The sequence below is a fragment of the Trichosurus vulpecula genome, chromosome X (assembly GCF_011100635.1).
Source record: "Trichosurus vulpecula isolate mTriVul1 chromosome X, mTriVul1.pri, whole genome shotgun sequence".
Classification (NCBI taxonomy): Eukaryota; Metazoa; Chordata; class Mammalia; order Diprotodontia; family Phalangeridae; genus Trichosurus; species Trichosurus vulpecula.
Genome location: NC_050582.1, coordinates 22,881,799 through 22,953,887, shown reverse-complemented (window position 1 = coordinate 22,953,887; position 72,089 = coordinate 22,881,799). Strand labels below are relative to the sequence as shown.

At 39.9% G+C, this 72,089-nt stretch overlaps 1 pseudogene; it reads left to right on the top strand.

Moving 5' to 3' along the window:
- Positions 1–46,917: 46,917 nt before the first annotated feature.
- Positions 46,918–47,425, top strand: LOC118832944 (annotated as a pseudogene).
- Positions 47,426–72,089: the final 24,664 nt, after the last annotated feature.

Genomic DNA, 72,089 nt, shown 5'->3' with positions numbered 1-72,089 from the left:
CACATACCCGAAAAAGCATCTTTTGCCCCCCAAGAGTAACCAAAAAAAGATGGGGACCCAGATATACGGCATAAATGTAGTTATCATACACTGATATTAAGGCCTTTGGGCATGAGATTGAGAACCAAGGAGGTAAAAAAAAAAGAACCACTAGAGCTTCTGTTGGCTTGATCAAAGGCATCAGGAACACTTGGAAGTATGGACTATGAAAAAGTCACATGGACTGCAAGCTCTGGAGGAGTCAACGGTATAAGAGAGTAAGACTAATGAGATTTTAGGCTACAGTCAGGGAGGAATAATGTTGGGGAGAGATGGTCCCACGGTCCTTTACCTTGATTAAACCATACCACATCTGGAATATCCCAGGGCCATAACTAGGTCTGGGAAACCAGAACTCTGTCCCAGGGGGCTAAAATTTAGAGGATACTGATGGCACTTTATTACTGAGTCAGCAATAATAATTAGTTAAAATAGGAAACTACCAAACAGCCACATTTACACCCCCAGGATGCTTCAACTCAGTTGAGTCCATCTCTGTCCTTGGGAGTTTGTGTTCCAGAGTCTCTATCTCCCAAACACCTCAAATGAAATTTTTTTAAATTGAATGAACTTAATAGCCCAGTCTTTGATAAACACAAGAACATAATTATTTGGGCAAGAATTCCTTATCTGAGAAGAACTACTTGGAAAATTGGAAAGAATTTTGAAAGAAATTAAGTCCACATCAATATCTTACCCTATATACCACAATAAGCTTAAAATGGATATATGACCTGAACATAAAAGGTTGAAGCATTAAAAGAAATTAATGTCTAGGGCTGGGGGGAGAGGGAAATTCTTAACTAAATGAGAGATAATTATAAAAGTTAAAATGGAAAACTGTAATTAAAATTGAAAAGCTTTTGCACTAACAAAATTAATGCAGCTAAGAAAAAACCATCAACTGGGGAAAATCTGGGCATCAAATATCTCTGATCCATCTAAGATACATAGGTAACTATATAAATATATAAGACCAAGATCCATTCCCAAAGATAAGTGGTCAAAGAATATAAACAATCAGTTCTCAAAAGAAGTGAAAACTATCAACAGCCACATGAAAGTTTGTTTCAAATCACTAATAACAACAGAATTGTAGATAAGAACATGCATGAGGTTTCACTTCATATCCAGCAAATTAACCAAAATGGTAAAAGATGGGAAGGGTCAGTGCTAAAGGGACTTCAGAAAGACAGGTACATTAATACACTGTTGGTGGACCTGTGAAATGATCCAACCATTCTGAAAAGGAGTTTAGATTTATGCTAAGAATGCCTATACCCTTTGACTTAGAGATCCTACTGCTAAGTCTATTCACTAACAAAGTCAAAGATAGAAAAGAAGGTCTCATATAAACCACCAGAGGCAGCTGGTGACACAGAGCAGATGGAAACCTGGGCATGGAGTTCGGAAAACCAAGTTCAGACACTTCCTAGCTGGGTGGCCCTAGGCAAGTCACTTTGTTTGCCTCAGTTTCCTCAACTATAAAATGGGGATAATATTGGCACCTACAACAGGATTGTTGTGAAAATCGAATGAGAGAATGTCTGTAAAACATTTAGCATAGTGCCGGACACATGGTAGGTGTTATATAAATTCTTATTCCCTTTCCATTCTTCTCCATTCTCCTTTCCTTTCCAAAAAGAATCATAACAAACCATGTTTGGTAACAAAGACTTGGAAGCAAAGGAGATGCCCATTAACATGGAATGACCGAGCAAATTGTATTTCATGAATGTCATGGAATATTATTGCATCATAAGGAATAGTGAATATAAAGAATTCAGAGAAACATGGGAAGACCCACAAATTAAGTAAACAAAATCAGGAAACCTACATACACCATGACTCCAATAATATAAATGAAAAGAATAACAAGACAAAGCTAAACTCTTTGAAACTGTAATGACCAAGCCTTGTCCCAGAGAAGAGTTGGGGAAATCTACCTCCCTGCCTTCTTTGCAGACGTGGGGGGGGGGGATGATGTGTTAGTTAATTTTGCTTAACCTCTTTTCCCCTCTTTCTCTTTGAATCTTTGTTAGAAGAAGTAGGAGAGGGAAAAATATATTCAGAAATAACGGTGATATAAAAATAATTATATATAATAATTATATAAATGCATATAAGTTATATAATAATATAACAATTATGTAAATAAATATAAATTATATAGATATAAAATAATGTTAAATGCATTATTAAATACATATGCATTAAATATAAGCAGATATAAGTTATTAAAAGAAAACCTAGGCAAATTATAAAAAGATGTTAAAAGCACAATTATACTAAGAAACTTTAATGTCTCTTTCAGACCTTGACAAAGCCAACAGAAAGGTATACATAAAGAAAAGGTAAAGTTGAATAGACTGTTAGAAAAAATAGATTTTAATGACCTGTGGTTTCTGAATGAGAATACAAAAAATTATTTCTTAGCATATCAGAGTTCCTTTACAAAAACTGATCATATGCTAGGGTAAAATAAGATCACAAAACAATAAAAAAGGATTTTTTTAAAAAGTGATTCGGGGATGCTTTTACTTCTTCTTCTACCAATTGGGATTGGAGATGCTTTCCCTGGGCAATACTTAAGAAGGAAAGCAGTAACCAGTGGGATGTTTGTTTGTTCCATGAAAGACATTAGCAATTCCAACCTTGAAAAATACAAGTTATGGTAGGAAGGAAACAAGCATTTGTGAAGCACCTACTATGTGCCACGCACTGCTCTCTCATTTGGTCCCCTCAACAACCCTGCAAGGTAAATGCTATTAATATCCCCATTTTACAGTTGAGTAAACTAAAGCAGAGTGTCTTGCCCAGGGTCACACACTAGCAGTGGGTATCTGAGGCTGGATTTGAACTCAGGTCTTCCTGACTCCTGGCCCAAAACTATATCTACTGTGCTCTTGGCTGCCTATGAATTTAACCTTACCAGAGATCTTCAGTCTGGGCTGGATGGGTATTTGTTAGGAATGCTGTAGAGAAAAAAAAGAATGCTGTAGAGGGGATTCTTGGTCAGGTAAGGCCCCTTAAACTCTGGGTTTCTCTGTTTCTGTAGCTAATATCAGTAGTATTCAGCAAAACTGCAATGCTGGTTTCTCCTTGTGCTCCCCCTAGCTTCCCACCCACAGCCAGGAACCAGTGCCCTCTTGGGACCAAAAGAAGAATGATCGTTTGAGTCCATGGTTCCCTCTGTGTTGCTGTGAAGTCTCCTCCACTGTGAGAGCAAATGTAACACCTTTTCCATTACTTAGGTGAGTGCTAAGACAAAGGGAATCAGAGATGGCAAAAGCCAAAATCACCTCTGCATGAGTGACTGGCTATTCAGGAGAGGATCTGAGAAGAAATGAAGAGCCAAGATTAGGTTGGCATCAAATTGCCAGTGAAATAATTTGGACACTGGAGCTCAACCTATTGCTGAATGGAGAGCATTACATGACAAGGGTGGGGAGGCCTTTGTTCAAAGGATAGCTTAGCTACTTCACCATTCTGGGCCTCAGTTTCCTCTCCCATAAAATAAAAGGGATAGATTTGCTGGCCTCTGAAGTCCCTTCCAATAATTTTTTACAGCCAGTGTCTCTGATAGAGGCCTCATTTCTCAAATATATGGATAACTGAATCAAATTCATAAAAATACAAGTCATTCCTCAATTGATAAATGGTCAAAGGATATGAACAGCCAGTTTTCAGAGGAAGAAATTAAAGCTATCTATAGTCATATGAAAAAATGCTTTAAATCACTATGCAAATGCAAATTAAAACAACTCTGAGGCACCACTTTACACCTATTGGATTGACTAACATGACAAAACAGGAAAACAATAAATATTGGAGATATGGGAAAATTGGAACATTTATGCATTGTTGGTGGAGTTGTGAACTGATCCAACCATTCTAGAGAGCAATTTGGAATGATGACCAAAGGGCCACAAAATTGTGCATACCCTTTCATCCAGCAATACCACTACTAGGTCTGTATCCCAAAGAAATCATAAAAAGGGAAAAGGACTCAAATATACAAAATTTATAACAGCTCTTTTTGTAGTGGCAAAGAATTGGAATTTGTGTGGATGCCCATCAAATGGGGAACAGCTGGACAAGTTGTGGTATATGAATGCAATGAAATATTATTGTTCTATAAGAAATGATGAGCAGGCAGATTTCAGAAAAACCTGGAAAGACTTACATGAGTTGATGATGAGTGGAGTTAGCAGAACCAGGAGAACCTTGTACACAGTAACAGCAACATTGTGTGATGATCAACCATGATAGACTTAGTTTTTCTCAGCAATACAATGATCCAAGACAATTACAAAAGATGGAAAATGAAAAGATGGAAAATGCTATCTACATCCAGAGAAAGAACTATGGAGTCTGAATGCAAATCAAAGCAGACTATTTTCACTTTTTTGGTTTTGTTTTTTCTTTCTCGTGGTTTTTCCCTTTTGTTCTGATTCTTCTTTCACAACATGACTAATGTGGAAATACGTTTAGCATGATGGCACATGTATAACCTATATCAGATTGCTTGCTGTCTTGGGGAGGGGGGAAGAAGAAAAATTTGGAGCTCAAAATCTTACAAAAATGAATTCTGAAAACTATCTTTAGATGTAATCGGGAAAAAATACTATTAAGTGCAAAAAAATAAAGTCCCTTCCAGCTCTGGATGTATGATTCCATAAAGACATTTTTTGTGCCTAGGCAGTTTTCTTTTTTAACAGTGATAGCTAGCATTTCTAAGACACTAAGGTTTGAAAGTGCTTTTCATAATGATATATATAGACATACACATACACATTATATATATATCTCAACATGTAACTGTGTGTGTGTTAGCTCATTTGATCTTCACAGCAATCCTGGAAGGGAGGTGCTATGATTATTCCCATTTCACAGATGATGAAACTGAGGCAGATGGCGATTAAGTGGCTTGTGTAGGACTACACAGCTAATAAGTGTCTGAGGCAGGATTGAAGTTGTCTTCCTCACTCCCAGGCCAGCACTCTATCCGCCATGGCTCCTAGTTGCCTCCAATGTAGTGGATAGGGTGGGATGGCCACCTTCATTGCCCTTACTCTTAAAGGGGCCAACTTTTCAGAAATCAGGATCTGGACACCCAGAGGTCTACATACCTAGAAGGACTCACTAAAGTCCGCTGATGGACAGCCAGTCAGATGGCTTGGCACACTTGGCACATTAGAAGTTTGCAAAAGACACACACCCGTCATCCTACCTGATGTGCTTATCTCTTGTCACATGTGTGTGTGTATATATATATATAGATATAGATATAGATATAGATATACATACACACGTATATATACACACTATATATGATATATAATATATGCACACACATATATATATATATACATATATATATATAATTATGTAAAGCAATTTGCAAACCTTAGTGTCATAGAAATGCTAGATATCACTGTTAAAAAAGAAAACTGCCTAGGCACAAAGAAACATCTCTTCAAATGGAAAAATGAGAATTTCCCACCAAATGGGGAGGGGACTGGGGGAATCTGGCCCAGGGCTTTTACAGTGGGGTTCTATCCATTGAGCCTCTGTCCTGAAAAGGTCTCTGACTTTTTTTCATCCAACACATGGTTAGACAGCAAATAGCTCAATTCTGACATAATCTCATAAAGTAAAATATCTACAAAAGAATCAATGTTCAATTCTGTTTTCAGAATTGCAATAAACTCCATCCATCCCCCCTCCCCCCAACACATACTTTAAATAACTTTTTCCAAAGCCTCACCGTCAGTGAGTGAAGTGGAAAGTGACACCTATGTTTTCTGAACCGCTGTCCGGGACTCTACCCACTCCACCAGAGCACCCTCAGACTGCAGGCTTCTTGGAGGCCAGAATCATGCTTTGCTCATCTTTTTATCCCACTCCCATTCCTGCCTTTCCCCCTTCACCTCCAGCACCCAGAACAGGGATATAAATAGGCACCTGTTTAATAATACCTACCATTTACAATAGATAGCATTCTATAATGCTTTAAGACCTAGAAAGCAACTTACGTACATACACACATATAATATATGTGTAACATATGGAGCTGGGTATATATGTGTGTGTGTGTTATTTAATCTTCACAACAACCCTGGGAGGTAGGTGCTTCTATTATCCCCATTTTAGAGATGAAGAAACTGAGGCAGACAATGGTTAAGTGGCTTGCCCCAAGTCACCCATCTAGTAATCATCTGAGGCAGGCCATGAACTCTGGTGTTCCTGACTCCAGTATCATCATTCTATCCGCTATGTCTCTAGCTGCCACTGAATTAAACTTTCATGCATGAAGGTGGTTTAAAATGAAGTAACCTTATATATACTATCTATACTGTATATATACTATACAGGTGCATCCCTCTGCTTGGCTGAAGGAGTAAGGATGGTGCTGTGGACAGGTGCTGTTACCAGGCACTTGCCAGATCAGAAGAGACTTCTCTACCTAGGATGTTACATACAGGGAGATGTTCTATTTCTATGGAAATGTCGAGATAGCTGAGAAAAAAAAAATTAATTGCATCTCTTGTTGCAAAACACACTGGATAATGAAGAGGTAAATTGACTTTGGATTTCCCCCTCTAGTGTGACCAGTAAGACCCCAGTTGTTTTCTAAGATCTTGCCTCAAAGTTGGCATCTTTTGCCAATAATATCCCAGAATAATTTTGAATAAAATCCATTTTGCTGACATTTTCTGAGCATTACCATGTTCCCATCACGGGACACGACAGTGTGGGTCACCATGACTTTATTGACTGCCTTAACAATTTCCAACCTGTGTGTCTTAAATGTATATTGAAATATAAGAGGTCATTGTGGCTTTGGACAACGATTATATTAAAACACCTTATACAAAACAATATTCTTTGTCATAATGCGACATGCGACAAATCTCTACAGAATTTCTCTTGGTGAAAATGAGTGCCACTAGACTGGCTATACAGAGAGTAGATGTGGCATTGGCTACGAGGAGGCCAGGACTCTAGTCCTAACTAGCTAAGTGACCTTTGCCAAGTTACCTCCTCTCCCTGGCCTTGCCTCAGGCTTTTCATCTACAAAATGAAGAGTTCAGACTAGATTTAGTTATTATCTCTGAGTTATTATTGTCTCTAAGGCCTTTTCCTGTCCCCTCCCTACCAAAAAAAAATCAACCAAAATTCAAAAGTACAAAACATCAAAAATCTGTTTGAAGAAAATGCTTTGATTTTGATGACTTAATTAAGCCCCCTCTAGAATGCTGGGGTGGGGGAGGTAGAACAAGTGCAAGCTCTAACCTGGGACCTTAGACTGTACTGATTTCTTGATCCTACTTCTCTTATCTCTGGCTTATAGTACCTATCCTCAAAGCCCTGCCATAGGCCAGAGGTGCTTACATCAGAGTGGTGTCATGGGAAATGCCCTGAATTTAGATTCAGAACATCTGAATTTGAATTCTTGCTCTGCCACAAAGTGCAATTAATAGACACAGGGTCACCTCCACCCCACAATGAAGTGTCAGGGATTACAATGGCTAACATAGTTCACATGTATTTAGCATTAAAAGATTCGCAAAGACAAAGCCATACAAATCCATTACTTGGGTTTCATTAAGTAGTTTACCTCCAAGATACAGCATAAAGCCAGATCCAATAAACTGGCTGCCCATTCTTTGGCTTTTTCTCTCAAGTCTCTCTCAGTTGAAGTCTATTAAAAAAAGATTCAATTAGTTTCTTCCAGCTCTAAAATGCTATGATTTATTTAGTATATTATACTAAGTCAGGAAAAGACTTTATAGTAATCATTTGATAAAGATGCCACGGTCAACCATCAGTTAAGTAGAAAGTCATTTTGACCATGACGTCACACTGTTCTTCCCCAATCACTCTGGCTTCATTTGTATGTTCTTGTTTCTCTGTCTCTGTCTCTCAATCTGTCTGTCTCTCTCTCTCTCAAACACACACACGTGTACATAAATACACACACATATATGAGAGATATTAAGCCAGTGTAGATCACATATATAATATAAATAAGATCCATACATATAGACTTTAGTCTATATCCAACTGCACACACACACGGTAGGCATTCAGATATTTGTTGACTTGCTGTCACTGTTCAGTTGACTTAAAGAAAATTGCTTTCAAGTTGTGTTTCAATTTTCTTGGTTTTGATAAAAATGTGCCCTGCATGCATGGGCTAGATGCTCCTGAGGTTAAGCAAGTGGGGATGAAAGGATTGTTTGGAGATTTAGTTTCCACTTAAAACTCGAACGAAACTTCCCTCCATTTCAAAGAAATAGCCCGGACATTTTTTCTAACAACCTAATAATATGCATTGGTGCAGTCTCCATTCAACTGAACCTTTCCTGAGCCAATGCACAGGGCACTGGATGCTGGGAAATTTGTGTGTTCCTCCCAAAGTGGGCCCTTCTTCTCACACCATTCTATAAACTAAAAACTATACATGAGACACCATCAGCTTCCTCCATTTCCCGGCTGGGGAGACGAAGAACCTGGCACCGTGGACCAAAAGTAATTGTATTTTTGAGTCCCTCTGCTGAAGAAATGTAACTCCAAGATTGCTAAGTCCCAGATGCCAGGCTGTTTAAAGCTGTGTCAGCTATGGCATTACCCTAGAAACAGAAACAACCCTTCCCAACATCTGACATCCAACAACAGCAAGGAGAACTATGGGTAGGTCTCCTTAGCTGGATCCCAGGGTGTCAAGGAGGTGTGTGGCTAAGGAAGAGCCAGGGACCTATGTACCTTGACTATTTATTCCCCATGTTCCTAGAAATGACCACTGTGATTTCAGGGCTTCTAGAAAGGCTCTCCACCAGCGTTCAGCATCTCCCCCACTCCCAACATACATCCCAAACACCTTGTCATTCTCTCCTTAGGGAGTCATTACTTTCCCAAAAGCCATCTTGTTTCTATTCCAGATATTTATATTGCTAGCAAGGGTAACCCTTCAAGTCCCATCCTTTTCTGACGGGGAAGAGAAAAGGAGGGTGGGTGGGGTCACCATCAACTGAGAGGCAGAGTGGATAGGAGGCTGGCATTGGAGTCAGGAAGAGCTGGGCTCAAGTCTCACTCCTGCCACATGTTGTGTGAACATGGGGGACCCAGTCATCTCTCTAAGGCTAGAAGTCACATAGCAGTTGTTGGCCTCCACCGGTAGAGGGAGCTCCTCATCAGGCTCAATCTAGCTAAGCACAAAGAGACTTATCACTAGTTGACCGAAGGCTGAGGAACTGGCGGCCAAAGCAATTCCCAAAGACTCTACCGAGTCACAAAGGCATTCTAACCAGTACCAGTGAATGGAGTAACTAGACTAAGAAAATCAGCAATCTTTCAAATCATCATGTTAATTCCATTCAATAAGCACTTGTTAAGCCCTAGCAAGCACTGTGTTAGGTGATGGAGAGACAAAGATAAATGTGAAATAGTCTCTACTCTCAAGTCTACATTCTATCTTGGGACACAACATGTACACAGATATAAGTGTAAGTAGTTTGATGAGGGAGAAAACATTCATAACTGGGTGAACACAGGAAGGCTTCATGGAAAAGATGGCACCTAATCTAAATCTTGAAAAAAAGAAGATTCTGAAAGATGAAGATGAGGATGAAATGCACACCTGGCCTAGGAGACCGCCTATGCAAATGCATGGAGGCAGGAGATGGGACAGCTACAAAATAATTTAATTTGCTTGTGTGGAGTAATGTGAAACAAGGCTACAAAGGAAAGAAAGATTAAGGCTGTGGAGGGCCTGAACCACTGTACTGAGGAGTTTTGTTGTGGTTTTTCTGCTCAGTCAGTTACAAGCTGGCTGACTATGAGCAAGTCACCTTTCTTAGCTTCAGTTTCCATAATAATCACACCTACCTCCCAGGGTTTTGTGAACATCCACAAGCACTTTGCACGCCTTAAATGTGAGCTATTATTATTAGTGTTATTTTCCTGGAGATGCCAAGGAGCCAGTAAAGGTTTTTGAGCAAGAGTGTGACCTAGTCCCATCTATACCTTAGGAAGGTGGTTTTGGCAACACTGTGTGGATGTGCAGATGAAATCATATGAATGATAATCACAGTCAGTGTCCACCGGCACACAAGATGTCCTCAAAGAGTCATTCTGAGCAAAGCTATCATACAAAGTGTAGGCATCAGCCCCAGGGGGTAGGATGCTCAATCTGCCTTATGTATCTATCTGTCCACATCGCTCCTGGGCACAAACATCTTCCATATTCCTTACCTGCCACCTCCAAAGGAAAAGCTCCTTTTCTTGAAATTCTGTCCTTTTCTATGTTTCTATGACTATTTCAAATTAATCCCACCAAACGTGTGTGCACAACGTGCACAAACACGCGCACACATGCACATACACACACGTATACAGACACACACCGCACAATCTATTCTTTAGCTTTCCTGGACTACTCTATTTTGCTCTCTCCCCAAAGAGATCCTCCACTTGCCTTGCTGTCTTTGCCCCTTTGACCTTTTGATCATTCTGTCCCTGATGCTTGAAATGTTCTCCTCCTCCTCACCCGTTGTATTTCTCCCCATCCTTCAAAGCCCAATCCAAAGATTGTCACCTCCATGAAGATCTCTTACTTTCCTTCTGACATCAGTCTGAACATTTCAGTTTCATTCAATTCAACAAGCATTTATTGAGTGCCTACTATATGCCAGGTGCCACGCGCTGACAAAGACAAAAACAAAAGCATCCCTGCCCTCAATGAGCTTATGCTCTAGTTACCTGTGTTGGTGTCTCATCCTCCATTAGGCAGCCTTATCAGGTCCGTGAGGGCAGGCCTATCATATCTCCGGATCTCTTCCAGCACCAGGTGATACACTGTTTGAATCAGGAAGACCTGGGGTTGAATCTCATTTCAGACACTTGCTAATTGTATGACCCTGGGCAACTCACTTAACCTTTCTTAGGCTCAGTTTTCCCATTTGTAAATGGAGCTATTAGCACCTACCTCACAAGGACGTTATGAGGAAGAAATAAGATAACATATGCAAAGTGCTTTGCAATTATTAAAGTACTAGATAAATGCTAGGTATTATTATTATTAATATTCTTAGCACTTTCCACAGTGCTTGGCACCATAACGGGCATAAAGAACCCAGATCTAGGTGTTCAGGTACTTGTGTCTCACTAGCTGTGAGACCATGGGAAAGTCCCTCTTGCTCTCTAGTCCTTAGCTTTGTTCTCTGTAAAATGAGGGCCAGTGCACAGTTTCATAGCTCCCCTCACTCTAAGCCTCCAAAATTCACCAGCCCCGAAGACACACTTCACAGTGTCCAGCTGTATGACTCCTACACAGCCGTCAATGTACCACATCCCAACTCTCCTTTAGCACTGAGCAGAAGCTGGGCTTGGCCTGGTCTAAGCCCATTGTGGAGCTGAACGTTTTCCAAGGGAGAATGTGACGATGTCATTTCTCTCAGTGTCAAGCTATCTCTGCCGTCCAGCCTGCCCTGATGACTCACTCTGTCATCTGCTGGAGCTTTAATAATGCAGATTGTAGGAGACATTATCAAGCTGTCCTCAAGAATTGCCTGGAAGTTTTAGAAATGGAATTTAAGAAGCAAATCATCCCTAGAGAAGCTATTATCTGCTATGCTAGTAATCTGATGCTAATACGCGATTCTGTCAGGCTCTATGGCTGATCCATCATTTTCATTCCAGGCAGAAATTTCAAATGATAGACTAGTTGTTCAGAGTTCAGAAGAATGACTCTCGCTAGCATAATGAACACTGGGGTAATGAATTCTTCGTTGGAGCTCTCCCTTCAGCACCCCCGCCTTCACCCCAGTCTACCACAAAAATATCAATTAATTAGTTTGTGTACTCATCCTATAGCCTATTAGAAGGATAAACTAGGAGGGCTTCCATAAAAAGCCCTTGAGGCTTTGGCATATAAAATTTAGAAATAGAAAGAACCTTTAGAGACCCTCGAATCCCTTCATTTCACAGAAAAGGAAATTGAGGGTCCAAAATGTAAGGTGACTTGCCCAAGGTTACACAAGCAGTAAGCTGCAGAGCTAGAATTCAAATTCAGGTCCTCCAACCTCAAGTCTGGGGTTCTTTCTACAGTACTGATACAACAAATATTTATTAAGTGCCCACACTGTGCCAGGCATTAGGGATATTGTTGTTGTTCAGTGGTGTCCGACTCTTCGCGACCCCATTTGGGGTTTTCTTGGCAAAGATACTGGAGCGGTTTGTCATTTCCTTCTCCAGCTCATTTGACAGAGGAGGAAACTGAGGCAAACAGGGTAAAGTGAATTGCCCAGGGTCACACAGCCAGTAAGAGTCTGGGGCCAGATTTGAACTCAGGAAGATGAGTCTTCCTGACTTTAGACCCGGCACTCTATCCACTGCACTACCTAACTGCTTGGGCTAGCATTAGGGTTGTCTAAAAAAGAAAGAAAAAAAGGGTTATTGAAGGGCCAGAAGGAACAAGGCAAACAGAACAGCTTTGAAGTTACATGTTGAATTTATTATATACTTAAAAGAAAAAGAAAGCTATATGTGATGCAGCTATGTCCCGAATAGTGCAAATAATGGATCCTTTGACATAGTCGCATTATTTAATCTTTCACTGCATGTTTTCACTGAACTGGAACCAATTACCATATTTTTACACAGTTATAACTTTGAATATTGCAAATTAGAATAAATGTGACCACTCCAGGAGATTCATTATTCACACTACACAAAACCTAACTGTGGAGATTCACAGTTTCCTCTGCATATGAAAATGCCCATTTTACACGAGGCTTGTTAAGTTCAGTGTTTTTTTAAACATGTATATTCAAAAGAAAAAATTACACTCCTGAAATTATATCCTCAAAACTATTTGATACTGGTTAAAAAACCAAAAAAAAATAGATCAGTGGGGCAGACTAAGGAAGGAAGAATCAGAAACAATTGAACTCAACTCGGTTCCCATAAACACAAGAACATAATTACTTGGGAAGGAACTCTCTATTTGGCAATAAATCCTCATAAGACTGGAAAGCAGTTTGGAAGAAATTAGATTTAGACTAGCATCTTTCACCATACACCGCAATAAGCTAAAAATGGATATACGGTCTGAATATTGAAGGTCATAAAAATAAACAAAAACCAGGCCAAGTACAATTCGCAGCAATGGCTAGCGGAGAGGATTTTAGCCAAATAAGGGATAAAGGCAATCGTAAAAGATAAAATAGATCATTTCCATTACACAAAATTGAAAACCTTTTGCACTAGAAAATTAACACAACCAAGATAAGGAAAGCAGTCAATAGGGAACATTTTTTCCAACAGATATATTTGATAAGGGTCTGATATCCATTTAAATAGGAATAAAGGGGAAAAGAGAAGGTGAAGATAAGGTCATAAGCATTTATATAATGCCTACTATGTGCCAGGTACTATGCTAAGTGCTTTACAAATACTATTTCATTTGATCTTCACAGAAGCCCTGAAAAGTAGGGGCTGTTATTATCCCCATTTTACAAATGAGGAAACTGAGGCAAACACCAAGGTTACACAGCTTGTAAGTGTCTGAGGTTGGATCTGAACTCAGGTCTTCCTGACTACAAGTCCAGTCAGTGGTCTATCCACCGAACTGCCCAGCTAACTCTAAGCTGTCAGAGAATATGAACAAACAGTTCTCAAAAGAAGAATCGAGAATTACTAACAACCAATGAAAAATTGCACCAAATAAATAAGAGAAATACAAATCTAAACAACTTTGAGGTTTCATCCACACCTAGCAAATAGGAAAAGATGACAAAAGATGGGAATAATCAATATTAGAGGGACTTTGGAAAGACAGGCACACTACCATACAACTGATGGAGTTATAAATTGGTCTAGCTGTTCTAGAAAGCAGAATCACAGAATCTGAGGGTTGGAAGGGACCTCATCAGTCACCGAGTACAACTCCTGCCCAAAAGGAATGCCTACCATAACATACCTGACAAGAAATCATCTAGCCTCCGCTTGAAGACTTCCAAGGAGCAGAAACTCACCACCTCTTGAGGAGGTCCATTCCATTTGTGAACAATTCTAATTGTTAGAAAACAGTCAATGACCGATAAACATTTATTAAGACCCTACTATGTGCCAGCCTGTGCTAAGCACTGGGAATGAATACAATAAAAGACAAAAGAGTCCCTGCACTTAAGGAACTCACACTCTAATGGGTGAGACAACAGGAAACAACTATGTACAAACAAGATGTATAAAAGATTAGTTAGAGATATAAATAGAGGAAAGATACTAGCATTTAAGGATATCATGAAAGGCTTCTTATAGAAGGTAGGATTTTAGCTGAGATGTGAAGGAAGCCAGAGAAGCCCAGAGGTAGAGATGGGGAAGGTGAGTATTCCAGGGATGGGGAACATTGAGCAAAAATGCCTGGAGTCTTGAGATGGTCAGCATTGCCAGAGGAGGTCAGGTTGTGAAGGAATTTGGATGCCAAACAGACAATTTTGAATTTGGTTCTAAAGGTAATAGGGAGCCACTAGATCTGATTGAATGGGTGAGGATGGGGTGACAGGGTCATATCTGCACTTTAGGATGATTAATTTGACAGGTTACTTAAGGATGGACTGGAATGAGAAGAGACTTGAGGTAGAGAGAGCAGCTAATAGACTATTGCAATAGTCTTGCATGAGGTGTTGAGGGCCTGCATCAGGGTGGTAGCAGTGCCATAGGAGAGTAGGAGGCACATATGAAAGATGTTATTTAGGTAAAATATACAGGACTTGGCAACAGATTAGATGGTGGAAGGGTGAGTAAGGAGTGGAGGATGAGACCTACTGAGAAGATAGTGGTACCCTCAACAGTAAAAGAGAAATTTGGGGAAGAGGATGGTTTGGAGGGAAAACAAAGAGTTTTATTCTGGATATGTTAAGTGTAAGATGTCTAAGGGACATCCAGATTGAGATGTCTAATAGGCAGTTGTAGATGCACATCTAGAGGTTAGGAAAGAGGTTAGGGCTAAGCAGCTAGATCTGAGAGTCATCAGCATAGAGATGATAATTGAATCCACAGGAAGTGATGAGATCACCAAGTGAAATAGCATAAAGGGAGAAGAGAAGAGGGCCCAAGACAAAATCCTGAGAGACACTCATCTTTAATAGGTACAACCTATCAAAGATCCAACAAAGGAGACAGAGAAAAAAACAGTCAGACAGGGAGGAGGAGAAGGTGTCAAAGAATCCTAGACAGGCCAGAGTGGTGTAGCAGAAACCTAGACAGAAGAAGTATCAAAGAGAAGATGACCATCAGTGTCAAAGGCTTCAGTGAGACCAAGAAGGATGAAGACTGAAAAAAGGCCATTAGAGAGTTAGCAATTAAAATATCATTGGCAACATTGAAGAGAATAGTTTTGGTTTAACAATGAGTTCAAAAATCAGATCTCAGAATTAAGGAAGGAGAGGAAAGGAAGTAGAGGCATCAGTGATAGACAGTCTTTTCAAGATGTTTAGCCACAGAAGGGAGAAGAGATATGGGACAACAACTAATAGGGATAGATGAATGAAGTGAGGATGTTTTGAAGATGGAAGAGACATGGGCATGTTTGTAGGCAGGAGGGGGGCAACAAGTAGAGAGAATAAGATAACTGAGAGGAATGATGGAGGTGGAAATCTGCTGGAGAAGTGATGGAATGGGATCACTTGCAGGTAGAGAGGGGTTGCCTTAATAAGAAGAAGGGCCACAGGAGCAGATAATGGCAGGAGGTATACGGCTGATAGGACATAAGGAGGAGAGAAGAGGGAGCTCTCAAGAAATGGCCTCATTTGTTTAGGAAAGCATGAAGCAAGGATTTCAGTTCAAAAGGCTGTGGAAAGAGGGAGCCATTGGAAGTTTGAAGAAGGATGAAAAATTTTGGAAGAGCTGCTGTTGTGAATAGAGTAGCAAGTTAATTAGGTAGGTATAAAAGTATTGCATTGCTATAGTGAGGGGCAAGTTGAGGTTATGTAATATAAATCTGTAGTGGACCCAGTCAACTCAGTTTTGTTATTTTTTTCAGCTTCATTGAACTGCAGGTAGTGGAGGAATGAAGGAGGAGATGGTGCAAATGATTCGAGGCTGAATCTTGGCAGGGGAAGACTAGTGATATAATGGAGAAAAGGACTCAAGAGAAGAGGATACTGTAGAATTGAAGTGGTTTGCTAAGGAGTCAAGGTGGTGAAGAGAGAAGAGTGTTGCTAGTGAAGGTGTGATGGGAAAGAACTTAGGGGTCAAGGGATTGGAGGTCACTGAGAGGACAAAGAACAGGTTCGTGGGTTGTCAGGCACAGCAAGAAGTAGAATGACAACAGATTATGGTTAGATAAGGAAATTCCCTGAATCTGGAAGTATTAAGATCAAAGACATGGCCATCTTTGTGTGTGGCTGAGGTAGGACATGTGAAACAAACTGCGGAACTGGGAGGTAAAGGTTTGGGGAGGAGTATCAATATGTATGCTGAAGTCCCCTAGCAGAAAGGTAGGAGTTGGGAAGGAGAGAAAGACTAAGCCAGGCAATGAACTCACTGAAGAAAGAAGGGGAGTATCCTGGAGGTCAGTAGACAACAGCTACCAGAATCTTGATTGGGTGGTAGATATGGACTGAGTGGACCTCAAAGGAAGAAAAGTTAATGAATGATGGTGGTAGAAGGAGGCCCTGGAAGTGGTGTTGGGGAGCAAGGAGTATTCCAACTTCCTCACCTCAACCAATGAGTTGGAGGGAATGAATGAACTTTCCAGCGCTGGAAAGAGAGACCAGGGAGGCTGTTAAGGAGAGAGCCAGAAGGTGGAAGGGGTGGGAAAGGAAAAGATTTAAGATAAAAGCAAGCTTGGTACCTATGGATCAGCCATGTCAGAGAGCACAGTGGGTAACTTTAAAGCGGGACATTGGGGAGGTTGCGTTGAGAAGGATGGGAATAAGGGAATGGGGAACAAAGAATGAGGTTTGAATGGCACTTGGGGGCTCCAAAACCTTGAGACAGGGATGTTATGACCAGGGGAAAGGGGAGTTTTTTAATCATTGAGGAATGATTTCTGATCAATTTTCATTGTCCTTGGGGGTTTGGCCCCAGGGTGAAGTCCTCTCAGGGAATGAAGCAGTTCAGCTGAGGGAACTTCAAGGTGAAGGAGTAGTGTTACTTCCCCTTCCCCGTGGCAGGATACCAGTCTGAAAATGTGATCGAATTGCTTTTCTTTTCTCCAAAACAGAGGAGATGGGTGCACAATGGGTGCAGCAGAAGGTTGGAGACCAGGCATAAGGTCTGGTGCAATAGAATGGCATTTCCTTCTCTTACTCCAAAGGTGGAAGACCAATGTATGATGGAATGGGGTTTTTCTCTTCTTCCCAAGGGAGGCTGGAAGAAGCAGAAGAGGCAGAAGAACCAGCACACTGGAATGCTATTTCTCCCCCTTCCAAGGCAGACTGGAGAAGTTGGGAAGTCTTTTCTTATATTTAGCCTAAATCTGCTTTCGTTCCACTTTTGCGCTTTGCTCCTAGTTCTTCCTACTGGCACCAAACCAAACAAGTTTCTTTTCTCCTCTACATGACAGCCTTTCAAATACTGAAAACAGCTCTCATGTGTCCCGAGTTTTTTTTTTTTCTTTTCTAGGCTAATTATTCCCAGTTTCTTCAACTGATCCTCAAATGACACGGACTCAAGGCCCTTCACCCTCCTGGTTGCCCTCCTCTGAACACTTTCCAGTTGCTCAGTGTCCTTATATCATGGTGTCCAGATGGCTGTGACGGGAGTAGACTATAGTAGAACCATCATCTCCTTATTCCAGGAAGCTATGCCTATCTTAACATAACCCAAGATCACATAAACTTTTTTGTCTGCTACATCAGACTCCTGACGGATGCTGAGCATGCAGCCCACTAAAACCATATCCTTTTCAGGCAAACTGCCATCTAAACCATACCTGTCTCATCCAAGGGAGATAAATCATATTATCACAGATTTACAGCTGGAAAGGACCCTTGGAGGTCATCCAATTCAACCTTCTCATTTTATAAATGAGGACACGGGCCCAGAGAAGGTAAGTGACTTGCTCAGAGTCACACAGCTAGTAAGTACCTAAGGCAAAATTTGAACTCAGGCCTTTCTGACTCTAAAGCTAGTACCTTATCCATTATGCCATCAAACTATCTGTACTTGTGAAGTTGATTTTTTATATCCAAATACAGGATTTCACATTCAACACTAGGGCATTTCATCTTAATAGATTCACCCAAAAGCTCTAGCCTGTCAAGATTATTTTGGACCCTGATTGTTATCCAATGTCATCTGGCAATTTGGAATTAGGCAAATAAAGTAAATAAAATGCTTATACCCCTTGACCCAAAGATACCACTGCTAAGCATATACTCCAAGAAGGCTGATACACACCAAAATATTCATAGCAACACTTCTTGTAGTAGCAAAGAATTGGAAACAAAGTAGACAGCCAATGATTGGTGGATGGCTAAACAAACTGTAGCACATGAATGTAACTGGTTATTATTGTGCTATGAGAAACGATGAATGTGTTGAAAAAGAAGAACAGATATGTGGATGAACTGAATGCAAAATGAAATAAGCAGAACCAGGAAATCAATATGCATAATGACCACAGCAACGTAAATGGAAAGAAAAGTAACAACACAACAATTCAGAGTGCTATGAAATTACAATGAATGCAATAGAGCCCTAAAGGAAAACTATGAGAAGGTACAGAGCTTGGGAGATCCAGGCGTAGAAAACTGCCCCTAATGTCAGGCTGTTTCAATACATTGGTTAGTTTAGAATTGTTTGCCTTTTTTATTCTTTATTATAAGGGACAGCTTTGGAGTAGAGGTGGGGATAATACACTGGGAAATGTGGGTAATATAAAAATGAAACACATCAAAATAAATTTGGGGTTTTGTAAATTCAATTTTATTTTATTTTCAGTTCTGAATTCTCTCCCTCTCTCCTCCACCTAAGTTCTTCTCAAAGTTTGGGACTGTTCTTGAACATCAAATGCCTACTCAGCTAAAAAAAAGAGTTCTTTTATCAAGAATCAACTGCCCATTTCAATCCCTCCAAGCCTGCTCTGACCACATACATACAAATGAAAAAAAATTAAGCCTGTGCAAAAATAAAGCCAGACTGGCTCTAGCTTCTTCTTGTTGTCTAGAGTGCATGAGGGCTCCCTTCCCAACTAGGTCCTTCGTTCCAGCCACCTTCTTGGGAATGCCCATAGAAATTTGTGTTCGTGAACCCCAAGGGGTGAGTGAGCATATGGGGGAATGAGAAAGAGGAACTCAGGAAGAAGAAGAAAACGTCTCCAGTTTTAGGGGGGTTAGGAGCCTAGAAGTCATTGTCTGCTACTCTAAATTTGTGCAAGATTTTCATGGAATGGATTTGGGGCAGGGGAAGATAACGAGTTCAGTTTTTGACATGTTGAGTTTAAGATATCTACAGAACTATCAGTTTGAGACATCTAATAGGCAGTAGAAGACGTAAGTCTAGAGGTTAGGACTGGACAAAGAGATCTAAGAATCATCTGCATGGAGATAATAATTGAAAGCATGGAATCTGATGATATCATCAAGTGCAATAGTACAGAGGGAGAAGAGAAGAGGGCCCAGGACAGAGCCCAGTGCTCTGAGAAGCTGCTCTAGCAGACATGACCTGGATGAAAATCCAGCAAAGGAGAGTGAGAAAAAGGGGTCAGATATCAAAATAAATATATAATGCACACACACATATATGACTATACAAGTGAATTTGTGCTTGAGGTCCCCAAGGATCCAGGTAACCAAGAAGTGTTGTATGAGAACTGGCTGTATTAGCTAAGATACAGAATGGCTTGACATACCAACAATCCTTTGCAGTGACTGACAGTAAACCCAGCTGGACATGAAGAAAATCAACAACTCTGAAGCCAATTAAACTCATATCAGCTTTGAAACAGACCCTGAGCCATTTGGTGGTTTATGGACCTTCAAGAGACATCCTTATTTTCAGAGACTCCCTTAATTGTTGCTTATGGGGCTCTCAAATACATCCTGGTTTATGGTTTTGGAGACATTCTCTTATCTCATTGTCTTGTGCTCAAGGCTTGAAAGGTGGACTGCTTATCACCAAGAATGCATTTTGATTTGGTTATCAAAGGGTTGCAGCTCTGACCCCTGCAGGTCCTCCTGGATCACTCTCTCCCCTTGGGAATGAGGCCACCTGACTCATTCCTTTCTAGAATTTCCTGCCTTCCCCCCACCACCCCACCCCATTTCCCTGCCTTCCTTTGTTTGAAAAGTATATATGCTCTCCCCATCCATTACTTGGTGGGCTGCTCAGCATAGACTGACATTCCTCTTTCACATGTTTTACTTCCCTGCTTAATAAAAATCTTTAATTTCACAGGCATCACCTTCCTCTGGTTTTCTTCCCTTTAGAGAAAAGGGGCATCAAGACGTGGCCTTTGCATTCTCCAAATATTCTCCTCCTTTGGGGAAAGAGAACTCTAAATTCCCTAAAGTGAGCATCTGCCTCAGTTTACATGACCAATACCCATTCCCTGATAGATAAGTGGTAAAAGGATAGGAACAAACAGCTCTCAAAAAAAGAATTGTCAAAATTAACCAAAAAATACTCCAAACGACTAATAATAAGAGAAATGCCATTTAAAACAATTCAGGTTTTACCTCTCACCCTGAAAATTAGCAATGACAAACAATAGGAAAAGTCACTGCTGGAGGGGTTGTGGGAAGCTAGGCATGCTAGTTGTTGGAGCCTTGAATCAGTATAACCAACCTGGAAAATAATTGGGAATTATGTAAATAAAGTGACTAAAATATCTGTATCCTTTGACCTGGATATTCCATTACTGGGCCTACACCTCAAGGAAGTCATTGATAAGAAGAAAGTCCCCATATACACCAAAATATTTATACTCACACTTTTTGTGATAGCAAAAAATTGGAAACAAAGTAGATATCCATCAAATGGAGAATGGCTAAACAAATTGTGGTACCTGACTGTAATAAAATATTACTGTACTCTAAGAAAGGATTAAAGTGATGAATACAGAGAAGTATGGAAAGGTCTACATGAACTGATGAGGAGTAATGGAAGCAGAGTCAAGAAAATACTATACATGGTGAATACAATAATGTACCTGGCAGACACAAATGTACCACCCCCCCCACACACACACACACATCAAAAGTAAATGTAGCAAAATTATAAAGATCAAGTGTAACTCAAATGACAAGATATAAGAGGATATTTATTCCCAACCCCTCCTTTGAGGGTGTACATGGATATTACATGTTACATATGCTTTTAGACTTTTTAATATGTTGATCAGTTGTGCTAATTTTTTCCTCTTTTTTGTCTTAAAAACCACTATTTTTATATTACTCTCTGGGAGGGGGAATGAGATACTGGGGAGAACTCTGATATCAAAACAAAAACATCAATAAAAACTTACTTTAAAAAATAAAAAGGTTTTAAAAATTAAATGAACATCAAGGGTGGTTGTCACTTGCAATATGTTAATGTTAGGGTATAATTTAATTTAAATCGTTTTGTTTGAGGTTATAAATTCATGCTTCAATGAATCTGTGATCTCACTGCCATGGACACTCCCACTGCACACCACTCATAGCTTCTTACAATAATAACAACAGCTAACATTTATATGGTGTTTAAGTGTTTTGCAAATATTTTTATAAATTCATGATAAAAATTATTTGAAAACTAAAAAGGCTTAGGCTGTGTATTTCAATCATCTAACTCCTTCAGTCATATGAGCAACCACCTCCAACATTATCATTTACATTGGATGTAGGGTGATAGGGAACAGCTGCTATCACTGTTGACAGTACCAAGTTAAAGTGCTCCAGTGGGGAATGTTTGTTTTGTACAGATGTGGCCACAGGAGTCTAAAAACAGTTCTGGCCTAGAAAAGGGAAGGCAGAGGAGACAAGATTTAATGTTCACCATCAGGATCACTTCGTACAATATAGGGGTGGTGCTGACTAGTTTGTCCCTTTCCTTCCTCCTTTCAAAAAAACCCCAAAAGAATCTTAAAGCTAAAAGTGAACTTTGAGATCATCTAGTCTAATACCTTTATTCTAAAAAGGAAGAAACTGAAATCCAAGGAGAGGAAGTGGCTTGCTTAGAAATCACCTGTTCACAAAGCTTATCAATAACAGACTCAGTACCAGAGCCCAGGTCACCTGATTCCATGGCCAAAGTTCTGTCTACCACCTTAACATTTTTATCAATAGCACATTAGTGCTCTAACATTTCCAACTGGCTTCAATGCCCACCTTGAGTTGGACACTTCCATCCTCAAATGCCATCCTCATGATCCAAAGCATGAGAAATTTAAGTCATCAGCTCTCTATTAAAGTGGGCTCAATACCGTGCTTATTAAATAGAGACTGGGACCTTTGACACATAAAAGTGCATGTGAACTTGCGTGGGCTGGAAATGAGTGGGATTGATGTAGCTGGAGGAGAGGCAAGTGACTCTTCTCTGTGTGTCCTGAGGTAGTTCTTTAGGGACTGGAGGCTCTGGGGTCCTAGTGGGGTCTTCTCTTTGGCCTTATGACCTTCAATAAGGGAGCAGAATAGTCAAGTCCTTTCTGTGTTCAGTACAACTCAACAAGCATTTACTGACCATTAAATTCAATCATTCAACAAGCATTTATTGAACCCCTACTATGTGCCAGGCACTGTCCTGGACACTGAGGATTCAAGGACAAAAAAGAAATAGATCCTGCCCTCAAAGGGTAGAGGGGTGAGAGGAGGAAGAGGGGAATAGACAACAAGCACATGAGTAAACAAATACAAAATGTAGGTCAATTAAATACAAAGAAGTTTGGGAAGGGGATATGCACTAGCAAAGGCCTCGTATAAGAGGTGACATCTGAGCCGGGGCCCACAGATGGTGTGTATTTCAGTCATGGGGGACAAGTGGGGAAAGCCAAGGAGAATGAGGAAGGGATGTTGTTGTATGAGGGCCACAGAAAGTAGAGGAACTCAGCTATAAAACCAAATTCAAATAGAAATGGGGCCCACAGAAGGATCCCTGCAGGCCCCACATTGACTTGGAAAACCCACATATTAATATTATCTATCTATATATATAGTATTTCATTTGTTTTGTCACATATTTGCCAATTATATTTTCATCTGGTTCTGCCACAATGAACACGTTAGACATGTGTGATGCAGAGTCTAAGAGGAGAACTAGTGGGGGGGGAAGTGGCAAAATGGAATGAAGCCATATGGTGAAGGTGTTAAATATCAAACAGAGGACTGTATTTTGTTTTCAGGGCAACAAGGAGCCACTGAACCTTCTTGAGCAGAGCATCATTACCCTTCCATCCCTTTTGCTAACCCTAGTCTGGGCCTTTATCACTTCATGCCTTTATTCCTGAAACAGACTCCTCAGCTAGCCTTCCAGATGATGGTTTCTCCTGTGTTTTAGCACTCCCTCCATACCGCTGCCAAGCTAAACTTTTTTCAATGTTACTATCTTTTGTTTTAGTTTGGTTTTCTACACTACAGTCAATTCCTGATAGACATTGTCCATTGTGCCTCCATGGTACCAAAAACAAGAGACCAAACAATCCCAAAGGGGAGCCAATCTCAGATTAATCACAATGACCAGTCTTGTACCTGGAGAACAGATAACGAAACTCTTTTGGGGAGAGAAGTGACCATTTGGTCCCTTTGGTGTTCCATTTACTGTACTGCAATTGTTATGTATGTAGTTTTCCTGGTCCGACTCTCTTATCAGTTCATAACAGTCTTCCCATGTTTTTGTGGATTCTTCATACTTGTCATTTTTATGGTGAAATAACATTCTGCAGTATTTCAATATATACTCCAATTTGTCTATCCACAATCTCTGATAGCAGGGAACATGCCTTATACAAAATTACATAAAAAATAACTAATTGATAGGGTACAAACTGAGTATTTAGGGTTTAAGGAATGCAACCTAGAGATAGAATCAGAATTGGCTATATTTAATCATGGAAAACTTCCTGGAGGAGAGAAGTGATACTTGCGCTGGGTTGTAAGTGGTGAAGTGAGGGATACAGAAGGATGAATTTGCATGGGGAGAGCTAAGCCAATGCACAGCAGAGACCTTGTAGCCCACAGAGAACCACCCTCTTCTTAAAGAGTGTATTAGGAGGGCAGAGTTTATAATCTCAAAGAGGATCATAAACATGTCTGAAAGGTTCGGAACCACCGGATATAAGAAACTCTCAAAGTAGAAGGCAGAAGAATCAAAACATATATTTAGGCTCCACAGTAACCAATCCATGAACCAGCAACCCCATTTTGATATATTGATCAAAAGCTTCCAGGCCCAATAAGTATGCCTTGAAAGAGTAACCAGGAGGCTACAGAGAAGCATGATTGCATAAAGCAAAATCATGCTTCCCCCTCTATGGTAAAAAGATTACCCACTGGCCTGAAGTCTTTGTTCAGCTTCCTCCCGTAGGTCAGCTCTGCTACTGGCAGCTCCTGCTTCAGCTGTGGCTGTGGCTGTGGCTGTGGCTGTGGCTGTGGCTGTGGCTGTGGCTGTGGCTGTGGCCGTGGCCGTAGCCGTGGCTGTAGCAGCCTCTGGCTCCAACAGGAGCTGCTTTTAACCATCCAGCTTCTGCGGGGGTGTAAGGTACGCCGGGGAAAGCACAGGTTCTTTCGATCTGCTTAAGCAAGGTGAAGGGGTTGACCGGGAAAGCACAGGTTCTTTCCATCAGCTTAAGCAAGGGAAGCAAGGTGAAGGGGCCGACAAGCTTACTCCAGTCCAACATACAAACAGCATTCAGTTCAGGGGAAAAAGCCAAACTAGTCAAGGCCACTTGTTGACTAAGTGCTAAGGAGCCCATTTTTGGTTGCCAACACAAAGAGGCAGAGCCTGAGAGTGCCTGTCAGTTCAAACTCAGTATGGTCTCCCTTGTCCCCACTGGGCCTCCTTCTCACCTCACTTGGCTTGACATAGCAATCTTACTTGTGACCCTCCTCCCCACTCTTAGTAGTTGGGGCTTCAGTTTGGGTCACTCCATGACCCCCAGTTATGAACCCGGTCTTGTCTTCACATCTAAATAACTGACTAATTTCCGAACGTTGGCTTCATGAATGCACACTAAAACCCTCAGTGTCTTCAAACTGATTGGCCGTCTCACATCAGTGGCCGGTCTCGTGCTTGTCAGGTGGGTACCCCTAAGGCTACCCTTATCCATCTCCAGTGCAATCTCACTCTCCTACTGATGGCATACAGCCAGGCACACAGAACAGGAAACCAGCCAGCCATGAAAGAGTGGGTATGTTTTGCCATTTTTATTCAAATTCTTAGCTGCCAGAGCTTGATTTCTCTCAGGCCCTACACCTGTGTTAATTTGAATGGATGAAGTAGATGAGGAAAGGAGGGCATCTAGACCCAAATGATTTCATTTATTTGATTAGAAGCCTCTCCCGTAACAGCCTGCGTCATTGACTACATTTCAGAATGTGTTAAGATATTAAAACTGGGAAGAAATCAAATAAAAGGAAAACTAACAGCAAGAACCAAATGTCACTTTTGACAGGTTGTGCCTATGTGACCTGACTGAAAGAATCTAATTTCCTGTCACTAGTTCTGTGGCAGTGGCCTTGGGGAGGGTAAAATGTGTAATTTGAGGGCCCTGTGTCATGGAGAGCCCAAAAGATATGCCGTCCTTCACTATTAATTAGGATTACTCTCCCCACATGTTAAGTGCGACTGAGTAAATCCAGAGTAATGTGTCAGAGTTGGGAGGGCCTTCAACAGCAAAGGCAAGAAAGGAGGATCATTGGAACATTTTTCAAATGCACAAAAGGGCACAAGGAAGTTCCTAAGGAAGCAAAGATGAGCAGGACAGTTATGAAAATGATATGCGGAACTGATTATATTCTTTTAATAAAAGCAAGCAGTGTGAAATGGAGAGTCACTCAACTGGGGAAATCCCACCGGAGATAGCCCAGGACCTTGAACCCAAGAGCCTTTGTAATAGCAATGTTTCTGTCCCAGTGCCCACAGGCATCACCCAGGGAAGCAGCTCCCATGGAGATGCAGCCTGGGACCTGCTCCTGCAGGTACTCCAACCATACCCTCTAAAGCCCGGGAAAAGAAGTCCTTGACACTGTCAAATGGTTCAACATCAGAAAGCGAGAGGATTTTATTCATGGAAATGACACTAAAGAAGAGGCCTTACCATCTGCTTTGCCACTACACCCTAAGACCATGGGACTTTTCCATCAGATTTGCAGCTGAAGCCTTCCATACATGTTGTTTCCCCCATTGGGGTATGAGCTCCTTGACAGCAAAGATCGTCTTTTCTATTTGCACCTTTTTGCATTTCTATTTGCACTTAGCACAGTCCTTTGCACATATTAAGTGTTTAATAAATGCTTGTTCATTCATTCAAGCTATGTATGTAATCCTGTTTTGTGTTCTGAATCACACATGGAAATGCTTATTTTGGGGGTGTTTAAGGTAAGAAAAAATTTTAAAATAAAGTGTTTATCTCTTTAAAGTGGCTTGCTTTTTCTAGATATTCACTAACTGTTCTCTTAATAATACAGTCTAGAATTTTCCAGGAATCAAAAATAAGTGATAGACCTCTTCCCTCTTTTTTAGGGGACATGGTGATGCCATTCTCCAGTGCTGCCTGTCTCTTTCACAGATCACAATCACATCTGTCAATATAAAGTATAAAACATACTTCGCAAACTGTAAAGCATGACATAACGTGAGTTGTTATTATTCAATTTCAGTCATTTCCAAACCATGCTGCCTACACTCTGGCCATACTCTTCATTCCCTTTACCTCCTTCTGCCCAGAATCTTGGACTCTCCACCTGGGACCTTGGGCTCTGCTAGGTGAACTTTCTCCTCATGCTGCCCAGAGCCATTCCTCTCTGTCCCTTCCTAGACACTTCCAAATCACGCCACACTCCCACTCCTTTCCAGCTCCCCTTCATGTGTTGTCTTCCCCCATTAGAACATATGCTCCTTGAAGGCAGTGGCCCTCTGACTTGCTTGTATTTGTATTTCCAATGTTTAGCACAGTTCTTGGCACACAGAAAATATTTAATAAATGTCTTTTCATTTGTTTATTCTTCTTACTCTGGAATGTAGCTTATCTGGGTCTGGTGACCTGTTTTCTTACTATCTCTCATCTTAGGGCAGTGGTATCCAAAGTGGGAGCCCCACAATGGAGGGGCCTGTGATAAGAGCAGATAATTAGAGAGTAGAAATATGGATCACATCTCACTCTCCCTGTGTTTGGCGATCACAGGGCTTATCTCCAACAGAACGACACTACCCCCTTTACCCACTGTCACCCAACACCTCCCCCTGTCCCTTGGCTGTGCAAGTTCCTAACCTCTCCCCTTCTGCCTCTTCCCTTCTGTGGACCCCTCAGGGTGGTTATCATCTAACTTACTTAGGAATCTGCAGCTGCACAGGTGCCATTGTAAAAAAAACGCTGACCTTTCTCCCACCCCCAGCAAACCCACAACCTGCACTCCAGATCTCATTGTGGCTGAACTCTGTACTCTGGGGGCAGCAGCAGATGAGGAAGAGCCCTGGCCCCCTCCCCTCAGCTTTTTCCATGGGGATGGAATAGATGGGTCACAATCTACATCCCAGATCTCATTACATTAACTCAAAGATACCTGTCTTCTAAATTTCTTTATAACTGTCAGGACAGCACCACCACCCTGCCAATCATCTAGGTTCACACCTTGATATCATCCTCTACTCCTCACTCTCAGTCACTCAACCTAGCTAACTGCCAGATCTATTTCGACCTTTCTCACATCTGTCTTCCTCTTTCCGTTCACACGTCCACTACCTTAATTCGAGCCCTCGGCACCTCTCTTCTGGACTATTCGAATAGACTTCTAATGAGTCTGCCTGCCTCAAGTCTCTCCCCACTCTGATCCATTCTTCACGCTGTCCCTAAGATCAAGTACTATTTCATGTTTTTAAATTTCTATTTTAAAATTAATAACATATTCAAGTATTAGTACAATAGTATAGATAGATAGCTATAAAATTTAGAATTAAGTGAATATTCAGATACTGGAAGTGGGGGGGTCAAACTTTTTTATTGATGGGATATGTGATCAAAAAGTTTGAAGACCATTAGTCTAGGACTTCAGCTCCCTATGAGGTATTTTCTATCCTTTCCAGTCCAAAGCTTATCATCATCAATAAACATTTATTAAGCATCTATGCAGGCATTGTGCTAGATGTTGGGACTACAAAGAAAGGTAAAAACATGTTCCCTGCCCTCAGGGAGCTAATAGGCTAATGTAGAGAGACACCATGCAAACAGTGATGTACATACAAGCTATATAGATACAGTAGTGTAAGCAGGAGGTAATTTCAGAGGGAAGGGAAGCCCAAGAAAAGTCTATTGTAGAAGGCAGGATTTGAGCTTAGTCTAGAAGGAGGCCAGAGGAGCTAAGAGGTGGAAGTGAGGAGAAGGAGCACAAGGGATAGCTAGTGCAAAGGCCCAGAGGCAAAGGAAGAGCTCAACAATTCTGTCTCCTCTCAATTACACATTCTGACATTCCTACCCAAGCAGACAAGTGTTAGCAGATCCCTCCTTGCTACTCCTTTTTTCCTTTTTGCTGTCCCTAGGTTTCCCTTCCAGCTTCATCTCATGAAGTCATTAATGTTCCCGACCCTCTTCTCACAGGGCTGTGCTGCACCTTTCTATTCCTCCTTCATTAACTGCCCTTACAATTTGTACATGTCTTTTGTATTACTATTCATTGTTCTTTATTTACAGTGGAACATTGAATAAAATACGTACTTCAAGCTCAGTAGTAGGAAATCTAGGCACATGTACAATCCACAATGACATACAGTAACCCAAAACCTAACTAAAAAAGTCAAATAGGCACTGAAATATGGTTGAAGATATCATTCCTTTGGTCAAGACAACTTGAGCACCTCATAATAACCCACTGAGTTTGGAAAGGTTGGTGCCTAAAGCTAGTAATTTCTTTTGGACCAATTAAAATGATGAAAACATTGGCTCAAGGACATGTCTTTTTATCTAGAACATATTGGGAATTAACATAAAAATACAAGCTCTAGAGCCAGTCCCCCAAAAGATAAGTGGTGAAAGGATATGAACAAATAGTTCTCAAAAAGAATTACTAACAACCATATGGAAGATTATTCCAAATCACTAATAACGAAAGAAATGCAAACCAAAATAACTCTGAGGCGTTACCCCCATATCCAGCAAACTGGGAAAGATAAAATACAGGAATGGTCAGCATCAGAGTGACTGTGTAAAGACAGACACAGTGTGTAAAGACACACAGTTGGTGCAGCTGTGAAGTTCTGGAAAGAAATTCGGCATTATGCTAAGAATGTGACTAAAATGTCCATACTTATTGGTCTAAAGATTATACGGGCATGGCATATGCCACAAGGTAGCCGAAGATTGAAAGGTCTCATATATACCAAAATATTCATAGCAACACCTTTTTTCTGTGGGATAGTAAAGAACTGGAAACAAAGTAGTTGCCCATCAATTGGGGAATATATAAACAAATTGTGGTATGTTAATGTAATGGCCATTAGGAATTCAGAAAATCATGGGAAAACTTGTATAAACTGATGCAAACTGAAGAAAGCACAGCCAGCGAAGCAATAAACACAATGATGATAACAACATAAATGAAAAGAAAAATAAAACAAAACTGAAGTAAGTTATTTAATGACTGATTTTGGCATCAGAAAAGAGATAAGGAAATACATCTCTTTCCTTTCATAGAAGAAGTAGGGGAGTGTGAATGTGAAAGGTTGAATATGATGTCAGATACAGACAGTGTTATAGACAATGGTTAGTTTTGCTCAACTGTTCTCCCCCTTTCTTCCAAGGGAAGACTGGGAGTGGGAGGATAGGGAAAAGGGAAAGATATATTTGGAAATGATTGTGATTTTAAAACAAATGGAATCTCTAAAAGTTTTTTTAAGATAAATCTAAACTGGTTATTGAATTCCTTGTGAATCCACATCAATCTCTTTCCTTTTTCCTCTTCATCAAAATTGCTTGTCTTGCTGTCTTAAGCTCTAAGAGCTTCTGATCTTTCTTAGATTTACTTACCTTATAGAATGACCATGGGATCCTACCCATTTTTTCTTTGAGACATTTGGAATTTGTTCTCTAGAGTGTATATGTGTGTATATATATATATATACTGTAGGTACAAACTATGTCAGTTTTCTTCTCTACCACAAATTTGAATGTAATAGAGGTTTGAGAACTGACTGGCATTCTAAAATTTATAGTCACTTCCCCATCCCAGTCCTAGGCTTCCTCATTGCTAATTCAGCAAACAGTTCCTTTTTGTTGGTGAGAATCAGATCTAGAATAATGATATAACAATAATAATCATAATCAGAAGTAGAATTGATATGCTATTTTTAAGATTTGCAAAGGGCTTTACTCATGTTATCTCATTTGATACAATAATTCTGTGAATTAGGTACTATTATCATCCCTATTTTACAGATGAGGAAACTGAGGTTTAGAGAGGTTTAGTGACTTGCCTAGGGTGACTCAGCTAACAATTTGCCAGGCACTGTGCTGAGTACCATGTATCTGAGATAGTATTTGAACTCTGATCTTCTTGACTCCAGGTCTAACACTCGATCCACTACACCACTCCATAGCCTTTAAAATAAAATAACATTCCTCTCATTAGTTTCTTCAACTTTTGGAGGAAAAATCTATCAGTAAGGCAAGCCAAGAAATTGTGAGCTGCTTTACTTTTGGCAGAGAGCCATTGTCCATATAATCTAAGTCCCCCATGACTATCTTTATGCCTCTATGTCTGTTTCCTGAACAAATTTATTTTCTGTTTTGATTCAATTCAACAAGCATGTATTGGGTGCCTACTATATGCCAGGCCTTGTGTTAGATGATAGAGATACAAAAATTACAATGACATAGTCTTTCCCCCAAAATGTTTACATTCTCTTTCTGTCCTGATGGTATAAATGAGTAGTATCAAACTCAAGACAGAAACTGGGGCCACCAACCTGTCCATGAAGATCCCTGCAAGTCACATACTGACTTTGAATTACACATATTAACATTATCTATGTTTTACCATATTTTTAAAATTTATTTTGCTAAATATTATCCAGTTACATTTGGGCCTAACTGTGAAGAACTGCATGCTATGTATTTGACGCCTCTGGTGTAGAATATACCATAACAACAACGCTACTTTTGCTTTTTCCTCCATTGTTTTTCACCTAAATGTTTTCCACCATTTTTCTCCTACCCTTCCCTGTTTCTGAATATTCTGCTATTAGTACATTTTCTTGAGGTGTCACTTTTCAGAATGTATGACCTTGTGGGAATGGGACACCGGACATTTTGATTTTAAAAGACCACTAAAAGCCATTATAGACAAGGGATAGAGGGAAATATGGGACAAGTAATCAGCCTACATGCCATCTATAGCACAGGTTGCCAACTCTTGTTTAGAGTTTAGGACAGGGCAAGCAGGCCAGGGCATAAGGCATGAGGTCACCCCATACCTAGGGGATTTGGGGGTTGGGGAGGAAAGCTAGAAAAAAGAACAAGTGGGATTCTGGAGATAAGCTTTACCAACTTTCCAGTTTTGTACTGGCTTACCCTCTCCCACATGGGTATAGAGTGGCCTCCCATTCTGTGTCCAAAGTCCTGAGGTCACAATTGGAAACCCTGAGAATACAGAGTATAAAAGTATGGAGTCTTTTCTTAATCATTTCCAAAGGCTTTATGAAAGAGTACCGTGAATATAATTGCAATATTCTCATTCTGAGAATTGACTCCATTTCTAAAATGTGTTCAGTGTTTATTTGAAAACATTATCTACGGAGCCAAGATGGCCGCATGAAGGCAGCGTCTTACCGGAGCTCTCTCACAAGGTCTGTCAGATTCCCATAAAAAAGTGAATTTGAACAGATTTGAGGGAGTCAGAAACCGCGAGCAGTCTGAGTGGGGCAAATTTCCGAGCTGGGAGAGTCTGAAAGGCTGAAGACACGAATCTGTAGGCTTGGAGAGTGCTCGCATGCGGAGCTGCTCCAGACCAAAGCGGAAGTGGCTGGCCGGAAAATCCACGTGGGAGACAGGCTGGGAGAAAGCTGGGCGCCCGAAACCGGCGGAGATCCCCGGGCCTCCCAACACAGGACGGCAGTCTCTGGAAGCGACGAGAGGCAGCGCAACACCATTGGCTGGGAAAAACCAATTCCTGACGCTTACAGCCCAGAAACTCGGCTTCTTGAACTTCCGGGAGACATAATGGCCAGGTAAACGGCTCTAATCCCTGCCCCCCTCACCCAGAGAATTCCTCAGGAAAAAAAAGAAAGCTGGAACAGAGGAGAAAGAAGTGGGGCTTCAGTTGACAAATAGTAGAAGTTCATTAGTCCCAGAGGGGCAGAGTTGGCAGGGGTCAACACCAGGAGCCCAGACGTAATCTTGCTCCCCCAGGGGAAGTGCCAGAGATCAGCTCAAACAAAAGACCTCTGAGACCATTGCTGAAAAGCAAGTGCTGGAGAGCACCCATAGGGAGTGAGATGCCAGGGAGCCAGACCCCTCCCCCACACCTCAGGAAACTGAAGGCTATAATTCTAGACTCACAATCCCCAGAATAAGAAAGCTGGGACAGAGAGCCCTGAGCCCCATAGGCAGAAATTTGTTGTAAAGCCAGGAAAAGGCAAAACAACAAACATGAAGAAGAACACAAAAAAACCGAGCACAATAGAGTCTTTTTATGGAGACAGGCAGGATCAAAATACCAATATGGAAAAGGACAGTAATGACACTATAGACATGTCTGATACCTCAAAAGGTAATGTGAACTGGTCTCCAGCCCAAAAAGCATTGCTGGAAGAGCTAAAAGAGGATTTTAAAAACCAAATTAGGGAGCTAAAAGAAGACGAAATCAAGTCCCTAAAGAATAAGATTGGTGAAATGGCTACGGAGATACAGAATCTAAAGAGAGAAAATGACACCTTGAGAGGTAAAATCAACCAATTGGAAAAAGAGACTCAAAAGCAAAATGAAAACACTAACTCATTAAAAATTAGACTTGAGCAAGTGGAAGCTAAAGAATCTATGAGGCACCAAGAAGTAGTAAAGCAAAACGTTAAGAATGAAAAAATAGAAAAAAATGTGAAATACCTGATTGGGAAAACAACTGACCTGGAAAACAGATCCAGGAGAGACAATTTAAGAGTTATTGGTCTCCCGGAAATCCACGATGAAAAAAGGAGCCTTGACAGTATCTTCGAAGAAATTATCAAAGACAACTGCCCAGAGGTCCTAGAACCTGAGGGCAAAATAGTCATTGAAAGAATTCACCAAACACCCCCTGAAAGAGATCCCAAACTGAAAACACCAAGAAATATTATAGCCAAATTTCAGAACTATAAACTCAAGGAGAAAATACTGCAAGCAGCCAAAACAAAGAAATTCACATATCGTGGAACTACAGTCAGGATCACGCAGGATCTCTCAGCTTCCACATTAAAAGACAGGAGAAATTGGAATATGATATTCCAAAGGACAAAGGAGCTGGGACTACAACCAAGGATCAACTACCCAGCAAAACTAAGCATAATTTTTCAGGCAAGGCGATGGACATTCAATGAAATAAGGGAATTCCAGACCTTCCTGATGAAAAGGCCAGAACTCAATGGAAAATTTGATCTCCAAATACAAAACTCAAGAGAGACATAAAAAGGTAACCAGGGGGAAAAACCCCACAAACCTTATTAACCAATAACGGCAGGTTGTTTGCATCTTTATGTGGGATTATATCATCTTATGTGTGTTTTATATATATACATATATATGTCAGTCTTGAGAATGGTACAGCTATTATGACAATTGAAAGGGATATACATAGGTTGTGAATGCCTGTATAAATTAACTGATATAAAGATAAAAAATATAAGTAAGAGATATAAAGGGAGGGCTATGAGAGAAGAGGTAAGGAGGTAGTAAAAAGGGTAAATTACACCAAATGAAGTGGCACAAAAATATATTATAGTAGAGGGAAAGAAGGGAGGGAGAAGAGCAGTATTTGAGCTTTACTGTCATCTGATCTAGTTCAAGAAGGGAATAACATACCCCGATAAGTTTAGAAATCTAACTTGTCCTACGGGAAGTAGGAAGGGAAGGGGGGGAAAAGGGAGGGGGTGGTCAGAAGGGAGGGGAGAAGTAGCAAGTGGGAAACGGTAAGATAAGGGAGGGGAATAAAGAGGGAGGGTAAACTGAGGGAGGCGGCGGTCAAAAGCAAAATTTTGTTGAGGAGGAGAAGGGGAAAGGGAGAAATAAAAGCATAAACAGGGGGAACTAGGATGGAGAAAAAGACACAGATAGAAATCATAACTCTGAACGTAAAGGGGATAAACACTCTCATAAAACAGAAGCAGATATCAGAATGGATTACAAACCATAATCCTACAATATGCTGTTTACAAGAAACACATTTGAAACAGGGGGATACACATAGGGTAAAGGTAAAAGGCTGGAGTAAAATATATTATGCCTCAGCTAAAGCAAAAAAAGCAGGTGTAGCAATCCTAATCTCAGACAAAGCAAAAGTAAAGATAGATTTAATTAAAAGAGATAAGGAAGGACATTATATCCTGCTAAAAAGCACCATATACAATGAGGCAATATCATTGCTTAACATATATGCACCAAGTGGTAAGGCATACAAATTCTTAGAGGAGAGGTTAAGGGAGTTACAGGAAGAAATAGACAGCAAAACTATAATATTGGGAGACCTCAACCTCCCCCTTTCTGAACTTGATAAATCTAACCTCAAAATAAATAAGAAAAAAGTAAAGGAGGTAAACAGAGTTTTAGAAAAGGCACATATGATAGACCTCTGGAGAAAACTGAATGGGGATAAAAAGGAATATACTTTCTTCTCAGCGGTACATGGCACATACTCAAAAATTGACCATGTACTAAGGCATAAAAACCTCACAATCCAGTGCAGAAAGGCAGAAGTAGTCGAAGCATCCTTTTCAGATCATGATGCAATAAGAATCATTTTTAATAAAGAACCATGGAAAAATAAGCTAAAAACTAATTGGAAACTAAATAATCTAATTCTAAAGAATGAGTGGGCCAAAGAACAAATCAGAGAAACAATTAATAACTTCATTCAAGAGAATGACAATAATGAAACAAGATACCAAAACTTATGGGATGCAGCAAAAGCAGTTCTTAGGGGAAGTTTTATATCCCTAAATGCTTACATGAATAAAATAGGGGAAAAGGAGATCAATGATCTGGGCATACAGCTGAAAAAGCTATAAAAAGAGCAAATTGAAAACCCCCAATTAAATACCAAATTAGAAATACTGAAAATCAAAGGAGAGATTAATAAAACTGAAACCAAGAAAACTATTGAATTAATAAATAAAACAAAGAGCTGGTTTTATGAAAAAACAAATAAAATTGATAAACCTCCGGCCAATTTGATTAAAAAAAAGAAGGAAGAAAATCAAATTACCAGTATCAAAAATGAAAAGGGTGAGTTCACCTCTAATGAAGAGGAAATCAAAACAACAATTAGGAATTATTTTGCCCAACTGTATGCCCATAAATTTGACAACCTTAGACATATGGATGAATATCTACAAAAACATAAACTGCCCAGGTTAACAGAAAAGGAAGTAAAATTTCTAAATAACCCCATCTCAGAAAAAGAAATTGAGCATGCCATCAATGAATTCCCTAGGAAAAAATCTCCAGGGCCAGATGGTTTTACATGTGAATTCTATCAAACATTTAAAGAACAACTAATTCCAATACTTTGTAGACTATTTGGGAAAATAGGTGAAGAAGGAGTCCTACCAAATTCTTTTTATGACACAAATATGGTACTAATACCCAAACCAGGTAGAGTCAAAACAGAGAAACAAAATTATAGACCAATTTCTCTAATGAATATTGATGCAAAAATTTTAAATAAAATATTAGCAAAAAGATTTCAGCAACTCATCGCAAGAATAATACACTATGACCAGGTAGGATTTATTCCAGGAATGCAAGGCTGGTTCAATATTAGGAAAACTATTAGCATAATTGAACATATCAACAACAAAACTAGCAGAAACCATATGATCATCTCAATAGACGCAGAAAAAGCCTTTGACAAAGTACAACACCCATTCCTATTAAAAACACTAGAAAGCATAGGAATAAGTGGAACCTTCCTTAAAATTATAAATAGCATCTACCTAAAACCATCAACAAGCATTATTTGGCATGGGGATAAGCTAGATGCATTCCCAATAAGATCAGGGGTGAAATAAGGATGTCCATTATTACCCCTATTATTCAATTTGGTACTAGAAACATTAGCTGTAGCAATAAGAGAAGAAAAAGAAATTGAAGGAATTAGAATAGGAAAAGAAGAAACTAAATTATCACTTTTGCAGATGATATGATGATTTATTTAGAGAATCCTAGTGAATCAAGTAAAAAAACTACTTGAAATAATAAACAACTTTAGCAAAGTTGCAGGATATAAAATAAACCCACATAAATCCTCAGCATTCCTATACATTACTGACAAAGCCCAACAGCAAGAGATAGAAAGAGAAATTCCATTCAAAGTTACTGTAGGCACTATAAAATATTTGGGAGTCTATTTGCCAAGACAAACCCAGGGCCTATATGAACATAACTATGACACACTTTTCATGCAAATAAAGGCAGATCTAGATAAATGGAAAAATATCAGTTGCTCATGGTTAGGCCAAGCTAATATAATAAAAATGACAATTTTACCTAAATTAATCTATCTATTCAGTGCCATACCAATTGAACTACCAAAAAATTATTTTACTGAGCTGGACAAAATAATAACAAAATTCATCTGGAAAAACAAGAGGTCTAGAATATCTAGGGTATCAATGAAAAGAAATGCTAGAGAAGGTGGCCTAGCCATACCAGATATTAAACTGTACTACAGAGCAGCAGTCATCAAAACTACCTGGTACTGGCTAAGAAACAGGGGTGTGGATCAGTGGAATAGGATAGGTACACAAGATGGAGAAGTCAACAACTATAGCAATCTACTCTTTCATAAACCCAAAGAGGCCAGCTTCTGGGCTAAGAATTTACTATTTCACAAAAACTGCTGGGAAAATTGGAAAATGGTAGGGCAGAAACTGGGCACAGACCAATATCTTACACCATATACTAGAATAAAGTCAAAATGGGTTCATGATCTAGGAGTAAAAGCTGATACTATAAGTAATTTGGGAGAGCAAGGAATAGTTTACTTATCAGATTTATGGAAAAGAAAAGAATTCATGACCCAACAAGAGATAGAGAGCATTACAGAATTCAAAATGGATAATTTTGATTATGTTAAACTGAAATGTTTTTGTACAAAAAAAAGCCAATGCAACAAAAATTAGGAGGGAAGCAGAAAATTGGGAGAAAATCTTTGCAACTAGTATCTCTGATAAAGGCCTCATTTCTAAAATATACAGGGAACTGAGCCAAATATATAGGAATACAAGCCATTCCCCAATTGAGAAATGGTCAAAGGATATGAACAGGCAGTTTTCAGAGGAAGAAATTAAAGCTATCTATAGGCATATGAAAAAATGCTCTGGATCACTACTGATTGGAGAAATGCAAATCAAAACAACTCTTAGATACCACATCTGTCCTGTAAGATTGGCTAAAATAACAAAGCAGGAGGATGATAAATGCTGGAGAGGATGTGGAAAAATTGGAACATTGTTACATTGCTGGTGGAGTTGTGAGATGATCCAGCCATTTGGGAGAGTAATTTGGAACTCCGCCCAAAGGGCCATAAAAATGTTCATACCCTTTGACCCAGCAATACCACTTCTAGGGTTGTATCCCAAAGAAATCATGCAAGCGGGAAAAGGACCCATATGTACAAAAATATTTATAGTGGCTCTTTTTGTGGTAGCCAAGAATTGGAAATCAAAGGGATGCCCATCAATTGGGGAATGGCTGAACAGGCTATGGTATATGGAGGTAATGGAATACTATTGTGCCATAAGAAATGGGGATGATACGGACTTCATAACAACTTGGAAAAACCTACACGACATGATGCTGAGTGAGCGGAGCAGAGCCAGGAGAACATTATACACAACCACAGATATATGGATTCCGTGAGGACCAACCCTGACAGACTTCGCTCTTCTCAGCAACACAAGGTACAAAGACAACTCCAAAGGACTCACGATGGAGAATGCTATCTACATCCAGAGAAAGAACTATGAAGTTTGAATGCAGATTGAGGCACATTTCATGCTCGCCTTTTTCCCCCCTTTTTTTCTTCTCTTTTGTTTTTGGTTTTGGTTTTGTTTTATTTTTTTGTGGTTCTGTTTCTTCTTTCTCATGACTCATTCCATTGGTCATAATTCTTCTCCACAACTTGACTAGTGTATAAATTAATTCAATGCGAAGTTATACATGGTAGTTAAATGAGATTCCATGCCATCTTGAGGAGGAAGGGGAGAGGGAGGGGAGAAAATCTGGAACTCAAAATTATGTAGAACCGTGTGTGGTAAACTAAAAATAAAAAAATATTAAAAAAAAGAAGTCCATGCCAACCAGCTTTGGTGGAGTAGTGGAGAAAAACATCTTGACACCTTAATAATAGCTGACCTTGTTATGGTGCTTTAAGGTCTACATTGTGCTTCACTTTGAGTCATTTAATCTTCCCAAGAATTTTGTGAATATGATGCCACAGGCATTAGTATCCATCTTTTACAAATGATAAAATTGAAGTTCAGAGATTAAGTGACTTCGCCGTAGCAGAGAAGTGAGGTATAAAGGCAAGATCTGAATTCAGATTTCTACTCTTTCTGAGTCCAGTATGGTTGACAATGCTGTTTTCTGCAGTTCTAAATTCATACTTCAGGCTTTCTTGTTATGGTTTCATATCTGGTATTTCCACATGTTTCCCTTAAATCTGGCAACAGATCATTTTGTGGCAAAGGCAAAGTTATTCTAAGCTCTTTTAACATAAGAGAGAGATTCTATTTAACTTTGACCAGATTTTTTTGTCATTTGTTTTTTTGGCATTTAAATCATTACTGAGTTTACAATGAAAACATGGAAATCTTAAGGCAATGACAGTCTGCTTGGATTTTCATTTGGTTCTTGTTTTTCTTTGTATTTTTTGAGTTGTAACAACAGACAACTGAAATAAATTGAAAAAACTGCACAAAAAAAAGAAAACATTATCTACACATTTCAGTGGGGGACAGGAAGAGGAGGATGGAAACCCAGCTAAAAGTGACAAATTTAGACACCAATTCAGCATTCAATTTCTGTTTGGAGATGAATTCAAAGCCAAGAAGGTTAGCAGGATAAATGCAGGATTAAGTTACTCTCTCTACAATCAGAGGTTTGATGCTGATTCTCCCCAAGTGACAATGCCTAATTTTCTAAGTTCAATCCCTAAATATGTGAAGGGAGACACATCTAACTACAGGACACTTCACAATGACCTTAAAAAGCATTGTTACTTTTGAGGGGCAGGAAAAAGAAGCTTTATTCAAATAATATGGAGCAATTTACAAAGATTAGTTCCTGGTGCTTCCTGACATCATTTTAAAGTAACAATGGCCATTGGCTGCAAATCAGATTGCCAGCAGCCTCTCTCTGGTCCTTTCTAACGCTGAAACCTTATGATGTCACATTCTGCCTCAGGGTTTTCATCTTGTGACCCTGAAGTCCGACCTACTTATCGGGGCCTTGAAGTCCCTCCACAATCTGGGCCCAATTCCTTTCTACAACCTGGGATCTCATTGTTCTGCCTAGGTATAGCCTCCGCTCTACTCAGGCTCACCAGCCCCTAAACCTGACATTTCAATTCAGCAAGCATTTCATCATTGTTGTCATCCTCAATGTCATCATCACTAGCCTTTAAAGGATGCAGACAACTCTACACACATTCTCATTGGAGGCCCACCATAACCCTGTGGGGTGGGTGTTAATATTAGCTCCATTTTATAGATGCAGAAACTGAGGCACAGAGAGGCTAAATAAATTGCCTAGGGTCAAAAAGCTAGGATCTGAGGCCATATTTTAACTCTGGTGTTCACAAATCCAAACCCAACTCTCTCCACTACACCTCCTTTTGTTATTCTGTCATTTTTAGTCATGTCTTACTCTTGGTGACCCCATCTGTGGTTTTCTTGGCAAATCTGCTGGAGTGGTTTGCCATTTCCTTTTCCAGCTCATTTTACAGATGAGGAAACTGAGACAAGCAGGGTAAAGTGACTTGCCCAGGGTTACAAGGCTAGTAAGTATCTGAGGCCAGATTTGAACTTAAGAAGATGAATGAATCTTCCTGATCCCAGGTCCCAGTCCTATCTACTGCATGACCTACTGCAATCTACTAAACACCTACCATACTCAAGGTACTGTGCAAGGCCCTGGGAATATAAAGACAAAACAAAAAATAATTCCTCTCTCCTCCAGATGCTTTTAACGGAATGCTAGGGGATAGGAAGGGGAGAGAGAAGGCTTTACAATATTTACAAAGAGAAGTGAACACAAAATAACACCTCAAAGGATCAGGAAAGGCTTTCTCTGACCAGAGCCAGGATCTTAAGAGAAGGAATGGGGAGCACATATGCTGAGCTCAAGGAACTGAAAGTCAGCAAGTTATGGCAGAATACAGAGCATGTGAAAGAATGGTAGTGGTATGGAATAAGTCAGGAAAGGTAAGATGGCCCTGGAGTGGGAAGGGCTTCAGATGCTAAGCTGAGAAGTTTTATTTTACCCTAGACAAAATGGAGTCACTGAAGATTTTTGAGCAAGGGAAGGATATGGTCAGATCTATGCTTTCAGAAGATTATTTACAATAGTTATTTATATTTATGTCAATATATTAATATTAGGCAAAGCAGTTTAGCTGAAGCAGCAGGATCCCCTGAGGGAGAGATGGGAGGCAGCATGTAGCAGTAAAGTCACCACCTTAGTGACCACCATCTCCCCTCAGACCCCAGTGGAGACAGCTCAGGACCCTGAGCCTAAGAGCCTTGAGAAGAGCAGTGACCATTTCTTGACCACTGCCGTCAGCGATCATCCCGGGAAGCAACTCTTATGGAGATGAAGCCTGGCCTTTGCTCCTATAGACACTGCAGCCACAGCTACTGAGGACCCAGAAAGGAAAGTTCTTGCCACCAAAGTCCTTAGCAACGGCAAAACTGAAGACTTTATCATTAGAAATAACATTTAAAAACAGGTGTTACCATCTGCTTTGCCACTCCACTCTAAGGACTATGGGACTATTTCATTTGACTTAAAGTTGAAATCTTCCATATGTGTTGTCTCCCCCTCTAGTTCTTTACACATACTAAGTACCTAATAAATGTTTTTGTCACTGACTCATTTATTATTTTGGCAGTTCTGTGGAGGATGGATTGGAAAGAGGAAGAGAGTGGAGGTAGAAGAAACGACTACGAGGCTATTGGAATAGTCCAGATGAGGGCAGAGCCAAGATGGCAGAGAAAATAGAGAACTTGCCTGGGTGCTCCCAAAATCCCTCCAAAACAACTTTATAATAATACTTTGAAATGAATTCAGGGGCAGCAGAACCCACAAAAGGAGGAGGTGAAACAATTTTCTAGCCCAAGACAACCCAGAAAGTCAGCAGAAAAGGTTTGTGCACCGGGATGAGAGTAGAGCTCAGTTCAAGACAGGCAAATTGATAGTCAATGGATTTGAACAGACAGTTTTCAGATGAAGTAATCAAAGCTATCTATAGTTATATTAAAAAGTACTCTAAATCACTATTGATTAGAGAAATACAAATTAAACCAACTCTGAGGTACCACCTCACACCTATTGGATTGGCTAATATGGCAGAAAAAGAAAATGACAAATGCTAGAGGGGAAGTAGGGAAATTGAGATACTAATACACTGTTGGTGAAGTTGTGAACTGATTTAACCATTCTGGAGAGCAATTTGGATCTATGCCCAAAGGGCTATAAAACTTTGCATATCCTTTGACCCAGAAATACCACTAACCAGGTTTGTATCCCAAAGATATTTTTTTAAAAAAAAAGGAAAAAGACCTATATGTATAAAAATAATTACAGTAAGCTCTTTTTGTGGTGGCAAAGAATTAGAAATTGAGGGGATGCCCATCAACTGGGGAATGGTTGAACAAGCTGTGGTATATGGATGTAATGGAATAACGTTGTGTTATTAGAAATGACGAACAGGCAGATTTCAGAAAAACCTGCAAAGAGTTACATGAACTGATGCTGAGTGAAGTGAGCAGAACCAGGAGAACACTGTACACAGTATCAGCAATATTGTACAATGATCATCTGTGAATGACTTAGCTATTCTCAGCAATATGATGATCCAAGACAATTCTGAAAGATTTATAATGAAAAATGTTATCTACTTCCAGAGAAAGAACTTTGAAAAGTCTGAATGCAGATCAGAGCATACTTTTTTAACTTTCTTTACTTTTCTTGCTGGTGTTTTTTTTGGTTTGTGTTTTCTTCCACAATATAAATAATGTGGAAATATGCTTTGCATGACTACACATGCATAACATATCAAAATCCTTGCCTTCTCAAGAAGGGAGGAGGAGGAAGGGAAAAAAATTGGAACTCAAATTTTTTTAAAATGTTGAAAATTATATTAACGTGTAATTGGGAAAAATAAAATATTAAATAATTTTTAAAAATATATAGTCCAGGTAAGATGGGATAAAAGCCTAATCTAGGTTGGTGGAAATATGAATGGAGAGGAGACTAACAGGAAAAATATTATAGGTGTAGGATCTACAGGACTTGACAATTGACTGAATACAGAGGATGAGGGAAAATAAAGAGTCAGGGATGACTCTGAGGTTGTAAACATGGGTGACAGGAAGGATAGTGGTACCCTTGACATAAATGAGGAAGTTTCACAGAGGGATAGGTTTAGGGAGAAAGCTCATAAATTCACTTTTTCAAATGCTGAGTCTGAAATGCTTTTGGGCCATCCTGGTGATGGCCAGCAGGCAATTGGTGATATGGGATTGGAACTCAGGACAAAGATTAGGGCTGTATATAGATCTGGGGGTTACATGTGAAGGAGACCTAGAGAACTGAAGGAGCAGTTTGATGACAGCCAAGGGAAGAGGGATTTTAAATCCAGCCTCAGACACTTACTAGCTGTGTAATGCTGAGCAAGTTTCTTAACTGTTATATGCCTCAGTTTCATCATCTGTAAAAAAGAAATAATAATAACACGTCTGAGGGTTGTTGTGATAATAAAATGAGTTATTTGTAAAGTGTTTCACAAAACTTAAAGTGCTATATAAATGCTTATTACTATTATTCTTATTATCTAGGAGGAGAGAGTGGTCAACGCTGCATTGACATCAAGAATTCATCTTTCTGAGGAAAAGCCATCAGATTTTTTAGAAATTAAGAGATTGTTGGTAACCTTAAAGAGAATAATTTCAGTCATTTGGTAGGCTTGGAAGTCAGATTGCAAAGAATCAAGGAGCGAATGGGTAGTGAGGAAGCGGAAGCAAAGAAGACACACAGTTTTTTTCTAGGAATTGAATTACAAAAAAAAAGACAGCTTTAGGATTGTAGTTTCAGGGAAAGGCAGGGTCATATGAAGGTGTTTTTTTTAAAGGATGGGGATCAGGACATGTTTGAAGTAAGCAGGGAATGTCAGTGAATAATGACAGTTTAAAGATTACAGAGAAAAGGGATGATTCTTTGTGGATATGGGAGGTAGATGGGATTAAGGGCACAAGTAGAGGGGTTGGTCTTGGGGGGAAAAACAAGGGTGGAGTATTATAAACCAACTCAGTCCCCCAGTAGCCACACAGGACCTCTTGTATACTCCTTCTCAAGAATGCATACATGCATCATTACATCCTACACCTCTGTCTACCACCTCCCTGTCCCTCCTTAAGAGCCCCCTACCACAATGCAGGGGAAACCTACACACACAATCTTACTGCATATGTGTCTTAAAGGTATTATAGTACATTTTATAGGCAGATCCATTCTCTCTGGATTCCAATTACCATTTATCTCTTAGCAGTAGTTGCAATTTTTTGGCATCATTTTCTTCTTTTTCCTACCTCTTCCTGTCCACTCAAAGTCTAAGATAACTACACATTTTCTTCAAGCAAAGTTTGAGGAGGGGACAGAAAGAGAATTCTCATGGCTTCCCTTAAGTCACCAGATCAGATTTTCTGTCTTTAGGCCTGAGTTAATTCTTGCCCAATTGTACCTCACTCTCCATAGTCCTTAGTCAGTTTAACCCTTTGGTGACTATAATATCTCCCTCTTCGAGTCTCTTGACCATAAACCATGTGGAGCCTAATATAAAGATACAGCAAGGAGACAAGTGTCACTTGAGGAAGTTAGAATTTCTGAAAGTAGAAGTCTTACAACTGCAACAAATAAGTCATAGATCTCATTCTGACAGCTGGCCACCTCTGATGTATCTGTCCTCAAACGAGCATCAATTCTTCTTATCAAAGCGTCAAAAAAGCTGCTCAAATCCCAATGCACTGAAGTGATCACTACCCCTCAAATAAGGGTTTAAGGTTTTACATCTCAAAGAAAGTAAAATCAATAGGCAGCAGTGTCGTGACAACCATTTGGGAACTCCATGTATACTCTGATTCAGTTTCAACTTGTGGGAAGAATATAAAGGAATCTGGCATCAGGCCTGGAGAAAATAAGAGATTAGTCATCATTTAGAAATTTCATTCAAAGCAGCAAAATGACAACACATATTCACAGAAAAAATAAGGCCTGATTCTAAAATGACCCTAGAAATGTCTGGGACTACTCCTGGGCTGATTGCCGGTTTATACTACACTGGAAGAATTAGGTAGCTTCACTACTAGCATTTAAGTCTTTTAATAAGCCCAGTGGAGGTAACAGCTGATAGATGAAGAGGGGGTGGGAGGAATGAAGGAATATCTGTCATATAGATGCGCAATAGAGCTCCATTTCTAACAAGACCCAGAGGGGATAGAATGCCTTAGACTAAAGCAAAAGAGAGTTATGTCAGAATTATGAAGAACACACTAATTTTAAGAATTGAGGGGCACTGAAATGTGCTTAAGAGTTTGAGGCATTATTTGGGGGTTCATTTTCAATCCTGCCTAAAAATAGTGAACCTAGTATTTCCTGACTAGCTGTATGATATTGGGAAAGTGGCTCCCTTTCTTTGGGTTTCAGTTCCCTATTCTGAAAATTTATGAGAATGGAAGAGATGATATCCAAGATCCTCTTCCAGTTGCTATTCGAATTAATACTGAATAAGTAAGGAAAGCAGAGAAGGCATGGGGAGAATGGGAAAATACGTACAGACCTGATAAGGTACTCTGGTGGTTATCCAAAGCACCAAGGATCCTCTCAAGGCCTTGGTTAAACTTTCCACATGCCTATAAATTCCTAGAAGAAAACCATGTTGCATATATGCCCAGTAATACTAATCATTAGAATAATTAATACATCTGTTACTAAGTTACAAGCCAGAAGAGATGGATAAAGATCAGAAGGTCCAAGAAAGTTGCTATCTCTAGACAGAGAAGACCACAGTCTAGCATTTGGAGGACAAAAGAATCAGATGGGCCATTAATGTGTAACCCCAGATTCAATAGCTACTCCCACAGAGATAATGAATATTATCACTGTGTCTTTAAAAGGGAATAGTCTCTTGAGAGGGAGGTAGTTCAACTGAATTCTATAGAAACTATTAACTGTCATCGTTGGAGAGAAACTGAGCACAGAGAAAAGGACTAAGAGAACTCCTTTTTGAGAAGCTCTGTGAAGTACAGAGAGAAAGGGCTAAGAGAATTTTTTTCATGAGAGACTGAAAGAGTTAAATCTTATCTTGTGAATGAGAGGCAGGCCGCCCAGTTCCCACATGTTTATTCCAGCAAAACTCAGTTCCCACCAGACCAAATAAGAATCAAGAAATCCAATGGGAAACTATAGTAAGTGACTTCTCCACTCTGAAACTGCTCAAAAAATCAGATGGAACTCCACAAGCAATAGGAAAGGGGGGTCCACCAACAAAGCCAGCATCAGCACTGGGATACATCTAGCCTGCAAGGCCTTGTCTCTGGAGGCAGCAAGAGCACAGGGCTCATCTGAGAAAGCCCCAGGATGGTCATAAAGCCCCAGAGTGAGAAACTTGGAAGTCCCATGGAGTAACAGTGGGCAAGTAGCAACCAGAGTGATGCTGAAGAGCTCAAATTCGGAAATGCAAGTCCAGGGGTTCTGATGTCGCTAACACTCTGTCTTGAGAGATTAGAGAGGGCCCTAAAAATCTAGCACTCTTAATATCAAAACTCCAAGGGCAGATGGAAATGAAGATTGGAGCAAGGACTCAAGGGACCCAGGGTGATTTCAAGTAGGGATGACTACTCCACTCAAAAATGCAGCAAGGGACAGAGCCTGGCCTTGATTTAAAGTTACAGTTCAAGAACCAAAGCTGAAAATATAAGTAAGTCAAAAAAAAACACCAACTGGTATCAAAAACGACTGTAAATTTAACTCCATAACAACTATAATTGTAGACTCAAAGAAAAAAGTGAATTTACGGCATTCATCGCTGGGCTCTCTGGTTCTTGCTTCAACAGTGTTTGGACGAAACAGATCTGGGGTCTCTCAGCTCCCCTCGCTTTTGAACTTCACCTTTCTGCTGCCCACCAGCCCCTGGGACCAGCTTCCTCTCCGCACCACCACCCCCCACCCCCCGGCCCCGGGACCAGCCGCCTCCTCCCTTCCCGGTTAGTGCCATGAGCTCTAGCTCCCAGATCCGCCAAAACTTCTCTGAGGCCGAGGCCACTGTCAACTGCCTCGCCAACCTGTACCTGCAGGCCTTCCTACTCCTACCTGTGCCTGGGTTTCTGTTTCGATCAGGACGATGTCGCCCTGCCTAGGGTGTAGCATTTTTTCCGTGAGCTGGCGAAGGACAAACGCGAGGGCGCCCGAGGCCGTGTCCTCCTCCAGGCTATGCAGAAACCTTCCCAAGATGAATGGGGCCGCAACTTGGATGCCATGCAGGCTGCCCTGAACCAGGAGAAGGACCTGAACCAGGCCCTCCTGAAGCTGTTCGCCCTGGGCTTGAGCCAAGGGGATCCACACCTCTGTGACTTTCTGGAGAGCCACTACCTGGGCAAGGAGGTGAAGCTGCTGAAGCACCTGGGCGACCACCTGACTACCGTGTGCCATGTGCAGGTAGACCCTCCCCCCCCCACAGTGGAGGAGTACCTGTTTGAGAGGCTGAGCCTAAAGCATGACTAGAGGGAGCAGCCTGGGCAGGCAGCCCCAAGGCCAAACCAATAAGGCACACAATAAAGCTAGCTGCTCACCCAGGGGGGAGGGGGAAGTGAATTTACCATAAGGGATACATGAATACCAAAAAGAAATTATAAAAGAAATAAAAAATTAAATAAGAGCTCTTAAGGAAAGAATTAGGAGGAAAATAAGAAATTTAAGAAGAGAAAGCAGCAAATCTTACCAAAAAAATAGACTTCCAGGAAGAAATATTAGAACATATTCAAAAGATTGAAAAAGTAGAAGAAAGTGTAAGATATCTGATATCAACGACAACCAACCTGGAAAAAAGGTCAAGGAGAGATAATTATGGCACTCCATAAAAATATTTTGGCCTTTTTGCAACTTCCCCTCATTGCTTCTGGTTAGTCCCTCTGGGGCCAAACCGAACAAGTTAAATCTATCCTCCACATGGAAGCCCTTCAACTACTTGAATAAATAGGTATATGCCTTTCTATTCTCATTTCACATATTCCAGGAGTCTATCATCTCTAACTTTTCTAAAGTTCTATTCAGGTCTTTCACTTCTTTTTTGTTTCTTTTTTAGATTTACTTAGGTCTGAAGGGACACACTGAGGTCCACTATTATAGTTTAATGTCACTTTCTCTCTGTTACTCTAACTTTTCCTTTAAGAAAAGTACATATATGTTTAGATTGATACAACTTCATTGTTTAGCAATGTTTTAGCAAAATGTAGTTTCCCTATTTATCTTTTAATTAGGTCTAATTTTTGCTATCATTTTGTTTGATGAGATCATGACTGCTATCTCAGCCTTTTTACTTCAGCTGAAACACAGCAAATTGTGCTCCAGCTCCTTATTTTAACTCTGTGTATCTTTCTGTTTTAAGAATGTTTCTTATAAACAACATATTATTAGATTCTGGTTTCTAATCCATTCTGTTTTCCTCTTTCATTTTACCATGAGTTCATCCTGTTCATATTCACAGTTATGACTGGTAATTATCCATTTCCCTCCATCCTACCCTTTTTATATTTTTCTTTCTCTTTGTTTCCTGCTCCCTCTTTTTTTTAATTTAATTTAATTTTAGGCTCAAGTGCACAAATACAGAATAGAGAAAAGAAAAAAAACATATCATAAACTTAAATATTGAAACTTAAATACAGAGAAAGGGAAAAAAGCATGTTGTGTGCATAGCAGAACGTAAGAGAGGATTCAAAATATGTAACAATAGATTTTCATTTCAAGAAAGCCTACATAATAAATAGTACATGTTGTTTTGAGAATTGTCCATCTTTTCGTTGCTTCCTTGTGAGTTTTCTTTTGTTCTCTGCTGTGTGCTTTTTTACTTTGTTCTTTTTTCCCCCCTAGCCCCAAGGCTACAACAAAGTTTAGATATGTTACTCTAGAGCTATAGATATATACATACACATATACATATATACATACACTTTCCCACTGCTCCCTCTTTAAATGTTGTTATGCATCTGACTAATCCATTATTTAATCTGCCCTCCCTTTTATCCCTCACCCTTTTCCTTAACCCCTTTACCTGTTTCCCTGTGGGTATAATTTATTTTAGTACACAACTGTGTGTGTATGAGTACCAGTTCAGATGACAGTGAGTTTCAAGTGTTGCCTACTCCTCACCCCCATTTCTTCTTCCTTGTTGTATAGATGTCTACTTGCACATCTCATTTATGGGAGATAATTTTCTTCATTCTTCCTCTCTTTTTCCCCTTCTTCCAGTGCATTCCTCTTTCTCAACCATCCCATCTTCTTTTAAGATCATAAAAACATAACAAAATCCCTCCTGGGTCCTCTAATTAGATTCCCTATATGACCCCTGGTGATAATAAAAGTTCTGAGGGGAATATATGCATCATTTCTCCATATTAAAATGTAAACAGTTTAATTCTGTTTAGTCCATTATGATTGATCACTCCTGTTTACCCTTTTATGCTTCTCTTGACTCCACTATTTGTATGTCAAATTATCTAGTCAGCTATGGTCTTTTCATTAGCAATGCTTGGAAGTCATCAATTTCATTAAACGTTCATTTTTCCCTATAGGATTATATTCAGTTTCACTGGGCAAGTAATTCTTGGCTATAAACCTAGATCTTTTGCCTTCTGGAATATCATATTCCAAGCTCTCCACTTCTTTATACTAGTAACTTCTAAACTGTATGTGATCCTGACTGTGCCCGTTGGTATTTAAATTCTTTCTTTCTAGCTGCTTGTAATATTTTTTTAACCTGGAAACTCTGGATTTGGGCTATAAAATTGCCATGAGTTTCCATTTTGGGTTTCCTTTCAGGAAGCAACTGGTGGATTCTTTCCATTTCTACTTTGCCCTCTGGTTCTAAGAGATCTGGATAATTTTGTTTTAAGATAGAGAGCGTTATAAAATGCAAAATGGATAATTTTGATTATGTTAAATTGAAAAGTTTTTGTACAAACAAAGGCAATGCAACATAGATTAGGAGGGAAGCAGAAAACTGGGAAAGAATCTTCACAACCAGTGTCTCTGATAAGGTCTCATATCTAAAATATACAGGGTAATAACTTCATCCGAGAGGATGACAATAATGAGACAACATATCAAAACTTATGGGATGCAGCAAAAGCAGTTCTTAGGGGAAGTTTTATATCTCTAAATGCTTACATGAATAAAATAGAGAAAAAGGAGATCAATGAATTGGGCATGCAACTGAAAAACCTAGAAAAAGAATAAATTGAAAGTCCCCAATTAAATACCAAATTAGAAATACCGAAAATCAAAGGAGAGATTAATAAAATTGAAATCAAGAAAAGTATTGAACTAATAAATAAAACTAAGATCTGGTTTTATGAAAAAAACCAATAAAATTGATAAAAACCTTTGGTCAATTTGATTTAAAAAAAGAAAGAAGAAAACCAAATTATCAGTATCAAAAAATAAAAGGGGGAATTCACCTCTAACAAAGGGGAAATTAAAACAATAATTAGGTATTCTTTTGCTCAATGGTATGCTCATAAATTTGAGAACCTTAGGGAAATGGATGAGTATTTACAAAAATATAAATTGCCCAGGTTAACAGAAGAGGAAGTAAAATACATAAATAACCCCATCTCAGAAAAAGAAATTGAGCAAGCCATCAATGAATTCCCTAGGAAAAAATCTCCAGGGCCAGATAGTTTTACATGTGAATTCTATCAAATATTTAAAGAACAATTAATTTCCATACTTTATGGACTATTTGGGAAAATAGGCAAAGAAGGAGTCCTACCAAATTCTTTTTATGACACAAATTTGGTACTAATACCTAAACCAGGAAGAGTCAAAACAGAGAAAGAAAATTATAAACCAATTTCCCTAATGAATATTGATGCAAAAATTTTAAATAAAATATTAGCAAAAAGATTGCAACAACTTATCAAAAGAACAATACACTATGACCAGGTAGGATTTATTCCAGGAATGCAAGGCTGGTTCAATATTAGGAAAACTATTAGCATAATTGAGCATATCAACAACAAAACTAGCAGAAATCATATGATCATCTCAAAAGATGCAGAAAAAGCTTTTGACAAAATACAACACCCATTCCTATTTAAAACACTACAAAGCATAGCAATAAATGGAGTATAAAATCTACCTAGCAAGACAAACCCAGGACCTATATGAACACAATTCAGAACTAAATAAATGGAAAAACATCAGTTGCTTGTAGTTAGGCTTCTTTATTTCACAGAAACTTCTGGGGAAACTAGAAAATAGTATGGCAGAAACTGGGCATAGACCAATATCTTACACTGTATACCAAAATAAAGTCAAAATGGGTTCATGGTTTAGGAATAAAGGCTAATACTATAAGCAATTTGGGAGAGCAAAGAATAGTTTACCTGTCAGATTTATGGGAAAGGGAAGAATTCATTACACAAGAAGAGATAGAGAGCATTACAAAATGCAAAATGGATAATTTTGATTATGTTAAATTGAAAAGTTTTCCTACAAACAAAGCCAATGCAACAAAGATTAGGAGGGAAGCAGAAAATTGGGAACAAATCTTTACAACCAGTGTCTCTGATAAAGGCCTCATCTCTAAAATATACAGGGAACTGAGTCAAATTTATAGGAATACAAGTCATTCCCCAATTGAGAAATGGTCAAAGGATATGAACAAGCTGTTTTCAGAGGAAGAAATTAAAGATATCTATAGTCATATGAAAAAATGCTCTAAATCACTATTGATTAGAGAAATGTAAATCAAAACAACTCTTACGTACCACATCTCTCCTGTCAGATTGGCTAAACAGGAAAATGACCAAACAGGAAAATCATAAATGCTGGAAAGGATGTGGGAAAATTGGAACATTGTTACATTGTTGATGGAGTTGTGAACTGATTCAGCCATTCTGGAGAGCAATTTGGAAGTATGCCCAAAGGGCTATAAAAATGTGCATACCCTTTGACCCAGCAATACCACTTCCAGGGCTTTATCTCAAAGAGATCACACAAGGGGAAAATGGACCAGTACGTACAAAAATATTTATAGCAGCTCTTTTTGTGGTGGCAAAGAATTGGAAATCAAAGGGATGCCCATCAATTGGAGAATGGCTAAACAAGTTGTGGTATATGAATGTAATGGAATATTATTGTGCTATAAGAAATGGGGAAGATACAGACTTCATAATAACCTGGAAAGGCCTACATGATGTGTTGCTGAGTGAGAAGAGCAGAACCAGAAGAACATTATACGTGATTACAGACACACGGTATCTGTAAGGAATAACTTTGATAGACTTGGTTCTTCTGAGAAATACAAGGTTCAAAGACAGCTCCAAAAGACTCATGATGGAAAAAGCTATGCACATCCAGAAAAAGAATTACAGAGTCTGAATGCAGATTGAGGCAAAGTATTTGCTCTCTCTTTTTTTCCTTCTTTTTTGGTTTTGCTTCTTCTTTCTCATGATTCATTCTATTGGTTATAATTCTTCTTTACAACTGGACTGTTATGTAAGTAAGTTAAATGTGAAGGTATATGTAGAATCTATATCGGATTACATGCAGTCTTGGAGGGGGGGAGGGAAGGAGAGAAAATTTGGAACTTAAAAACTTGTGGAACTGAGTGTTCTAAACTAAAAATAAAAAAATAAATTAAATAAACTTAAAATGAAAATTTTAAAAAACAAAGAAAATAAATATGAATTAAAAATGATTTCTTAAAGTATGATGTCTAGGCCCTTTTTTCAGTCATGACTTTCAGGTAGTTCAATGAGTCTTAAATTAACTCTCCTCAATCTATTTTCCAGGTCAGTTGTTTTTGCTATGAGATACCTCACATTTTTTGTTTTAATATTTCTTGTCTCCTGGAGTCATTAGTTTCTATTTGGTCCATTCTAATTCTCAGATAGTTATTGGAGGTGAGGGGATAGTACTTGTACCTCTTTTTCCAAACCATTAACTCTTTTTTAATATCTTTTCTCCATAACTCTCATTTATTTTCCTATTTTTCTCTACCACTCTCATTTTTTAAAAAAATTGATTTCTGAAATAATTTTAGTTCTCTTTTTAAAAACTCTTATTTTTAACTCTCCCATGAATTCTGGTTGGACTTATGTCCAACTTGCATTTTTCTTTGAGGCTTTGCTTATAGGTGTTTTAGAATCATTCTCTTCTGAGTTTATAAGTTGAGCTTCCCTCTTGCCAGCTCTTTAAAGTGGAATTCTTTTTTGTTTGCTAATCCTTTTGCCTACTTCTTGACTTTGGACTTTATGTTAGATTGGGTTCTGCTCACTTCTAGAAGGAATGCCTGACTTGAGCTTTTATCCTGTTGCAACTTTCTGCTGCTTTCACAGTACATGCTGGGGGACTACAAGCTTTCAGTGCTCTCAAAGTGATGTGATTCAGGGAGAAATCTAATTATTGCCCTCCTGGTCTGAGCTCTGCAAGCTCTTGATCCAGGTTTGGGTCTGTCAGCTTGTCTCTGGTTGAGAGTTTCAGTAGACTGTTGCTGGACTCAGAAACTAATAGCTCTCTTAGAGGCTCTGCATGTTTAGAACAATTGAACTGCAGACTCCCTTTTGGTCCAGGACTCCTGCCCTGGTTATTTCATTGTAAACTTCCACTCTGGGCTGTAGACTAGAAATCAGTGCCTGTTCTGCTCCTGGGATGAGAATCACATAGCCACTGTTTGCTTCCAAACTTGTTTGTTGCTCAGTACAGAGCTAGAGATAGCTAGCAACTACTCCTCTCCACATTTCTTTGTGCAGATTCCCCTTGCCTATGCTGACCTGGAAATAGGTAGTAGGCAACAGAGTTGCCAAATGGCACCCATTCCTGCACCCTGCACTAGCCCAGGGATCCTTTGGGATCTCTTACTGCCCTGGTGCTTCCTGTCCCAGACTGGTGCTCAGTCTCAGCTCTCTTTCAGGCTCTGGGCATACAAAGTATGCTACTGGGCAGACCCTGAATCCAGTGCCCACAGCCCTCTCGGTCTCTCTAAGCCACTTTGTGCTGAAGCAACTCATCCTGACTTTTCTTGGATTTCCTGATCATAATTTGGTTTGGTGTGTTTTCTAGATGTTGGTGGAAGAAGTTTGGTGAGGGAGTTAAGCTGTATTTCTTCCTCCTACTCTGCCACCTTGACTCTACCTCTCTCTCATTACCTCTTACTTGGATTATTGCAATAGCTTCCTAATTGGTCTCCCTGCTTCAGTTCTCTCCACCCTAATCCATCCTCCCCACTGCTGCCAAAGTCATTTTCCTAAAGCACAATTCTAGCCATGTCATTCCTCCACCCAAAAAATCCCAATGCTTCCTATTTTTGCTAAGACTAAATATATAAACCCCTTCATTTGGGTCCTTAAATCTCTCATGACTCGTCTCCGTTCTAACTTTATAGCCTTAATAAACATCACTGTCCTCTCCACACTCTACAACTCAGCTATATGGGCTTCCTTGCTATTCTTCACGCTTTACACTTCATCTCGTCACCATGACTTTGTAATGTTTGTTCCCATGCCAAGAATGCTCTCCCAACTTACCTTTACCTAATGCCACCTTCTGCATGAGGTCTTTCCCAGTCCCCAGCTTCTAGTGTCTTACCCTCTGAGATTACCTCCCTTCCACTCAGTATATATCCTGAATGTACCTAGTTATTTGCATGCTCTCTCTCCCATTAGAACGTAAGTTCCTTGAGGACAGGGACTGTTCTGCCTTTCTTTGCATCCCTTGTGCTTAGTATAGTGCTTGGCACTTAATAAATGCTTATTGACTGACAAACTGGTATTAGACAGATACCTGCCTCTCACTACAACTAATTGTCTTTCCACATGAGAATCAGAGGACAAGGTTGGCTTTTAGACAGCGGACAAAAAAAATCAGCTCCATCTTCGTGAATAGTACCCTTCCCATGTTTCCTGGGCTGGAGATGACTCTGGGTTCATGAAAGCTGTGCCAGCCATGCTCCAGATACAAATCCAGACTACATACAGATTCATCACTGGGTTGGCCATAAAATGAAGATTTTGTTCAGCCTGTGGTGTTCTCCAAGACCAGCTACTACCAAGATCACATAGGTGCCTGATCTGTGCTGCTGGACAGAAGGTTCATGCTGATGAAATCGCAGATCCTCAATGTATTTTCTCACCTGTCTCTTGAAAACAGGCTTCTTTTGATGCCAAGAAAGCTTTTGCTAGGGCTCTCATTGCACTGGCTTTAGCCAGCAACATCTGTTTTCAATAGAAAATTAGCAATGAAAATGTCCACTTGTTTTATTCTTAAAATGAAAGACAAAAAATAGGGCATTCTAAATACAATGAAACATTTCTAAAAGTGGTCTGCTCCATTCAGCTGCAAAAACTTCCATCAGAACTCATATTTACCAAGCAAACAATGGCAGCTGGGTTTTTAATTTTTAATTTTATTTTTTCCAATTACATGTAAAAGAATTTTTAATATTCATTTTTAAAATTTTGAGCTACAAATTCTCTCCCTTCCTCTCCCCTCCTCCTTGAGAAGGAAGAAATCTGATAGAAATTATACATGTGCGGTCATGCAAAGTATATTTCTATATTTGCCATGTTGCAAAAGAAAACACAGACAGAAAGGAAGGAAGGAGGAGAAAGAGAGTTTAAAACATATACTTCAATCTGTATTCAGGCTCCATCAGTTCTTTCTCCAGAGATGCATAGCATTTTTCAGTTTAAATCTTTCAGAACTGCCTTGGATCATGGTATTGCTGAGAAGAGCTAAGTAATTCACAGTTGATCATTGTATAATATTGCTGTTACAAGATTTTCCTGGTTCTATTTACTTTGCTTTACATCAGTTCATATAAATCTTCCCAAGTTTTTCTGAAACCATCCTGCTCATCATTTCTTTTTTTTATTTTTTTAATTTTTATTTATTTTTTCTTAACAATTATTTTATTATTTAATATTTTAGTTTTCAACATTGATTTCCACAAGATTTTGAGTTACACATTTTCTCCCCATATCTACCCTCCCCCCACTCCAAGATGGCATATATTCTGATTGCCCTGTTCCCCAGTCAGCCCTCCTTTCTGTCACTGCACTCCCCCCCATACCCTTTCCCCTTACTTTCTTGTAGGGCAGGATAGATTTCTATGCCCCATTCCCTATCTATCTTATTTCTCAGTTGCATGCAAAAACAACTTTTTTTGAGCATTTGCTTTTAAAACTTTGAGTTCCAAATTCTCTCCCTCTTCCCTTCCCACCCACCCTCCCTAAGAAGGCAACCAATTCAACATAGGCCACACATGTATCATTATGTAAAACACTTCCACGACACTCATGTTGTGAAATACTAACTATATTTCCCTCCATCCTGTCCTGTCCCCCGTTATTCAATTTTCTCCCTTGACCCTGTCCCTTTTCAAAAGTGTTTGCTTTTGATTACCTCCTCCCCCTATCTGCCCTCCCTTCTATCATCCCCCTTTTTTATCTTCATCCCCCCACTTTCCTGTGGGGTAAGATACCCAATTGAGTGTGTAAGTTATTCCCTCCTCAAGTCAAATCCCACGAGAGCAATTTTCACTCATTCCCCCTGACCTGTCTCCTCTTCCCTTCCAACAGAAGTTGCCACTTTTATGTGAAATAATTTATCCCATTCTATTCTCCCTTTCTCCCTCTCTCAATATATTCCTCTCTCATCCCTTAATTTTTATTTTATTTTTTTAGATATCATCCCTTCATATTCAATTCACCCTGTGCCCTCTGTCTATATATATGTATATCCCCTTCAACTACCCTAGTAGTAAAAGGGTGTGGGCCTGGGGTTTAGCACCTAGTAAGACTCCATCAAAGAGACTTAATTAATGTATCATTCTAAAACAGTAAGAAAGTCCCACCTTAGTTACCAATGCAGAAGGGAGTCAGTTGGGTTTGAGAAACAAAAGGTGTTGGACGGACTCTCTAAACAGCTAAATTGTACCAAGGAGTCCAAAGAAGATATGAGAACAACAGACCTTCAAAACAGTAGTTCCCAACCTTTTAAAATATGAGGATCCTTTTTTTAACATCAAAAGATTTAACTGATTTTTCTTACCCTTCTCCCTTGAAAGTTGTATTACTATGCAATAGAGTGTAAGCTCCTTAAGGACAGGGACTGTTGTTTTTTTGCCTTTGTAGCTTTAGTACCTAGTACAATATCTGGATTATAATAGGTATTTAATAAATGCTTATTGAGTGAGACTGAATTGAACTGAGAAAAATATATGACAATAAAATGCTACTCTGAATTTAGAAATGCTTCTAAATGAATTTGCATCTTACTAATCAAAACAGCATAATCATGCATATGAAAAATAGTATTACTTCTATGTGTGAGACATGGTATTTATTCAGTCTGCAGAAGATACGTTTGTTGATTGAGTAAAGCTGAATATTTTGTTAGAGCTAAATGATGTGTGAAATGAAAATTCTTGGTGCACTTTGCTTGCAGATCCACAGATCCCTTGCAAAAATCCTATGGTTTCCCAGGAATCACTGCTCTAGACTCAGCACCTACAGCTAACATTGGGTAAAGCCTAATGGAAAAGCATCTTCACATCATCATCACATCTAATCAGGAGGTCTTTTAGATGTCCATGGGGAGTTGATGGTATGTGCCCTATTGCAGTCACTGACATGTCCAGGAAGGGCTAGAGACAGAGCCCCAAAACGTTTCTTAGCTTTGACCTTCTAGCTGCAGACTCCAGAGACAGAAGAAGGCTGGAGCCAGTCTGTTTCTTTACTTAGAGGATAGCACTGGTAAGACCTAGGACAGGAGTTCAGTCACTACAAAGCCCATTTAAATGTCCCTATGTGCCTTGCCAGTGCACACCTCTGTTCAAAAGACTAGGAAAAAGGTACAAGTGCCTCAGCCCAAATTCATCCCCAATGCTAGAAAAACTACTCCAAATATCTGTCCTTCTAATAGTAGACTTCACAGGACAACCCAATAGTTCTTCTCATCTCTGTTCATATTGCATAGTCTCCTCATGCCTGCCCCACCCTCCTTTCCCATCCAACATGGATTGCTACAAGGGACTTTGGAGGTCACCTATTCCACCTTCATTTTCATACACAATCACAAAAGCATGAGATTTCTGGAAATTGTGACATGGTCTTCACTGCACTGGTCAAAAAGAAAACTTTTCTGTTTATAAGGGCAGGATACAGATGATAATGCAGAAAAGAGAGACTAAGAAGGAATAGTTATGCATTCGTGAGAAGAATCAGAAGAGAGGAGAGTCACAAAAATCTAAGGAAGAGAAAGGAAGAGGAGACAATGAACAGTGTCAAATGCTGTAGAAGTCAAGAAGGACGAGGACTGAGAAAAGGACATAGATAGTGCTTTGTTCAACCAAACCAAATGATTATATATAAATATATGTGTGCACATACATACATATGTGTGTAAATGTACATACACACACATGTGTGCAGAGATAGTATAAATATAATAGCTAACATTTGTATAACACTTCATGATTCATAAAGTGTTTTGCAAATATTATTTCATTTGATCTTGACAACAACCCCATAAAATGGATGCTACCGTTCCCATTTTACATATGATGAAACTAATGCTGAAAGAGGTTAAGGAACTCACCCAGTCACACTGATAAGTGTCTGAGGCTAGATTTGAACTCAGGTCTTCTGACTCCAAGTCCAGTGCTCTATCCACTACACCTCCTAGCTGCCTCATATTTGTGTACATATATACATATAATATATGTTGTGTGTATGTATACACACATATACATAGGAGGCCCTACAGAATAGTAGGATAGAGAGCCAGGAGGACCAGAATTCAAATCCAGCCTCAGATACTTACTAGCTATGTGACCCCAGGCAAGTCACTTAACCTCTGTTTTTCTTAATCCGCTGGAGAAGGAAATGGCAAACCACTCCAATATTTTTGCCAAGAAAATCCCATAGACAGTATAGTCCACAGGGTCATTAAGAGTTGGACACAACCGAATGACTAACCAACAACAATACACACAGAACCAACAAACAATAAGAACGTTAGGACCCTGTATTCTCTATATCTTTCAGCTAAACATGTGGTGGTAAAGATGTGATCTATTATGGAATATCACTTGCAAAAGCTTGCTTGTTCTCTTCTCATACCCTCATCCAAGATAACCTTGATTACCACATATATTGTTCTCATAAAAATTTTTGTTGAGACAGGAAAGAAGACTTATGGCTTGGTAGTTATTGATATTTTCTCAATTGCCACCAAAGAGCTAAGACTTTTTCCCCTTGCCTTCAGTATCCTCCAGTCTTTTTGTAAACTTTGAGAACTGAGCCCTCAAAGCACTTTGGAGGTACACCACTGTGCATGCTTAGTCTAGTTCTGGTGTTTCTCATCTTCGTTTCTGCAGGCATCATTTCTATTTCATCAGGCAACACATCTAGGGCTGTGATATTAAAACCCAAATGTGGTAGCTCAAATGTCCTTGGTGGTGAAAGGAGTTAGAAAAATCTTTAAAGATCTTTTCCATCTTCTATCATCTTCCTGTTTCATACTTAAATGCCCAGGGGATGACTTTGCTTAGTTGGATCTCTCATCAAGATTTCTTTTAAGCTTGTTTTTCCGCCACTGCTTCTCACTGTTTTATGAGGCAATGCTGCTGATAATCTTCTATCACCCTTCTCCATAAGATTTTACAAACAAGTTTATGTTCTAAATTGGTGCTGCCCTTGGCTGCCCTATCGCTCCACTTGGCATGGAGAGCAAATATTTGCTAGCTGTTTCTAGGCTGTTTTAGTCTCCTTGTTATGGCAGTTGATTAACAATGGTTAAATGTCAGTTATGACAATTACGATCATGGTGTTTCTATTATTATATACTATATATAACTAATATTTACATAGATCTAAGTTTTGCAAAGCACTTTATATAATTCTCTCATTTGATCCTCACAACCCTGTGAGGTAGGAAATTGAGACTCAGAGGTGGTGACTCGATCATAGTCACACAAACTAGTAAATGTTGACATGGGATTTGAATCCAGTACTTTCTGACTCTAGATCCAGAATGTGCTTATGTGTTTGTTCTCGTTCTCTCTCTGATTCTCTCTCTCTCTCTCTCTCTCTCTCTCTCTCTCTCTCTCTCTCTCAATCTCTGTCCCCACTGCAACACATAACCTGTTGTTTCCTGCCTGCTATAGACAATATCATGTTTTATGATGCTTTTTGGTGCTTACCATGCACAGAATCTTCCAACTCTCTTCTAAAACAAAGTATTCCTGATATATAGGCATCAGACTTCAGTGAAGTCGACAAGCCTTTGGCCTTCTCATTTGTTAATCCTGAACCATATTTTCCAACATATTTTTCTCTGTCCTCTATCTGTGCATTAACCTTAGCACTAAATATTAAAGTATATATTGATGGTTTGGAGGATCATATCAAGTAATTTTTTAATTCTTCTACCTACCTCTTCAGATTCTACAACAGACAATGGAACATAATCTTTTTGTGCTCATCATGATTACTGGAACCAAGTGCCTCATAAATCAATGTCTGTTGTTGGCTTTAGATACACAAAAAGCCAACTCCGCCACTTCTTTTCTTTGTATCTCCAGGGAAAACCCGGGAGTCATTTCTCCATTTAGCTACAATTTTCTCTTGTTTTCCAACTTCATTTAAAGTTAATATCTTTAATATTATCAGTATTCAGTTCTTCTCAGTGGCCTTCGGACAAGACTCTCCCATTTAAAGTACTAGCAGTTAAATTAATTTTTATAGCAAGTCTAAGAACTGTGTGACTTCTGGCATCCACTGTTTTCTTTGCCATCACCACTTATCACCCTGGTGACTTCTTTGGCCACCACTCCCTTAGATGTATTGTCTTTCTTATTAATATGTGAGCTCCTTGAGGGCAGGGACTGCCTTTGCTTATCATAATTCCTGGCACATAGTAAAAACATAATGAATATCTTTTCGTTCATTCATTTTTTATTCCTTCATTCACTCTACAATCCTTATGGTAGGAATGAAAGAATTGCTACAAAAGACTGAAAATCATTTTATACTTTTCTTTAGGTTTTTTTGGGGGGTGGGGAGAAATGGACCTGTGAGTTCACAGGTTTAGGGAAAGAACTCAGATATTGAGACAATGAGGTTGAGTACCCCAGAACACCCACAAAGCTCCACCCACATGGAGAGGGAGTTTAATGGGGCTGGGCCAGAGAGAAACTCACTTAAGAAAGATTTTCTAGGCCTTGAACTGAAATGTTTTCTCCTAGGCAACAACTTCTTTAGTTCAAAGCCACTCAAGTTCCCCCAAATACCTCACCTTATTCTGAGTGGGCTTCAGGCCGCCAGCTGAGTACACTGCAGAGGAGGCCAAAAAGTCAAAGTGGTAAAATAACACTAGTCCTCAAAGAATTTGCTGGCAAATCCTGGATATATGGTTCCTTAGTAATCACTTTCCTCACCTGCATAATGGTAACTAACCTACTCATGCCCCTAAAAGAACTATTGATAAAGAAAGCCATATATTAGCCAGAGGCATTTAATGAAATAGTATAATAAAAATATCACTAGAGTATTTCTATCATACACCTAACATAATCAAATCAGTATAACAAATGCTAGTTGATCGACTTGTATATGGTACACTATCAGTGAGAAAAGTGGGGACACTTTGGGGATACACGTTGATGAGCACGTGGGTAAGAAACATACGCAACCAGGGTGCATACGTTGTTGTTCTTCAGTCGTTTTTTCATCATGTCTGACTCTTTGTGACCCCATCTGGGGCTTTCTTCACAGGGATACTGGAGTCCTTTGCCATTTCCTTTTCCAGGCAATTTTACAGATAAGGAAACAGGCAAACAGGGTTAGTGACTTACCCAGGGTCACACAGCTAGTAAGTATCTGAGGCCAGATCTGACACTTGAGGTCTTCCTTACTTGAGGCCTGGCATTCTACCCACTGCACCACCTAGCTGCTACCTAGGTACAATTCATTTCTCTGATACTGCAAGGCCACTGATGATTTCTGGTAAGACTACTATGGTATTCTCATTGGGCCCTCTCCCCTCCTAGGTGATTGTTGCTCTCTGCTGGACCTACTCCTCACTGAATGGTTTATCATCACTACTCCCTGCTGGGAGTAATGCCTCTGCTGCTCCCCAATGGGAATTGTAACCATGTCTCAGCTCCTCCGTCGAAATAACAGGATCACAGATTTAAAACCAAGAGAGACTATAGAGGCCTCTCACATTACAGTTAAGGAAACGGAAAATCTAGGGAAATTAGGACTTTCTCAAACTCACCAAGGGTGATAGGATGTCATATCAAGTCATATCACGTCTCTTTTGGGACCTGCCTCTCCCCAGTTCATTGTCCTCGCTGGTGCAACCACTAGACCTTAGTCCAAAGCTGAGCTGCTGCTTCTTCTCAAGAAGAAGAGGAATTCACTCAACTGCCTCCTTGTTTTTAGCTCAAGCATGATTTTGGCTTTTTTAGTGAAAAAGGTAAGGCCTCACACACTCAGACTTTATCCATAAGGAGAGGGGTTTATCAGCTTTTGTAGAGTATAGATCAGGCAGCCAGCTAACTGCAACCTATAGACATTTAGTCTGTCTTGTGATAGACAAAATTATTGTCCTAGTTTTATTATGCTAGGTATGTGGTGGGAATGTCTTATTGCTATTTTTATTATTATACCATTTCATTAAATGCTAAAAGAACCAAAGTCAATGTCCCAAGCCCTAGATTTAGCTTAAGGTTAGAAAGCCATATTTGGCCCTTATAAGCTCCTGATTCCCAACCTGCATTCACCTTCACATAATTTTGGGAATGCCCTTCAACAAACTGAAAAGGGTTATATGATTCCAAAGAACTGCAGTTTCCCTCAGGCCCCCAAGGTCTTCTGGGTGTCCAATACACATAAGTAGAGGGGACAAAGACAAGGACAAAAAGATGAAGTGGGGCCACCCTGAGACTGTTGCCTTGTACCTCATCTTTGTTCTAAACTCTTGGTTTCCCATGCAAGTATAGCTAACAATAAACCCCTCAGCTCTTAGTTGCCTTTTACGTTAGAACCCCATTCCCTAAAGAGTTCTAACTTGAATAAAAACTCCAGAGGCCTGTGATAAATGATAGTGACGCAAATCCTCCGTTTCTGTTTTTATATATTTAGCAGTAGTTGAAAAGTGATGCTCTTAGTCCTTCAATTCCATTCAGAAAACATTTATTAAGTGTATTATGTGCTTAGCACTAGGGAATACAGGAAATGCGTGAAATAACACTGTCTCTGGAGTCAGAGGATCTGAGTCCAAATCCCACCTTTGGTTCCAACTCCCCATGTGACCTTAGGGAAGTCACTTCACTTCCCTAGCTCTCAGTTTCCTCATCTGTAAAAAAAGGACTAGATTAGATGGGTCTCTGATGTCCTATCCAACTCTAAATCTCTAAGTCTATAATCTTATAAGCTCATATTTTGCTGGGCAAAATGTGACTTCTACACAAGCAATAAAAAGTACACACAAAATGATATAAAGTCATTTCAAGAAGAAAGTAGCAATACTCAGGGGGATCAGGAAAGGGTTGGTGTGGGAGGTGGCATCTGAGCTGGGCTTTGAAGGAAACCAGAGATTCCACAAGGCAGAGGTGAGGAACTGAGGCAGAAGATAGTGTCATGTATTGGAAACTGCTAGCAGGCCACTATGACTAGAACCAATAGTGAGTGAAGGGGAATAAAATAAAATAAGACTGGAAACATAATTGGGAGTCAGACTGTGAAGGGCTTCAAATGCCAGGCTGAGGAGGTCTTGGCAAGTTCAAAGAAAATGTACACCCAGAAAGACTAAATTACCTAGATCCTGGCAAAACCTCTCCTTCCTACCTTCTCGTGCTGCAGCTGGGTGTACCTAGCATGCACTCAATTTGGTCTCCTTTCATGTGGGGAGCTTTAGGTCCACAATTGACAGTTTATTTACAGCCTTGAGCACCCAAAGGTCCTGAAGGTTCCTTTAATCCACGTTTTTCTCCAAAGATAAAAACTTGTTAAAATAATTAAACAAACTCTCTGAAAGAAACTGAACAGATGAGGGGATGGAATAAAATATTAGTCTCTTGCTCAACATCCTATTCATTATGGCTGAATGACAAAGGTCAAGTTTAACTCAGCAACATCTGAATGATCACTGAGTAATTTTAAGAAAGCTAATTAACTCCAAAGTTAAAGGAGCCAGATCTTAGTTTAGAGCATAAGAGTACAATGGAAGTTTTCTTATTTACGTTGGACTATTACAGTATGTAATAATGGCAAGACTGCTGTAAGCTTCAAAAGAGAAATAGTTCCCTGTCTACCTCTCTGTTTGCCTGCACTACAAAGATACGCCAAATAATTATTATTGAAAAAATCCCTATTCTTTTAGCCGTCTACCTTTTATATAAAATTTTCTGGTCTACAGAGAGTACAATTTGAGCAGATGAATGAGAAGCTCCATTACTGGAGAGAAGGCTGGAAATGATCAGAACAGAATGAAAAGCCTGTGTGAATGAGAATCTGATTGGACTTGAACTAATGTCACCCACTACCCAAGACATAGTGCAAGAATAAACTGGGCTGCATTTGCAGGGGAACAAATGCTGTTTCTCCTCACCAATATGAGACTAGCAGGACATTCAACATCCTGATTTGCAGCACACAGGGTTTCATATACCCTGATGGGAGACCGGTAACTAAAATCCTGTCTTACATGGAAAACGAATGCTGGGGAGTGGCATGTCACAACCAGTACTCATCACCTCTTGCTCTCCAACCTGTTCCTCCTTCCCAAGTTCCCCATTTTTGTTCATGGTGCCAGGCTTGACCTTGGGAAGAACTCTTTGATTCTCCTCCCTGTCCCTTGTCACTCACATCCACTCAGCTGGCAATCCCATCGACTCTTCCTTCACAATGTCTCTCGCGTCCATCTCTTCCTCTCCACTCTCAAAAGCAGCACCCTATTTCGGGCTCTCATTGCCGCACCCTTGCACTGCTGCAGTTAACTCATAACCTGTCTCCCAAAATCAAGCCGCTCCCCCTCCATCAATCCTGCATATCACTACCTGATTTCTCTCCAAATTGCATTGTTTTCATCATGCTGTTCCACATCTGGGGAAAAAAATCTGTGGATCTCCTGGCCTAGAAGATAAAGTCCAAAGTCCCCAGCTGGTATTCAAGACCCTCCAGTCTAGGCCCAATTTACTATTTTAGTTTCATCTCCAAATCATCTCCAACAAGAACCCCATGCTTCTGTTAGTCAAGATGCCTTTCCAGGTTAAGCTCATCATCTCTAATCTTATCACCATGCTGTTAACTCAAGCCTTGACTGACACCACCTCTATCAACTCCCTCACCCCTCTGATTGGAGGGCTGAAGAGTGCAGTACCCAACTCTTCCCAATGCCTTCCTTTATAGAGGGCAAAAACTGGAATTTTTAGCTAATTCCACTTTGCATCTGCTGCTCTGCCTGATTTCAATTCCATGGAACAAGATATTCCCTTCCCTCATTGAGTAACCCCTGGGGTCCTGTTCCATCCCCTTCTCCCTCCCCTTTCCTGGTGCCTTTTGTGTAGTGTTTCTCTTCATTAGATTATAAACTACCTTGAGGGTTTTGCTTTTTCAGTAGTTTTTCAGTCATGTCTGACTCTCCATGACCCCATTTGGTTTCTTGGCAAATCTACTAGAGCGGTTTGCCATTTTCTTCTCCAGATCATTTTACAGATGAGGAATTGAGGCAAACAGGGTTAAGTGACTTGCCCAGGCTCACAAAGCTAGTAAGTGTCTGAGCTGAATCTGAACTCAAGTTTTCTGGCTCCAGGCCCAGCACTCCCTTTGAAAACTCTCTATTCCTTTCAGTTAAGTACTCCTTCTTTCCTTCTGCCTTAGAGAAGCCAATCTTCCTTCAAAATAGAGCTTAGGTGCCACCTCCTACTTCAGGCCTTTCCTGATGCCCACACTTATTCAGCACTCTCTATTTTGAAATTATTTTCTATTATTTTGTACCTGGTTTGTATTTATTTACTTGTGAACATGTTGTATCCCTTCAGTAGAATGTAAAAGACCATTTCATTTTTGTCTTTGTGTCATCAGCACCTAGGACAGTGCCCTGTAGCTGGGAAAGAAATCTATTAAGTCCCTGCTATGTACCAGGCACTGTGCTAAACACTTACAAATATTTTCTCATTAGCACATAGTAGGTACTTGATAAACGTTTTTCAAACTGAATTCAGGAATAACAGTAGAAGAGACAGGCAGTAAATCACAAGGCAATGTAAGCGAAAAAAGGACAGAGAATATGATTTATAGTCTGAGCTATCTATAAACACAGAGTGTGTGGAATAACAAGGTGAAGCAGACATTACAACACAATAAAGTCAATATGTCCTCATACCTATCACCAAGACTTAGAGGGAAGGGACTCGTAAGTAGAATGAAGCAAAGAAAGGGTAATATTTTGTTCAAAAGAAACAGATCTAGTAGAGACAGCTAGTTGTCATGAAAGGACCCTTAGCTAGGAATCAAGCAAGATAGGCTTTGACAAGAACTAGCTGGACAACCTTGAACAAGTCCCTGCTCCTCTCTAGACCTCAGCCTCCTCCTCTGCAAAATGAAATTATCTCAAAAGCCCCTTGTAGTTCTGATAATCTATGACTACAGGCTTCTGAACAACCACATCAGTGACTCACAATAGCATCACAACCCTTTGTTCAATTTTATCATCAAAATGGTGACTCTCCCTCAACTAACATGTGTCTAATACACACCTGAAGTGACCAATTCTTCCTGCCCCCTCCTATGCCCCCAACCAATTTCTTCTTCTGTTAAATATGGAAAAGCTTTAGAACAAGCCTTTACTTAATAAAAAGGAGGAATGTAACAGCATTCAGAATTCATTTATGATCACTGATAAAAAAGAGGTAATAGAAATTCTAATGAAAAAATCACTTTAACAAGCTGTAGGCTCCCTCCCTTTGCAACAGCAAACTGCTTTCATACTCCAAACCAAGCAAGCTTATTAGTATTCATGAAAACTTTGCAGGGAGTGATATCTCCAGGAAGGCTCCCTTACTGATCTTGAATCCTGAAGGAATGTGCTAAAACTTCCCAAATCTTATTGTCAGGCTGTATGTGTATCTGTGTGTGTATACGTGTGTCTCAGAATCCTGGAATGTCAATCTCACAATGGCTAAAGCAATACGTTAATAAACAGCCCAACCAGGGAAATCTTGGGACCAAACTCAGGATCGAGAGAAAAATGATTTAAAAATTAAATACAAGTAATGGTAACCCATCAATGACTATTCCACGGTTCATTATGCAGGGTTACAGGCATGCAAAATGTCACTCAAATGAGATCAAATTCACTGTATAATTTCAGAACAACATAACAAGATGAGAAAGAGGAACAAACATTTTCATTCATTTTAGCTGCCATGTTCTGCGGGGACTCATTTCAATTCTGTCCCACTGGAGTCCCGAGAGGGGCCCTTGGAGAAGCTGCTTGATGCAGCAGAAGGCCACACTGGCCAGCACATCATCCCTGACTCTCACCTACTGGCACTAGGGCCCAGAGCAACTCATTTTACCTGTCTGAGTCTCTGGTTGGGAGCACCTACCGCTCAGGGCTCTCGTATCGATCAGATGAGATAACATATAGAAAGACTTTGTAAACCAAAAAGTGCTAGATAAATGCTAGCCATTACTAGCCAATATGCTTTTTAGTTTCTTTTCCCAGATTTCTCCTGAAACTAATCACACGCTGTGAAGGTTCAACATAATAAGGCACCATGCCATTTTGCTAGATGACATTTCTAGAGGGTGACCTTTTGGCTCAGACATAGCCTTATTCTCATCCATGAGCCCTATCTCACAGCCTTCAAAGAGGCAAAGCAAGACTATTTCTGGACACAGTTGCCACTACTTGAGGATTTGCAAATCAGTTTGCCTGACAAGATAGCCTCCTTCTAAAAGTAAAAGAAGAGGAAGCCTATATGATTTCCTCCACTGGACACTCGGGTTCCCAACTCAAACTCCATTGGGCAGGCAGGTGAACAAAAGGTCAAATTATGGAATGGGCTCAGCAAGTCCTAGAAGAAAGGGATTTCTGGGCCACAAAAGGCTGGGATCTCAGGACATAGAGTATTTATGCCTTTAAAAACTAAAAGTAGCTCATCCATGAATTCCTTAATGTTTTATTTTTCTGTTATGTCAAAGGGCCTACCATAGCGTCTGGCATATAGTAGGTGCATAATAAGTGCTAGGTGAATTGAATTGAAAGTGAACCACTAGGTCTTCACCAATTCAATCCAAGTCAAAGCAACAAACATTAAGTGTTCATAAATACAAATTAGGGAAGAATGAAAATCAGTGGAAAGAGCATTAGATTTTTAACCCGGAGAACCAAAGCCAGCTTCAAACGCCAGCTTGGCCGTTTAACTGATCCTGGGTAAGTCACTTCCCCTCTCTTGAACTCAGTTTACTCATTTGTAAAAGGAGACTGCCAGATTTGTACAGTCCCTTTCAGTTCTAAATCAACAATCCTCTGGTCCAGTTGGTGGATGTTATAGGGAGGCAGATATGGGCTAAATAGAAGAAGTTCCTCACAATTTAAGGCTGTACCAAAATAAAATGGATTCCTGGGTAGAGAGTGAGCTCCCTGTCACTAGAAATATTTTAGAAAACATGATGCTCATGTTGGGCAGATGAAACCTAAATTACTTCTAAGATTCTTTCCAACTAAGAGCTAATTATCATTAAATGTCAATTTAGTATTTTGCATTGCCATTAAGAATATAATAAATTTCTAGCTATCAGAGTTCTGTTTTATCTCAAAATGAAAAAAAAATGAGTTCAAGCATTTCCACCCTTTGAGTACCATGACAGCATAAACACAGACAATATTTAGATTTAGGCTGGCTGGTGAATCTTCTTTGCGTATGTTTGGTAAAAGGGCAAGGAAGTTCAGTTAGTTTGGCAGGCCTAATTCCAGGATAAAATGTGGACATATTTCTGTTGAAAGCAATACCTGATTTTGTCAAATGCTTCCTAATAAACTGCTATTGTCATTCAAAAGCCAGTAATATGCCCTACTGTTCTTGTAGTACTTGACACAAGGCATTCCTCTTTTCTACCTCATACTCCTTAATTCTGGATCTTCCATTTTACAGAAGCATCTCTTAGTGGCAGGACTGGCTCAATTTCTACATAATTTACCCTGAGAGTGATACCCAGCAAGCCATGGCATTAGAAGGCCAGAAGCAAATCAAACCAACTCTCGAGTTTTGTCTTACATCTAGAAAATTGGCAAACATAACAAAATATGGGAATAGTTATGTTGGAGAGGCTATGGGAAGACAGACACAACAAAACAATGTCAATTGGTCTAACTATTCTGGAAAATAATTTGGAATTATGTGAGAAAAATGACTAAAATGTCCATACTCTTTGACCTATAGATCCCATTGCTAGGTATCTACTCCAGGAGGTCGGTGACAAAAAGAAAAGTCCCATAGATATCAAAATATTTATGGCAGCACTTTTGTGGTAGCAAAGAACTGAAAATAAAGAAGATATCCTTTGTTTGGGGAATGGCTGAACAAATTGTGGTATGTGAGTATAATGGAATATTGTCATATCATTGCATTATTAGAAACAATGAATATGGGTAATTCAGAGAATCATGAAAAGTCTTGTACGGATTCATTCAAAGTGGGTTAAGCAAAACCATAACACCATACCCAATGACCTCCCTCCTTTCATTAAGCAGGTAGGAGACTATGAATGTAGAATATTCTAAATATTGGCCGGGGGGGGGGAGAAGAAGGAGTATATCAGGGAATGACTGTGATGTAAAAAAATCATCAGTAAAACTTTTAAAATAAGCAAGGAAAAGCAGGGTCAGCCCTGGGAAAAGCTCTGATCACATCACAACCCATCAACTTGAATACAGTGTGATTTTCAAAGAAGACCAGTGACATCATGGGGTGATGTCTTAACTCTCGAGTGAATTGAATTTCAGTAAGGCAGAGTTGTACAAAGTCATCGACCTCACTCTCTCTTCCAGAGTCATTGAAGTCCAGTGGCAAGACAAAAGTCAGGATGACTGGGGATGGCCTGGAACACAGTGGGTGACCTTGGTGTCTTCAATGTCTGACCAAGCTCTAAGCATCTGCTTCAGCTACCTTTGTGGCCATTAGAACAAATTTTCTCATTTCACATGCTTGGGATAGACAACCCCCTCCCTAGCTCACCAACATGTTTGTGGCCCATCAGTTACCCATAACCTGGTTTAGCCCATCTGCCAAGATGGTTTACCAGGGTGTGGCCACTGCACATGCTATAGCTTTTTGGAGCCGCAAGTAAGTTGAGTGCCAAATGAACACCAAAGGTAGATGAGCAGCCCTGAAAAGGACTTGGCAAGCCCTCATACCAGAGGTGCTAGTCCTCCTTGAACAATCGTACACTCCACAGTATGAGGTACCATCCCGCAGAAGGAGAGTTTTGTCTTTGACATCCTCCCATCTCCCCTTCCTGAACTCTTTTACCCTCTCCTAGTATCCACAGGGACTAGGGATAGACCCTCAACAGTCTACCAACTAAACTCAGTTAAGTTAGGCTCAGGGTCTTGTGAGACTCCCTGAGATTTCCAGATCTGAGAAATGGACTTTTTTTACTCCTCCTCTCTTCCCATCCATAGGCAATCATTCACCAAGTCATGTGGATTCTCCCTATGTTCAGGTCTTCATACTGCACACCTGAACTAAATTTATAGACTCTCAGGGTTGGAGGAGATCTTGAAGAACATCTAGTATAAACTCTTCCCCAGTGCAAGAATGAGCCCTCCAGTATCTGGACAGATGGGCATCCAGCCTTTCGCTTGAACATTTCCAGTTACAGGGAGCTCTCTACTTTACTAGGCAGATTGTTCCGTTGCTGGACAGTTCTAATTGTTTAAAAGGTTGTCTTTGCATTAGGTCCAAAATCTCTAATAGCTTACTAACTGGCCTACCTGCCTCTAGTTTCTCTGTTTTGTGTATGAGCTAAGACTTGAGCTGAGCCTTGAGGAAAGAGTAAGCCTTAATCAAGTAGCCAGGTGTGGGACAAGAAATCCAGGCTTGGAGATTGCTGAGTGAGCCTATGTGTGGTATCAGTCAACCAATCAACCAAAAAGCATTTGAAGTGACTACTAATTTCCAGGCACTATGCCAGGCTCTTGGTATGTTCAGGAAACATACCAATTAGGCTGGCGGCAGTGGGGGGATGGGAGTGAGAGGGGTGGGGGTAAGGGGAAGGATTATGTAGAGTAGTGAGAGAAGAAATTGGAGAGTTATATGGGGAAGGTACATGTCAGAAGACATCATTAGGAAGTCAGCCACTCCACCTATACATATAGCCAAGCCTGGAGCCAACCTAAAACATTTCTCTCCTAAGAAGCAAAATCATCCTCTCCTATTCAATTTAACATGAAGAAACACGGAACAGCGACTCAATCAATAAGCATTTATAGTTACCAACTATGTGCCTAGCCAAGTGATGCAAGGCTCTGTGAAGGGTACGAAGGTGAATAAGGTTTAGTCCCTACCCTCCAGAAGCTTCCAGTCCAGCTAGGGATAGAAGACGAATACTCGGGAAATAAAAGAAACACAATTAAATGTCCAACTGCATGACATGCTAAGACCCACGTGAAACATTCGGAAAATGGATTGATCCCAGTGAACAGAGGAAGAGATATTAAAGAGACTTGGCAACAACCTGGATGATAATAACTGATAGTTATATGGCACTTTCAAGTTTGGGAAAGCCCTTTAAGCTCCTTGAAAGCAAGTATTGTTTCACTTTTTTCATCATATTCCCAGTATCTAACAGTGCCTGACACATAGTAGGCACTTAAAAATGCTCACTGATTGACAGCTTATCTCATTTAAGTCTCATGATAGAGTTAAGTGACTTGCTCAGGGTCACACAGCTAGCAGGCACGTGGTTAAGGCAGGAATTCATATTAAGGTACAGAGTTCCACCAAACTGGAAAGGTTTAGAGTCCAACCCTGACAATAGACTGGATACCTAGCATCCAAGGACCAACCTAGCTAAATTCAGAAAGGCTCATCGCCAGGGTGGCCACAGGGTTATAAACTTTAAGCTCTAGCAATTCAAAAAAATCT